Below are 72,089 nucleotides of genomic sequence, written 5' to 3'. Positions count from 1 at the left end.
GAGGAAACATACAAAAAGCTGCTCAGCAATTACAAGAAAAGTTTCAATACTGCAATACCAATAAGTATTTTTCCATGGATTATTGAGCAGGGCATACATTTCTGCCAATACATCAATCTAAATCTGCCAGGGGTGTGAATAATTTGTGATTTAACTGCATGTAATGATATGAAGTTAAGCATCTGAAACCTGAAAGATGAAGCCGATGTGATAATGCTGAAACAGCGGCGTAATTAAAAGCACACTCTGCGCTGCATGTCTAACTGTGAGTCCTGGCTTTAAGGATTTAAGCTACAGGCGGATAATCTCTTGCAGACACAAAAGAAATGACTGGGTCAGGCTGGGTGACAAGTGGGTCTAAGGTCGTCCTGCAAAAACCCCACTAAGGAGGACGTGGTCCCTCTGAAAGTCTGGCTTTGCTCCATTTCTATTCACAATGTCTCAAAAACTGTCATTAAAACCAGCCTCTATTCTCCTTTTCTAGGTCTAGCAGAATAAGGAGTGGGATAGGAATGTCACAGAGAAGATTTCAGTTTTCTCTCCTTTCGGATTTGTTACGGTAACAGAAATGGAGACACGTTCCAGCTTTGGCTGCGCTGCTCATGTTCCAGCTCTGGACTGCAGGTCAGGGGATTTTTATCCCTGTGGCACAATGGCACTCCTGTGAAGTACCTGCTCATGACCTGACCATCAGATCCAGTTCCTTATACACACACCCTGAACTTCCCATCAGAACTGCCACTCCCATAAAATAAATCCTGATTGATAACAGAAGCCAAAGTTTTATGATACGCAGAAAGAAAAGCCAGGAGACACCCTTTCTCGGTGCTGCCATCCAATATTTCCAGCACATTGTTCAGGAAGGAGGAAAAGTATGGTTCTGACACAGTTTGCCAGCTCATTCAGCTGCGCTGCATGAAGGAAGCAACAGATTAAACTCTGCACACTGAGCAGGAGATGAAATGACATGTTTGCAACTCAATAATCAGGGGAAATCTGAGCTCCAGAGGCAGGATTCCAATAAAGACTGTTTTGTTTAAGACCTAATTACTGCATATACATGTCGTCAATTCTTACAAACTGACTTATGATCTCCTGGTATTTAAAAGTGGAATCTGCCAAAGGGGTTTCCACATCAAAGAGACTCAGTGGATGTGGGTTCAGCAGGAGGACAGAAAGGGAGCTCTTCTTCCTCCCATCCTGCTGAGTGTCCTGATCAGAGGACAAACAGGATGCCTCCGACGGAGGAGCTGAAATATAGCCAACACGCTTTTCTGGGAGTTCAGGTGTAATGAACACATGATCACTGCTGGAAAGCGAAATCTCAAACACACAAACTCATTTTTCAACTGTCTTGAGGTTATTTAGCACTGAATTTAGAGCGATTTGAAATCAATCTAAGTCCACAGGAATTTAACCAGGAATTACACTCATTATACTTTGGCACAACATAAAATAATCAAATTGATAATCAGTTTTATGGGCAATTAAGTCATAACCTTTTTTATTTCACTGTGCTTAAAGATAAACAATATGGGAAATTAAGAAATCCTTTCTCCCTTGGCATGTACGAAGAAGACCAAAAAAAACCCTAATCTCATTCACAACTCCATTCGGATGCATATTTAAACATAAGACTATTATTCCAAAAATAAGATTATTAGAGAATCTGACAGCGTGGATTAAACCACTAATCTTCCAGTTAAGAAACAAGAGCTTAAGAAACTGAGCTAAAGAGTTTTAATTACGGTCATGTTGTCATTTTTCCTCTTTGCAAAGAAAAACAAAGTAGTTGGGAAGAAACTTCAAATTTCAAGATTGCATTTTCTGTGCCTGCAAAAGTGTTCAGTAGTTTATGTTGATCATTGTCTCTGTTTATAGTTTTCTCTTATGTCTTAAAGAGATATGAGACCAATAAACACAAGATGTCTGTCTCTTTAAATCTTAAGTATTATCTATTGGCTGATCACAACTTATAGTTTCTTGATAATCAAAAACAAATCTGATTGTTTAAAGTAATAAACCATGAAAGCTGCATTTGACCAGATAGATGAGCAACTCAGTGAAAACAAACAACTAATAATACTTCTCAGTGTCCAGGCTGTTAGTAGGGAGAAGATCAGACTTTAATTTTTTCAGTATGTCTGAAGGGTTTTAAAATTAAACTGGGAGAACAGAAGTGATGGTACTCAAAAGTAAACTTTAAAAAAAAGAGGCTTCAACATGTCTGCTGTCTATTCACGCTGCAAGAGAGAGCAAAACATTTACTGGAACAGGAAGGCTGAGCAGAAGACCGCGGTTCTATTTAATTCTTTTAAACTTCAATTTCACATAATTAATTTGAATATCTCTCAATAAAAGGAGGGAGTTGCAACCAATAGCCTCCTGACTACCAGGAAAAAAAATATTGTCCAATCACCATTTTTTTTAAATCCCACAGTCTTTGTAAGGTAATAAAAGGTTTTATGCACTTACTTTGTCTCTTCCCATAAAATGTGTTATTACAGATAAATGCCATTTCTATGAATTAGAAAAAGGAAGGTACAAAAGTCCCACCCCTTCACATGTGGTATCATTGAAAAGCCCTAAATGTCCTCTCCAGATACCAAAAGAAATTAATTCAGTAGAATGCAGGGAGTGGGAGATATTCAAGTTTAGAAATGTCCTCTACAGAGGACAAAAATGAACTACTGGCAGTCATAGAGCACTAGTTCTCAAATCGAGGCTTGATAAAAATATGAAGTGCAAAATAGGGGTGGGTGACATGGACTTACATTTTTCTCACAATGTTTTGCGGTACTAATGTGATAATGATAAAAGTGACCATAAGAACTATTATTACTGCTTGTATGGCTGTGACTGCATGACACAGAAATCGTAGCTATAGAAATGGAGACATTTCTTTAGGACACCAGTCACATGAAGGTGTGATTTGTCTCACCAAACTGCACACAGCATTTAATCATGTATTGATATGTATACTCTCAGTGAACAGACAGTGGAAAAAATATTAAAACTAACAACCCTGAAGCTTTGGGGTTTTATCATTAATTGTAATTATCATAAAAAATATATAAACAATACTTCATAATTTTTATTTTCCTCAACAACTCTTTCAGACGGGATGTGACATCACATCTGGGTAGACCATCAAAACTTTGCTTTGCTTTGCTACTATGAACAACAAGTACTAATGGTGGTTGAGATAAAATAAAGCAGCTCTTCACTGCTCATCTGGACTCTGTCATAAACTTCTTCCTGACTTGGACTGCTTCGTTTCCTGCTGCGTAAAAGTCGGCTTGATGTCTGACACACACATGAAGCTCGGTATGAAGTAGACAGATGTTTAGAGGAGAAGCAACAGATATAGTAGCTAAAGCTGATTGTATCATTTTTGTTTTTTTCTTTGCCAATTGGTCAGTCTTTGATTTAAGCAGCTTCCTGAGCTGGAGGTGCTGGAAAGCAATGACTTCTGTGCCTGTGGGCAAACAGAGCTCTTTTGCTGCAACTCAGAGGTAACAGATGGCTCCCTGGAGCAAGAGCTCGCCTACAGGGCCTCTGCACATATCATATCCAATTAAAGCTCCGCCAGCACATGCTTTCCAATTACAGGACAAGATTTACTGCCCCGAATCAGGCCTAATCCAACAGGATGCTGCAGACACGCAGCGACCGAGGGGAAGAAGCCAGAGCAGAGACGGCAACAAGTGTGTGTGAAAAGTGGGCCGCAAGGCAACACGAGCCAGCAGGTGGGGGTGAAATGAGGAAGATAAACAGATACAGGGAAGCTTAATAGGACAGTGGAATTAATATCGGAAGCACAGAAAAACAAAAAGAAGGAAGTATCTGACAATTTTCCCATAAATAACCAAATAAACAACCAAATGTGAGTAAACATGGCCTATTTTCACAATTAAATTAAGAGGATAAGCCGGACTTTTTGAAATCTTGCAGCTGCATTTTAGCTCCCAGTGCTCCACTTATGAGCTCATGATGAGTGATGGCCCAAACATGACACATGTGGAGTCATGATGCAGCGCATCACTTAAAGGTCTCTGCTCCTCTATACGTAATATTTATTGTCGGGGGGGGGGCTCCACAAAGTGTGGCGCCAGACTCAGAAGAGGAGGAGAACCCCCAGGAAGTGTCCTCATCTGGACCTCTTTACTGCTCCTTCTGCCCCCTGCCTCTGCTGTTTAACACTTTATTCACAAGCAACCAAAGGAGACAGAGCCTGACGACTGTCAGCATATGACCAGGTCTGTGAGGCACACAAACAAGCTTCAGAATAAAAGACTATATAACGTGAGCAAAACATTTGGTATCTTAGTCACAGGCTGCACAATGAAGAGGACTTGAAACCTCCCCAAGCAGCTCCGTCAGGCTGTCAAGAGGCCAGGGAGTGAACTCTGAGGGAAGCCGAGCTTCAGGAGAGCCGGCTGTTGTTTGACCGATGCCTCCTCTTTGGCATCTGTCCACCCTTGGAGAGCTTTGAGTCACGCTGGAGGAGCACTGAGTCAGGTCCGACACTATTTTTAGGAATTACTCCCTAGGAATGTGAAACTAGTACACCAAAAACACACAGAAAAATCTGACTTTTTTTTTGTTGTTGCTCAAATTAAAACGTACATATATTGTTCAGAAGAATAGAATTTCACATTCTCCTGAGTTTCATGTAACTTGTATTTCCTGATTTTAATGAAAATGTCATTATTTGAATTTAAACTAGTTACAAGACTGTTTGAAAGTTTGCAAATGTGAAATCTAAATAAAAATTGCTCAAATAGAAGGAAGCCTTTGCACACAACTACATTCTATACAAGAAAAATACGCATAAATGCCATTTTATTGTGACTTTCAATGTGTTAGTATTAAATGTTAGGCAATTTTAATCTAGATTTTATTTAAACTTCGTTTTAAATATATATTTTAAATATATATATTTATATTTATATATATATATATTTATATTTATATATATATAAATATATATATAATATATATATATATAATATATATATTTTAAATATATATTTTTAAATAATTATTAATCAGTCTGCAAGTTTACCTGACTGTAATAGATAACATATGCTAGTAGCTTATCAAATAGTGTCAATAAAAATTGCTTTATGACGGGAGGTAAAATGTTTTCTTCATTTCAAAATGGATTAAATTGAATCTATTAGTATTTTGTAGCCTACCTATACGAAAAGTAACGACTTATATAATATGTGTTCTAGATGTAGCTGGAAAAAAAAGGATAAAGATTCCAGTTTTTAAGAATAAATATAACATTTAAACTATTTCCAACAACTAAAAAGGTTCCAAAAATGTTAAAACTAATATCTAAAACAACTCTAACTTCATTTGAAACATTAGTCTGATCCTAACGCGTATTTTTTTTAAATTCCGTGTAAAAACTTTACTCACCTTTGGAGACAATCCCGAAGAGAAAAACGACGAGCAGGCAGCGTGGAGGCATGTTGCAGCTCTGTAGGGGATTTTTTTTTTGTTTGTTTGTTTGTTTGTTTGTTTGTTTGGAGCTGCTTAGTGAGAGGAAGCTGCGGCTTTGAGGCGCTCCGTGTGCCGGTGAGGGGAATATAACGGTGCGGCCCAGGCGGCGTCTCCTCCGGGCTGCTACAGGTGGCTCACCGGGGAGTTGTTAAAAGCTTCAGCGCGTCCTCTGATTGGCTGACTCTCCTGTCACTCCGTATTACTGCGCTGAAGCTGTGAGGCTCCGCCCATAGAAACGGGACAGACCTGACAACTCGACAAATGAAGACGCTTTAATAATAAACTCTATTTTTAGCTCGGTGTTTACATAGAAAGAAACGGGGTGATAACAGGGACTCAGCCCCAGAATGAATAGGCAGGGTTGTAAACCTGAAGCTTTTAATAGATTTTTTTTTTCTGTTCTCTTGTTTTTCCTGAAAAATAAGGTGGCAAGTTTGAAAAACTGCGCACTGTTTCACCATTTTATCCCAGACAGCGTACCTCAAATGTCTAAAAATGTCGCTGTTTGGATCACAAACAAAAATGCATCTTTCTTAAATCTCTTCATCTTTTCCTCGAGGTGAAGGATCAACCCGATTTTTCTGTTTTCATTGTTTTAGGTCTCTCTGCAGCTGGTTTCTATTAGTTGCCCCAGTACAGCTTCACTGGGAAGTGTAACTGAAGGACAACTAGGCTTTAAAATTAATTTGAGTTCTTGGAATTCAATCATTGAAGGGAATGCAATGTAAATATGTTGCTGTCTTTTTGGCCTTATTGTCTAAGAAAGCACAGACCCATTTAGATGTGAAACAAACGAAAACAAGCACGGTTACTGTGCACCATTAAATAGATTTAGCCATTCCCATAACTCAGTTCTGTCAGGATATTATAAGAAGAAACCTTACCCAGCTTTCTGTAATATATATGTTCCCATGTTATGTAACCACTAAGAGCAACTAATGAACAGCGTTTCATACTTGCCTGAAATATACTGAAGTTATTTAAAAGTTTCCTTCCAAACATCACAAACTTTTATTCCCACTTATCTTTTGAGGATTTTTGGGGGGATAATACGTAGCAGATATCTTATTTGTAAAGGAATCATTTTGGATTGGAGAGCTCAGTTAGAAATGTGCATCAGTATCTGAGCAATGAGGCAAACAGAAGCTTCTTAAACGACCACAACCCTGATTAAAACCAGGAAATGGAGTACAAAGGACTTTGATGGTAGAGAACTACTAACAAGTCAGGTCTAAAACTTTCAAAATGCTTACATGTGGTGATGGAAAGGTCCAAGATTCAGTGAAAAGGAATCTGAGGGGATCAGGCAGATAGGAGGAGCGTGGGAACCCATCACATGCAGTTTAACGCCACCGCTTCTGTGATAACTGGGCAGTTTGTATATGATTCAAAAGGAGGAAGTTAATGTTCGCACCAGGTTTTGCTTTTTGTGTGTCGATAAAAACAGAAAAGCAAATTATGTTCTGTCAGATGTGTGTCGTGTCATTCACTCGTACATTTTGTTTGCCATTTGCAAAACTAAACCCTGATACACAGAAACTTCTGGGATATCATGAGAAAACCTGTTGTTCGGTGTATAAGGAGCTCTAAAAGTCTGCTTTATCCAAAGATATGGAGGTGCCACCTTAACCTGTTAAACATTGAGACACCCAATGGGAATGTCTCAAGTTATTGTAACATTCAGGCAATAATGATTTTGTTGAAAAATATGAGAATATACCCCAGAATTACAGCAAGACGTGTTATAAAAACATAGACTGAAGATGTTAAAAGGGTGAAATTATCCACAGTGGAACAAATCTTTTACTGACACAGGCTGAAAGGCCTCTCAGCAAGGAAAAAGCCATTACTCCAAAGTCAATATGAAAACACAAATAACCCTAATTTTCATCTTCATGTTTATGGCCAGAAGAAAATGTTTGACTATAAAGACCACTGTTGCATTTGGGAGAAAAAAATGCAATATTTGTAAGCCGGAGAACAAGATTCTAACTATAAAGTACAAGTGACAGCATTATTTTGCTGTCACTTGGACTGCAGGAGGGTTTGCTTTTGCAAGAGGGATTGGTGCACTTAAGAAAATAGTTAGGACCAGGAGGAATGAATATTACTTGGAAATACGTAAGCAGAATCTCAGTATGTCTGTCAGGAAGTTAAATCTTGGCCAAATTTGGTCAAATCTTCCAAATGTACAATCCTCCCTAAGCATGATGACAAAAAAAAGTTGCAAAGTGGCATAAGGAAGACAAAGTATATTTTGCAGAGGCCATCACAATTCCATGAGAACTGAAAATATGTGAAGGAGCATGGCTTACCAACCTGCCTCAGTCACACCACTTCTGTCAGGAGGAATGGGCCAAAACTCCAGCAAAATACTGAGAAACTTATGGAAGAATATCCAAAATGTTTGACACAAGTTATACAGATTTAAAGGCACTTCCAGAAAATATTAATCAAATATATTTCATGTTTTCATACATTGCTGTGGCATTTAATACATTCAAATATGTTTTGTTACTATTAAACCATATAATACTGAGCGTAATCTCCGTCAGAAAAGGCAAATTATTTCTTAAAGATTTCTATTTAACACACAAGAAGCCACTTTTAAGTTTTGGATTTGTTTTGTCTGTAGAGGATAACTCTCAAAACCATAATGACTCACTTATAAAAACAGTAATTTTCTTTAAGTTAGCCTTGTTTTGATTAGCCTCACTCTGAAAGTTAATAATCACACACGTCCCTGCATCGGTCATTATCAGAGCCTTGTCACAAGCACTCAAAAAACTGTCAGCTCGGAAAAAAACAAAACAAAACAGTGCATGATTCAAATGGCCAACCGTTAAAAAGAGAAGTGTTCCAGTATTTAAAGGCTGGAAAATGTTGTTTGCTGACCAGGTTCATTGTTCTCTGCTCTTCATGTGTGAGTGAAACCAAGGAAGCGATTAGCCTCTGAGGTGTGGCGTTTCCTTGCAGTATCTCTGTTTCATGAAAACTGAGTCAGTTTTTTGGTATTCGTTTCATTGTGGATGACACACTGGCCTCAATCAGGTCATCTTGACCATTCAGAATTTATAAGCCACAATTTCCTAATCCATCTGGGTTCCCTTTTTTATTTTCTTTTTTAGCTGTGCAAGAATGTGTTACTCACTTTATTAGTTGGAATAAAACCAGATATTTACACACACTGAAAAAATGAGAATCTTTTATGGTTCCTCACTGCCTGACATTAAATTAGAATAGTTTATGTTTCAGGTCAGTGAGAATTACCCACTAAATGCCTGGATTTTACGTCAAATTCAAATGTTCACAGAATTTGATTTTAAACAATATGACACGTTTTGGTTCTTCTACAAACTTTGCATAAGATTTTCTGGGAATTTAGGCCCATTTTCACAGTTTTCAGTTCAAAATTTTTCCATGGACCTGAGGGAAGGTTTGTGTGTTTATGTTGGGGTTATTTTCCACTTGTACCAATATTTAATATCTAGCTTCCTAGCTGAAGGTTGGAAATGTTGCATCAATTTTTCCATGTTCATTCCTCGTGATGCCATTGTGAAGTGCAGCAAAACACCAACACTTAATGATGCTGCTACCTCAGTCCTCCACTGTTAGGGTAAAGATTATAAGTGGATCAACTTCATCAGATTACAGGAAATGTCTAAAGAAATGCCAGTCATTGCTTTGAAGGCTTTGGTAAACTGTAATCTGACTTTATGGCTGCTTCTGGAACAATGGCTTCTTCCTTGCCTCATGTTGGTACAGGACTTCTTCTGGCTTGAACCGACTGATTCATGATGTCACCCAATGAGGTTGCAGGTTCTAAGTGTGACCTTTGACCACACGCACAGGTGTGCCTCCATTTAACGGAAATATTGTAAATAAACCTATCATAAGCTTGCACTGCTATGACATCATCATCTGGGCTGAAAGGACAATCCTTTGTTTACTAATGACAGTGTAAATACCTGACTTTTGATTTTTTTTATTTTTGTTCCGGTAGATGAAAAAATGTAAATATTAACTAACCTGAAATCTTTATTCTGATTTAATATTTAATGGAGAAAAGACAGAAAGGTTTTTTATAGACTAAGCAAATATTTGATCTTTATAAGAGCCGTACTCTACTCACAACCAAGTATAACTTGGAATGTAACAATAACATTTCTATGAAAAATTACTGGGTGATGCATGAAATACTTTGTAATTGTTTAACCAAGTCCACGGGGCCGCGGCCTCAGACAGCCTTTCACGCTATTTCATTTATTCCTTTGATGCATTTTACAGGCAAATTTTCCACCCCACGTCTCTATCTTCAAAGACACAACAAATACCCAGCAGGACGCAAACACTTCGCTAACCTCACTCATATCTCATGCAAATAGTTGCACACATTGCAACATATTTCATTAACTTCTGCTGAGTCTTGTCCTGCCAAACACCAAGACTTTTCTCCACAGATACAATTGTGTTGCACTACATGCCAGGAATCTGGGACAGAGTTTGTCTTCCTTGGAAAAAAGTAAATAAAATAAAAGGTCCAAGGATGTCTCCCAATAAACTTTCGTTTTTCCATTGATGAAGGTTTTCCCAGCTCCTGAATCTAAAAAGAAAAAAAACAATAATATAATAGAAACATGAATCAAGATGGTCAATATTCAGTTTCTCTGCATGCATTCAGTTTTTTTTTTTTTTTTTGCTGATACTTTATGTCCAGTTGAAATAATTTATTGGATAATGTGTAGTTTATGCAGCTTAAAGCCTTTTGGAGCGTTGGGTAAGACATCATTTGAACCTGTCCTTTTGTATGTTGCAAATTGATGGGTTCTCTAATTATAAGTGTTTGTTTTTGTTAAAACTATCAACTTTAGAGGAAAATACGTCTTTAAGGACAAACCTTAGCGTCACAGGTACAGTTCTCTGTTTGGCACAATAGTAGGAACTTATTGTGATTCAAGCGGAAACATAAATGGTGGTTAGGATTAAAATAAAACTGTTGAAATGTGATTCCTCTAAAGTCAGAGGGAAGGTTGATCAGTGGAGGTATAAAGCAAACAGGGCATTGAAAATTATTTAATACCTCTGAAACTATCACTTTTTCCTGTTTTACAGCCACAACTTTAAAAAAATTTAATTGGGATTTTTAAATGATAAACCAACCCAAAATCTTGTGCCAAATTATTGGGAAGTGGAAAGAAATTGTTTATTTTACAAATAAAATTTTGAAAAGTCACCCTGACACAGTTTTGTAGAAAAACTGCTTATATATCAGCTCCTCTGTGATACCGCTTCACCCAATTTGTGCATCTAAAATATTGTTTGCCGATCCTCAGTCACATTAAACGGAGAGCTTCTCCTCAATTACGTTCTGGACTTTGACTAGGCCACTGTAATGCATGGATATACTTTGATTCCAAAATGTTGAGTTTTGATGTTATCTCACATGAACATCTTTCACATTTTTGTTTAAACAAGTTTATCTCCACTGACCTCCTGCATGTCAGTCTATCACATAAAATCTCTAAAGCAGAAGCATTAAAGTTTGCAGATGCAGCATTAAAAACTTCCTTTGCAAAGCCGGCGTAATGGAACAAAAAAAAAAAAAGAAATACAAGCTGCCACAGACACGGAGAAGAGGAAGAGGAACACAGATGGATGGAGAGTGAAACCAGTGAAACAATCTCCTGCTCAATTTAAATGTTCACATTCTCTAAAATTAAAAATGAAAGTAAAAAACAAAGATTGAATTTCTTGTAATTTCCCTTCGTTGCTTTTACAGATAGACGGCGTATTTTGTTTATTTATTGCAGTTAGTAATAGCAGTTCTGCATTTTCACATGTTTTAAGTGTGTTCCTATAAAAGCTCATGATTCAAATGAGAATGTCACCGCGTCATCATGCTGTCAACTTCTGCAGAAACGTTTTAATAACACATTTAATTAAATCAGGTGTGAAGCAAAAGGGAAATATCTAAAGGGAAATGCGTAGACATGTTTAAACACGACCATTTTGTTAAATGACCCGCACCGGCAGAGTGAGTTCAGCAAATGATTCTCCACGCATAGATGTTAAGGAACATGATTCAAATTCAGTAATAATTCAAATAATAAATGATGTGTCTGATAACACTATTGAATTCCAGTAATCTCTTCTCTTCTTGTAACAGTTTAACATTTTTTCTTTGATCTAAAATGTTAAATAAGATATAAAATTATGATCCATTGACCATAAAACAAATACATCTTCTACAGTTGATACATGTGCTCCTTATCAATTTAGGAAAGACAAAAATGCATTTCTTTCAAATAAAGAGGTGTCTTCATCTTCTGAAGTTAGGAAATGGATCCAGGAAAACAGCTACAAGTCTACAATCTATGCTTGAAAAAAACTCAAAATCAATAAATACTTTGAGGAGTATTACTCTGACATCAAAAGAAGGATGAGTAAAAAAGAGCCTCATACCTACTATGAAGTATGGTAAAGGACATGTGATGCTGTGGGCCTGTTTCCATTTCATAGACTTGTGGAACTGTGACAAACAGACCAGACAAGATGCATGTTTTCTTACAATTATGTGCCATGAAAAGGTAAATGGTCTGTGTATCACAGTTTATGACCTCCAAGTCTTTCTATCAGTCATCAGTGGTTAGCTACAAAGTAGCCACAGCTGCCCTGCCTTGACTGACAGAAAGGAGGTTTCCATTCAATTGGCGTCACGGGACCGTCTGACAGAATGGGGGATCAAACTGGCAACCCAATGGTTACGGGGTGAAGTCCGACCTGAGCCACAGCTGCAGAAACTCCAAAACTCATCACTGGGAAACGACAGCATTTCTTCACAACTGCAGTAAAGGATTACTTTATTGTTTTGCATTATGCACATATTAACTAATGGCGTCCATAAATTGGCAAGGTGTAACCTGACTCTTAAGGTGGCTGGAACATTTAAGGCGTTTAAAAGTTTAGTCAAAGTTACTTCAACGTGCCTGACTGCAGGACAAAAACACCAATTTGCATTCTTTATAGAATTATTCTTCAGCCACGACTCATTTCAGGATCATCAAAGCTCACTCCTTCCCTTTAGAGCTGTTTTTCCCTGTTCGCTATCTCTCTGTGCACACAGCCCAATATGTGGCCATTTACCAGCCCCGAAGATAAGAGCATCATTCACGTCACCCTGAGAGCGGCGAGAGCAAACAAAAGCGCAGACGCCGAGGACACAAAGCTCACACACTGGGTTAAACCGGGCATCCGCCGCGGTGGGCCGGAGCAGCTCTTTCACACCGCTTTAACTGCCTCGTCACCCAAATAAACCACGTCACATTCCTCAGGGTCGCACCTTTCAATTTTTTTTTTTTATGGCACATTTTTCCGTGAACGAAGAGAATTTCTCGCTCATCAACGCTGACGCATAACGATGCTCAGGAAGTTTCAATGAAATCAATTGAACACGACCGTTCGTTACGGCTTGCTCACATTTAAAATAGAGAATATGTGGTAATTTATTAACAGGATGGGGTTGGGCAGGCGTTAGGTGTGGAGGAAAGTACACAAAGAGCCCAAGACTCCCCGTTTTGACGCAACGCTCTTGTCAAACAGACACGAGTGTGAAGCAGCATACTTCTCTCTTTTTCTGACAAGGAAGTGGATTAATTCCTCAAAAAGAACATGGAAATACAAATTATACATCAAATCCCCGGTGTGAGACAGTTTATGGTTAAATAGGAAGTAAAGAAGCGAGGTAATATATAGTGATGACTACAAAAAGTATGCAACTTTAACAAAACGTCTCAAAGTCAGTTTTTGTTGCATTAAAGAGATGCTGGGTGAAAAATGGATACCAGTTCAGAAAACAGAAGCTCTATGTTGTATCTAAAGTTCAGGTAATATTAAAGAAAATGCATTTGCAACACAAATGAACCAGTCTGCTTGCAGGCAGGATGTCCTCACTGTTCAAACAACGTTGTCCACTGAAGTAAACTGGAGGAAAATTGGGTTTTTAAACTGTGGATTTTGAGAACTTGTGTTTGTTTTAGCTAACCTGCTGTTAAATAAATAACTCATTCAACGTTAAAGAGACGGGAAAAACCATTTGAAGATAAGCTTCTTGTCAGTGTTTGCACTACATCCTGAAACATCGGCTCTTGGGTCACTTTTATGGGAGGTGTGATGTGATTTTAAAGGACAGGCTGAACTCTGGAGTTTGTCAAGTCCCCCTTAAAAGAACATATAAACTTTGTATATAACCTCTCAAAGTCATGGTGCTGAAAAAAATAATATTGAATACAAGTAAAATATTGAAAGTTAATACTGTTTTAGACAATTTCATTGTCATTTATGGTTGTTCTCCAGACATTTGCTGCTTTCACTTAAGTTTTCAATGGATTTTTGCACTCAAACGATTACTTTAATATTGTGCCTGAAAATAAGACTTACTTAGTTAAAATAGTTTTTAACTTACTCTTTAAGAATGCTACAGCTGGCCACAGCTTTGGCCCAATTTCTTCTCTTATTTAGGCCACATAAAATGTTGATTTATCACCGGCAAAGTAAACAGAGAGCAAACAGATGAATGAAAACCAAGGAACACACGTCAGGAAAAGTTTTGAATATGTTTTTTTTTTCAATCCACCATCTGAAAGAATAAAAGTATGTCATAACTGCAAACTAAACAAATACTCAAAGACTGTATTTGTTTTTTTTTTATGACTGTTTGCTGGTATTGTCACACACAACTATAAGCACAGATAATATGTAATAAAATCAGGCAAAGTCCAAAATACAACTTGCAAAACCTATAGAGAACTAAATTAATTTGACAACTACTTGGAGAATTATCGCCATCTAGTGGCAGTTTCCACTTCTGTCACTGCCTCTTACACCTAATGCCAAGCAATAGAAAACCACGTCAGATAACAGAGAAACACCTTCATGGTAACAGCAGTTTTTATTGTTTTGTCCCCATTCAGTCACATTTTAGTTCAAACAGACCGTGAAATGTAAAATTCGTAGACGCCAGCTACAAAATTTGGCTTCGTAGGGATGAAACACTGTAAAAGAAAAATTGACATAATTGAGTTGGGTTTAGTGTTTTGTACATTGTCTGTAAACAATAAGAAACGACACACTGATTGAAAAATGAAGCTGAGAGACGCTTAAAGGATTTGAACACTGGCTGGTATCAGCTACACGTCATGGCGGTTCACACAAGAGTCGCATACAAAAAAAATCCCCCCCAAACACACCTGCTTAAATATAATCGTACAAAACGTGACATTTTAAACAGCATTTCTGCTACATACAAACCTCCACATCTCTGTCCCTGGTTTGCAGTGAAATGAGGAATATGTGAGGCTGATTATTGTTGTCTACCTCAACATGACGTTGCACTATTTTTGATACAACAGCTTTGCATTTTGACACTGCCACGTTTGACGATTGCTTGGAAAAAACACACAGTTCTGTCCACAAGTTTGACTGCACAAGTTTGAGGCTCATAATTTGAGACTTTTCTTCCTAAAAAAACATAAATATGCAAAGCTGTACTGTAGTTTTCTTCCTGAAACTGATTTAATTAAATTAAGAATTAGACTCCGCATTTCTGAATTTCTGAGTGCGTTGAGAAAACACAAAGGATGCAGTTTTTCTGTAACCAACATTCTTCTGAAATAATTCTGGCTGGATGTTTGACCACTAAATTGACATAATTGTTACCCATTTCCAGGCAGAAATTCCATATATTTTTGTGAGGGTTGATCTTGGGGCAGTTTGTTAAGGTTTAAAGTTTGCCTGTTTTATCCATTCTTACCCCAGTTTTAATGTACATTTAGGATGATTGGCTAAACAACCAAATGACTTGAAATACATTTTAAGTATTTCAGTTTTGTCCTTCCTTACCCATTTTGTGAAATTCACCAGTAAGACTGACAGTAAAAAACACTAACAGTTGGTAAAGAGTTCTTGAAAGCCTAATCTTGACTTCTAGTCAAGTTATCTGCATAGCTCAAGCCATTTCGAAGTGATCTACATGATAAAAAGATAATTACAAACAAAACAATAAATAAAGTGGCAGAAGTGATGAAAAGTTGAAATCCAGACCAGAATGAATCTATTTTCCAGTTATTATTAATCACTGACAACCCCAAACAGGTGTGTTTTCAGCCGTGATTTAAAGGAACTCAGTGTTTCAGCAGTTTTGCAGTTTTCTGGAAGTTTGTTCCAGATTGGCGGAGCATAAAAACTGAACGCTGTGTCTCCATGTTTGGTTCTGGGGATGCAGAGCTCAAAACTGATTGGAAAAGAATAAAACAAAGCAACATTAAGGTTTTGGAATGACTCCCAACCTTAACTCTACTTAAAATATTATGGACGACGGCTTAGAGCCAAGTCTGATAACCAATTAATCTACTACTGATAAGAATACTGGTCAAATATCCAGAATTATGTCAGAAGCTCGTTGACGACTTCAAACACCTCTCGGTTTCTCTGCATCTTTCCCTGGAAATGGAGTCCTAAATTATATCATAAATCGGACTTAAAATCGGAACGGTGAGAAAATTGATGGGACAATCCTGCCAAAAAAATAAATAAATAAATGGTGTATGTAAACCTCTGACCTGAACTGTATTATCGGGGCACAATTGGGCTCAAAAACTCATTCAGAGCAGCACAGAGATATCATTTCCAGCAGTCAAGGTCAGCTAGTCATATGGAAGTTTCCACAATTATTGTTGCCCTTACCAAAATGTTGGCAATTCAAAAATGTCAGCAAGAAACTACATCAGACATATTTCTTCCACCTGCTTTTTGGGAATAGGCACCCAGATACTAAAAGGGATGATAATGTTTGCACAAAGTATCTAAATTAAAAAAATTCAGCACATGGCTGCAGAAACAGTAGATCATAAACATTGTTTATCCTCAAAGTTAATAAAAATCTGCGAAAGCCGCTAAGGTTGGTATCAAGGCAACTAAAACTAGGGGTTGTAATTACGTTTACATTATCCCGATTAAATATTACGTTACTTTAAAAAGCCCACCCGCAAGCCTAAGCTAAACCCTCCCCAATAAGTAAGAGAAGACATTTCCAACCCATCGACTCTCACGTCCTTCATCGGAAACGAAAGGCCGCCCCACCCCGCAATCAGCCCGACCCCCTGCATGCGTACGCCCCAACAGCAACTGTCAAAGACTTGGGTAATTCCTCGTGTTAGCTCTTGATTCGATCAGGTACTTTAAAACAATGTGAGAAAGCAGCTCAAAGTGCTGATCGCACACTTTTAGATAAATAAGAGGAAGATGACAAGAACAGTAAAGGGGGGAAAAAAAGGCCATTCTACTGCTGTCCAACAGCGACACCTATTGGCTGAAGAAGACATCCCCAAAAATAGAACGAGGACTATTTAGTCCAGCACTTATTCTTCCCTCTACTTCCAATGGCAGAACCCTACAAGACTTATTTAACATATTATATATATATATATTCTTATAAATATATATAGATATCCATGTGTGTGGCCCTTGTTGAAGAAAACACTAGTTTCACATTGACATAAAAGTACCATAATCTCTATATAGCCAAGTAGAAAGTGTTTTCAGTGTTCAAGTGAGCTGGCAGCAGTCCATTTTAGGTCACACTCATTCAACATGTAAGACACAAAAAGTAAGAAACATCTTTTTTTTAAATCACAAACATGCACTTCTGAAAAGTGAGCTCCCTGTCCTCTGTGAGCTTCTAGTCTCCCACGTTTTCCTGAGTAACACCTTTGACAACTTGATTTATTATTATTAATATTTCCTTTTTTGCCGCTTCAGTTCTGGGCGTTTCCCTGCCATCATGTCTTATTTTAAAGTTGAATCACCTCGTTGGATGTGCGATCCACTGCTTCTGCTAAAAATGAAACGCTTGAAAGGTTCTGTGAATGTCATGAATAAAGAGCCGACCTACCGGCACCGCTATGACACCAAATCGACTGCATATCGCAAACTCGACATGTCGGATTCTTTCAAACAAATTGCATTTGCAGGATACCTTGCAGGCTTATTGCATGAAGAGGAGTAGGCATAACGACAGAGCGTCGGTGTAAATAAAATATACATGTCACAAAAAATAAGATTAATAAAATAGGAGCAGAAAAGATTAAAATAAGAACAACCATTGAAGAATGTTCTCCCAGGTTTCATCTGTAGCTTTGGCTTGTTGGTGTTTTGGAACCTGTACTTACTGGCTCATTGACATCAGATAACAAACTATACCCTGAGAAATCCGACACAGGCGTCCGTATCCTGTGATCCACCTCCCCACCAGACTCAGTGCTGTAAGACAAACCATGAACATCAGATTTAAACTGGGAGCCAAAGGCCTGGGCAAAGTTTTCTATCTGGTAGGAAGGCTTCGAGGAGTCCAGTGAGGCCAGATCCTGCGAGGGAACCAGAGGGTAGACGGCCGCCGAGTCGCTCTTGACCGCCGGATGCTCCTTCTGGTTACTCAGGTCGGATGGGCTGATCTGGTAGGTTGAGGGAGGGGTGGTGGAGTGCTGTTTCTCCATCTGTTCGGTGAGCTCCTGAGAAGGGGTGAGCTGCTGGTGTGAGGGGGCCTCCAGGCTGCTCAGGTTGAAGCTGTGCTGCGGGGACGAGCAGCTCAGCATCGCAAAGTGAGACTTTGGCACTGAGGAGGGCAGCGAAGGCGAAGCCACCGGCTGGACGAAGCCGCACTCCAGATGGGACGCGCTGTAGATGTTCTTGTCGGCGTAGAGGGGATTTCCTGCGTGGGAAGTGGTGAAGGGTCCTGAGGAAGGAAGAGGTCCGGGGCCCAGTGGGAAACCGGCACTGTGGCTGGTGCGCTCCAAAGCCTGCAGCAAGAAGCGGGAGTATTCATGCATCATTGAGCTTTTGTCTCCAGACGGGCTGGGGGCGTTGGCGTCGGATCCGTCCGCTGAGGCGGGGCTGAGCTGCACGTGTTGGTCACCGATGTCAAAATGAATGTCGGGTTTCTGGGTGTAGAGGTCCAGGAGGCTATGCAGCACCTCATCGGTGATCCCCGACTTCTCCAGATTCAGAGGACCGTCGCTGTCCATTACGCCTGGAATCCCGCCCTGAAGAGAGGACGGCTGGGAGGACAAATGAACGCTGACGTCGTAGTCGCTACCGCCTCCGCCTGCCACCGCGGCGCCGGAGGGCGTTGCATTGTTTGTTGCTTGAAGGTAGCGCCGTTTCTTAACGAACTGCATGGCGTCGTCGTAGTTGCTGCTGGTGGATTCTACCTTAGTCTCGTTGCTCTGCATCAAGCCAAGGTCGCCCTGCTCCAACATTTCAGCTTTAACTTGACCCAGACCTGCTTTAGTCAGGCTCTTCCGGTTAGCTTTCTTGAAGGCCATCTTGGGACCTTGACCCTGGTGACCCTGTTGCATGCTGGGTCCTGGCTCAGTGGAAGAAGACACAGTGGGACTCTCCACAGAGTATTCGTAGATGCTGTAACCTCCAGATACAACCCCGTGAACGTGCGATTCCTTCGGGTCTCCCTTCTTCTTCTTGCGCTCGCCTCCCACTGTGGAACTTTTTGACTTTCCCTTCTTCCTCCCAGTGCTCCCAACATTTCCCTGAGTAATTCCATAGCTGCCCTGACCCATGTCCACAAAACCCAGATCCATCATGCCAGGATCCAATCCCTTTTTAATGCCTTCTCCACAGGTTCTCTTGTGCTTAAGAAGTCGATCTGTTCTAGAAAAATACTGAAGAAGAAACACCCCATGTAGCCTTTATTAGCCGCAGTGATTCATGTTAAATACCCAGCAAAGACGAGGCTTTATTAGGGTCACCAACCTGCTGGCAGGTCTCACATCTGTATGGCTTTTCTCCGCTGTGCGTTCTCTTGTGTCTCTCCATGTGGTATTTCTGAATGAACCGCATGTTGCACTGGTCGCAGCCAAATGGCTTCTCTCCTGAAGGAGGAGGAAAGCGTGAGGGAAGGTTAATGGTCTTTGGCTGCTCTGAGCAACGCCAGAGCCCCGGGTGACCTAATAATCTCTGCTAATTACTCACCACTGTGGATTTTCTCGTGTCGCTGGAGAAGATACTTCTGGATGAAACTCATGTTGCACTGACTGCATCTGAAGGGTCTTTCACCTTGTGTAAAAATCACAGGAGAACAATAAGGTTATGACAATGATGTTTCCATCATATTCTCCATAGATATTGTGAATTAATATCTGTCGCATAATATGTTCTCCATAAACTCTTTGGGTTCATTTAATACCTGCATTTCCCACGTTGTTGATTATTTATGTTCAACTTTAACTGCAACTCAAATTTGCAAACTTTCCCCCAAAAACAGAAGCGCCTAAAGATGATTTATATCTTTAGCTACTCCTGAAGTTAAACTGAGTAAAAGAGGAGTACAAAACACCAACATCAGAGATATCTAATGTGACCAGCTGTGAATAACCTCTGAGTTTTCTTACTCTTGAAATCTATTTTCTAGCTCACTGAACTGGCAGCTTCCCGATGACACAAAGACAAGCTGAACACTCGCACACATGTGAAACATGAGATTAAATGACAAAAGTAAAAGGTTACAACTAAATAAGGGCTGAAAATGAATGATCTACATCCAGATCTTACAATCCTGAGCAACAACCTCAGGGTTGCCTGTCTTAGTGGTAAGACAGACAACCCGTCTAGCAAAATTCAAATTCCCAGTGAGTTTGATTTTTCTTTCAACACACAATATGCTATCCTGTCCATTTAAATAACTAATGCTAGCAGGTGGTTTGGAATCAGGACAAATATCAGATGGAGTCCAAACACCTGATTAATCTGATGAGATGGTAGCTTAGGAAGAGACTGCTTCAAAGCAGCAGTTGCATAAAGCAAAGATTTGGGATTTTGATTACGTTTTCACATTTTTATACATTTACTTTAGAATTGAAGCCATGAAAACAGCACAACATCTCGTTTTGATGGTTAATAATAACACAAAATGTAGCCGCATCCCAGTGATTTGAAAAGAGAAGAAAACAATTCATATAATTTTATGAAGGCAAATCTTGGAGGAAACATGAAGAAAGCTGAAAACACCAACCTGTATGGATGAGGACATGTCTGCGCAGGTGATAGGAGCTCCTGAAGGATGCACTGCAGTGTTCACAGATGTGAGGTTTCGTTCCTGGAGACAGACCGCCACCGTCTGCATCCGTCACTGCATGCTGCACGACAGACAGAGACGAACAAATTAGGTCAAATAGATGGTAAAATCCCAGGTTAATTAGTTGCAACTCATACTTACAGACTGATTTGTACGTTACAGAACAGGCCCCGCGTTTTTTACGCTTAGTTTATAAAGGCTTAAGCTGACAGAAAGCTACAGCGCAAAAACATTAAACAGGTGACAGGAAACACTAAAAATAAAAAAGAACAAAACAGGATCGACGACAAGTGAATAAATAGAAAGCAAACCTTTGCCTCACTTCTCTTCTTTCTAGGTTTACCCTCATGTCCATCAATGTTTGACCTCCGACCTTTCCTCCCGGTGGCCTCTTTTTCCAACTGATTTGACAGCTGCGAAGACGACAAAGGCAGAGGGAGAGGGCCGTGAGAGCAAGGAAATCACTTGAAAGAAGGTTGAGGCTCTTCAGTCTAAAGCTATTAAGGAAACAAGTCTATATTTGTAGTTCTGGCAAACAAACAAAACACTCTGACAAAAAATGTGAGACGCATTGTGGAAAATGTGAACTGAGTGGGCGGTGGAGTCATCTCGAACTGATTGAAGCATTTAAAACAATAACTAGTCGATTTATTTTCTGGCTATAACTTTCATCCAGAGGGGAGGAGAGCAGGTTTCCTCCAGATATTGCCCAGCTTGCACATTGCTCCTTGTCACCATATGGAGGCTGAAAGCACAAATGTTGCTGCACCTGCTCCTCTTAAAAATCAGTCAAATGTTTAGAGTGAATTCAAACACCGAGTTCAATGTCTGACTTAACCAAACTAAGATCATCTTGGAAAACATGGGAAACTAGAAATTTAATGTTTTTTTTCTGATTCTGATTACAACAGTAGCAGTTCTCCGAGATGCATTATTTGTTTGCAGCAGTGCTGAAGAACATCAGTCTGATAGATCAGATCTTTTGTGTTTGAACACATCAACATAATTCTTCTAAAAAATTTTAAAAAAAAGCCTAAATAAAGAGAATAATTGAACCTGTTGAATATTCAAGCCTCGTGACCTCTGATGGCTCACTATTGTCAGCAGAGTGTGGATGTGTATATTTCTGTTTGAATGAGCACAAAAGACGTCTGAAATGAAGTGCAAACTCAAACAAGACAGCTGCGTCCTCGCAAAGACGTTCTCATTCACGCTGCGGCCGGATGACATCACCCCTCTGCTCAGAGAGAAACTGCTTTGCATCTGAAGCCAGCGGGAGATTTATGTCTCCATAAGTTAGTTTCACACAAGCTCCTGAACTGCACCAAAGTCATGCATGACGTCATGAGACAAAGATGAGACTAAATGTAACCTTTTTCTAAAAAAATAAATAAAAATATGGAAGAGTGTGGCTGCTTCTAATAGAAAGATACGTCTCAGTTTAATATAAATATTTTGATTAAAAAAGGTGTTAAATTTTGTTTATTCAAAATTTCTGCAGAAAACTACGGTGCAGGACAAAATGCATCAGTGCATCTACCCTGGTATAGTATTAAAAGAAAAAGAAAAGCTTTTCAAAAATGCCGAAGATAGAACTGCCTTTCGGAAAACAGACACAAATTCTGATTTGAAGCAGCAGATTATACCAAAATATTGAATGCAAAATGAAAAGATGAGAATAATAATGAATAACAGAAGCTTGTAACTGCTGCAGTATCATGCTTTGTTAGTTTCCCTAAATTAAGCAACAGCTTCAAATGGAGCTTTTCCACCAACAACATTTCGGGTCTCACAAGAAGAACCAGTTTAGTCAGGGTCAGGATAAATTTTCTAATCTCTGTTGTGTTAAGAGTTTTTGTGAAGGACAGGTTCATTTCATGGTGAACACATTTTATATCATGCAGGGTTCAGGAACAACCAGAGAGCAGAGCGGCTTATGGATCAAACACACAAAGGATATTTTAGTTCACCAAATTAATTTGCTAAATTCAGGACTCTACCCTTAAAGTAGAAAATCCATACTTTTCCCTATTTTTACCATTTTACTTTAAAGTATAAAATTAAAATAATTATAGTACTTTATGGTAAGTGCCTGTACAGTGGGAAGGGCTTGAATATACTACCAACAAAAAACACTGAAAACTGGAAGGGAAGAACAAAGGAAATAAGGAAAGAGAAGGAAGGTCACAAAAAGGAGACATGTTAGGAAGAAAGAAAAGGAAATAATTATGGGAATAATGAGAAAAAGGAATGATAAAGAGGTGATGGAAGCAGAAATCCTGTAAGGAAACAACAAATGAATGAACAAAGAGATAGAAGCTCAGAAACGCTTAAGAGAAAAGAAAACAGGACAAAATGGAGGAGAGAGGGAGGAAGGACAGATGGACAGAAAGAAAAGAGAAAGAACAAACACAAGTCAGTAGGGGTGGGAGTCTTTAGGCATCTCATTATTAGATTAAAATTCAGGAAGTTACATTGCTATTATAAATTGATTATTGACCTAACAGAGCGCAGACGTTGCTGCGTCTGTGTTTGCATCTTGTCAAATCATGAAACAGATTTTACAGCTCAGTCCCAACAGGAAGGAGACAGAAAGGAAGGAAGGATACACCATCTAGACAATGGGATAGGAAACAAAGTCTGGAAATAATATTTTTTGCTTTCATTCTTATTCAGACCTGGAGAATACAAACAATGAATCCCAGGCTTTTCTCCTTGTGAAGGAACCTTGTGAATAATTCAGCTGAGCAGCACAGTTCTGCTAAAGCCACGACCTTTTAAGCCTTTCTAAGCAACTCCAACAATCGCCAGCTGCAGGGCTGATCAGCAGATTAAGAGTTTCAGAAAATATGTAAAAATATTAGAGTAATGCCTAATCTGACTAAAAATCAAACTGTGAAATAATTGCTACCACTTCCAGAGCAGAGCACTTTGTGTTCCTGAAACCATTTCGTTCTCCTGGCTGCACCTACGTTGCCAATGTTGAGGTCGCACACCAGCAGCTTCTGGTGGTTACCGACGGTCACCTCCAGCACCTCCCCGCTCCGCCCCAGACCTCCGGGGTAGAGCGGCAGGCGGTAATCGTGCTCCGACTGCTTCTCCTGCTTGATGCCCATGGAGTGAACGTAGTCTCCAACCGCAGCAGCGCCCCCCTGGTGGCCGCCCTGGGAGCCCACGCTGCAGTCAGGAGAGTCCCGCTCTTTCTTCAGGATCAGGTCCTGCGGCGGAAATTCCTGCATGACGGAGTGCGCCGACAGCCGGGTGAAGCTGGCCACCGGAGGGAGGTGGCTGAACATTATCATGCCGGCTCCAAAGTTGGAGTCCATGCTGCCGTTGGAGCGCAGGAATTCATTCCCTAGTTTATCTTGAATGATGTTCATGCTGAAGGTTGGTGGAGAGGAAGACTATGGGACAGAAATTCATCCTGTGAGGAAAAACGACAACAGCAGCTCATGTTTATGACAACAATAACACGTTTCAGACACATAATCTGTCAGCAAACAACCAGTTAAGCTTGATCTTCAGGAATCACAGCCACGGCCTCTGATCTAGCAACTAGGTGCTCAGTCGGATTAAATCGACGTTTTGTGGGTCAACAAAGAGCGGCCGTCTGGATCGTGTGAAAACAAGGTGAAGAAGAAGAGGAACTGAAATCTGTCTGCTTCAATAAAGTGTTTATGTCCGGCTTTAATGGCCAAACAAAAGTCAGTGCCGCTGCGTTCCACCGGCAACACGAGACCGCGAGGAGCAACAGGACCGCTGTGTGGTAATCTTTATGATAGGACCGACCGTCTGACCCAGTCATCCTATTTGTACCAGCTTATCTGTCAATGAGAGTGTACACACACACACACACACTGCACAGCAAGCAACAGCAAGACCCCTAATGGGTCTGAATGAGAATCGTAACATGTCTGTGGATGCAGGATTTGCATATATTTCAACTGAAATTAGCTACTTTTGATTTTTCAGAAGTCAATCTTATGCAGTAATAATAGTTTTTACAATGTTTCTGTGGCTGAACAAACAGTGAAAATGTTAATCGTGCAACACAGCAGCCTTTTAAAAACGTAAGTGACATTTAGCAAAATGTAATCTTTGAAAATTAGAACCGATACAATTACGTTTGATGCTTATTTTTTCTTTTTTTTTTTTTATGAACATACATTGCATTCAAGGTAACGTTATTGAAATTTTAGTTTATGCACATGAGTCTAGAAATTCAGGTTTTCATCTTTTAGAAACTGAACAGGAAAAATGTTTTTAAATTATTTTCATGGACGTGCAAGAAACCTAGCTATGGGTAACTACTGTATGTGTTTTTTTTCAACATTTAAGTATAAAGATACTTACTCTGCAAATAATTTGACAAGATTCTGAATTAAGGTAATAACAGATTGCAGAAGGTTAAACTCTTGTCCAAAGAAACACAAATAAATGAAAAATATGTATTGTCTGCTCTGATTTTGCCCTATGAAAGTATTTTTTTAACTAATCTCTTTGCAGTTTAACAGAAAGAACAGAGGAAATCTATTTAAACAAGTGATGGTAAATAATATAAACACTTTTATTCTAACAAATATGGTTATAAATTGAAGGTTTTAGACAAGCAGAGGTATAACTTTTATAAGAGTGATACAATAATATACAATCTGAAAGGGGTACAAATCTGATTTTTTTTTGCCCAACAAACTCACTAAGTATGAGTTGAAAATCTGAAATTAAAATGCTTAAAATAATTCAGTCGGACTGCCTCTCAAATGCCTTCATCTCTGCTGCAGCATTAGCAGCAACACCGCCTGCTCCAAACCAAGTTTGGAAGAAGGAAAAGCAAACGACACACTTTTTACTTAGATTAAACTGCTATTTTCTTTGGTGTATTTCAGTAGATCAGCCTAGAGTTGGCAACGCAGCAGAAAATAAACCAGCAGCCTTGCAGGATGTGAATTAGCTCCCTGCTAACCGTTTCGGCTCAGCAGTTCTGCGGGGCCCTGCTTCTTTGTGATGCCAATAATTAATATGGCCAGGCAATAAGAGCAGCTCATCTTCCTTAAAATACGGCAAGAAACGTATAAAACTACAATTAAAGCATCCTAATCAAATTAAGATATTAATCCGCGTTAAAGTTCGCAATTTTATTACTTTTATGTTAGATTTAGACATGTTTAATTAGAGCAAGATCTTAAAACCATTAAGAAAGCTGGAGAATGATGAAGGGTGAAAGCCGGCTTGTACTAAAAACCAACGGAATAGTGAATGTGTTTGTTCTCATGTGTGCTTTATTATGTAAACGGTTCCGTTTCCTGGACTGTAAGTGATGGAGAGACACAAGCAGGACTGACCCAAAACAAAACGGCCCAACTAAACTCGGCGAACAATGATGCTCGTCCCGACACACAGAGCGGCTAACTTAGCAGCAGCTAACCCCCCTCAGCGCTGCGCTCTGCCTCGTCCCGGTAATAATGGAGTTATAAACCGCAGCAACCCAAAACATTAACTGGTATACATTTATCTTACCGGTGCAGGACCATGACCCGCTGCTGTGGTCCGCTTAGTTCACCTTCAGCCGCTCCGTTTTAATATCTACAGCCCAAACATTGTTCTCCTGCTGCAGCTGGCTTCTTCCATCTTGGCCCGCGCAGAGCATTCTGGGTCCGGTAGGCAGGAGCGTCCTGAGCAAAACCCGAAAGTCACTGTCGTTTTTTGTACTCTGTTATTTTGCGGCGTTCCCCCTATTCTTCTTCTTTTTTTTTTGTTCCAATCACTTTGATATTTTAGCATTGACTATATATATAGTTTTATATTAATAATCCCTTTATAAAATTGCAAAGAGACAAAGAAATCTAAAAAATCAATCTGGAAAATCTTTTAACCTTGGCTTCTGAACACGAAGGTTTCACAATGATTTAAAAAGTAAGCTACATTACTATATGAAAGTCTTAAATCATAATCACTTCTTAACTTTTGGGCATTTTTCTTCAAAAGAGCTCGACTTTTGCGATATTTCAAATTGATCCTCCTTTATCAAAGTCTTTCAACGTTTTCTTCGGAATTTTGTGTCTTTTACAAACATCTACTAATTAGAATATCATCAAAAGTTAATTGATTTCTGTAAATAATAATAAAAAAGTTAAGTATAGACCATCATTTTGTTATAGGTAAAGATATGAAACATAATTTTACTTTGGAGCATTTAAAGCACAGACTCAGAGCCTTACATAGTCAGTACCGCAGCTGTACGAATATTGGTGTCTGCAGACTGCTGACTGCAAGTGCTTAATATAAATCTTCATTAGTCAAGCCTTTGCTGCTTTACAGTTATGTGTTTCAATCATTATTGTACTGAAAGACCAATCTAATATCCATCTTAAGTTTTCCAGGTGAAAGAAAAAGATTGTCATCCAGGATTTTACAGTGAATGGCTTCAACCTAACCAAACTCATCCTGCACAACCTCAAAACATAATTATTCCACATTTATGCTCTACTCCTGTAGACATAACACAGTCTACATGTGGAAGGGAGGACTCGCATCAGATCATTTTTGGAAGAAAACCAAAACTATGCATCACCATGAACACTGAAAAGTGTGACATAACTGTGGTTACGCTGCTCTGTTGACAACCCTTGGGTCTAACCCATGAAATGTAAGGAATTGATTTTGTTTTGCAAGTTGAGCTCCAGGCTATCTATAGTATCAACTGATATTGGTTTGTTTGCCATATGGGCACCTAGCTAATCTGTGGGAGTCAGAATCATGGCTTGTCCATAGGAGGGCAAACACTTATATCACTAAATGCTAAATACATTCTATCTTTCTGGATTTATCTCTGTATAAATATAGGAACATTGCTGATTTTCTGATATTTCCAGTTAGGAAGACGAGATAAGATCTTGTGATCTCCTGTGTTATGCTAATTTGGATTTCTCTGTGTGGGAAAGCCTGATGGCGTTTCCACATAACAGATGGCAGTCCTGGCTGCCCGCACTCTAATCCTCAAATCTCGGGGGGATCGTCGCTGTGCATGAGCTCCCTCTGCTGAGATAAAAGACCCTCAGCAGGTTGCACAGAAGTGAGCGCAAGACAAACATATTTACTTGCCAACTGATAGATTTTTTGTACAAAGTTTAGTGGCTAACCAAGTGTATTATCCATCGTAAACAAACAAAAGAAAGAAAGATTGATTTACAATGATCTATTTTTGATAACAAAGGTGGAGTAAATGGTAAATTTGGCTTTAAAAATGTTCAAGAGGCATTTGACTTCTTGTATATCAAGACTGACTTGACTGCAGTGCCTCAAAATCATATAAATCATCAGCAGAATCAGATTTAAACAGGGTTCTGATAAAAACAAATGCAGCTTGTGTGACACTTGAAAACATTTACTATCTGAAAATTAAATCATCAACAAGACAGATTCTTCATTTCGCCTTTAAAATCAAATCTTACATCAGATCACTCAGTTTTAAAGTGGATTTTGTCATCTGATGTAAGATTATCAGATCTAACATTTAGTACCGTAAAATCGGATCTTATGAAATAGTCGACATTCAGCTCCTTTGTATTCTGTGAAGCAGCCATTTTCCCATCCTGATCTTTTGTTAACGATAACAAAGGTGCATTTTTTTGGCAGATGTTCGCGAAATGACAAATGTACCTCTGATATGATCCAATACTTTTGTGGATAAAATCTTGTACAGTTTTGTATTTTAATTTTGAATGTGCACATAAGATAAAACGAATAGATGCTGAACTAAATTTTTGCCTGGTTTTAAATGAATAAGTGCAACTAAGTGTCTTGTATATGATGCTTTACACACATTTTTTTCTTTTTAGAAATAATTTGCAAAAAATATGCTTTTAGGTGGTGGAGATTACACACACACACATATATATATATTATATATATATATATATATATATCTCGTTCAGACCAGAGAATGTTCCTCTCAAACCACTAGTAAAAAAATAATAATAATAATAATAATGGGAGTAGGGAGATAATGATGTGATGTCACAGTGTGGTGCAATCTGTGACCTGAGTTTTAAACAGCAGCAGCAGAATCCATCTCTGAAAAACCTCCAACAGCCTATAGAAGCCATCCAACATGGTGTCACCTCTCTTCCTTTATCCTCATTTCTACATATATATAAAAAAAAATACTCCCTATATGATTCATTACATTCAGCGTCTTTTACTGCTTAAACTTTACACCTGGTTTCTTCCAGATCTATCTGTTGTGTTTCTTAGACTTTATGGCTAAGGAAGTCTGTATATTCTCTAACAAAACGCCAGAGGTTCTTAAAGAACAGCTGGATTCTTCTCAATAATTTGTAAACATCTGGACTCTACTAAATCATTATTAATAAAGTGATTCCTGAAGACAACTTGGATTTTTACTAAGCAGAACTAAAATAATGGAAGCTGAATATAAATGCACTACAAACTTTTTTTCTCCCCTCCAAGGGTGTGAATACTTTTCTGAACACTGTCATAGCTACTTGTAGCGCCAGATCACCTGCACCCCAGTTGGTCAGGTTTTAAATGCACATGGACGGCCCATCCAGCAGGTGGCACCGTTTGACTTAGTCCTATGATTCTCTAATATTATCAATTTAAATATTTGTTTTTATCTTCCATCAATGCTCCTTAATCACACAGGAGAATACAGCTTAATTAAAACTCTCATGAAAAAAGAAGAGGAATAAATTATCCATCTGGTTAATTTTTCAGAATGAACCTATGATCTATTAACTGACCAGCTGAACTGGAGTCAAGCTGCCCACCTCTCATATTGTGTAACTCTCTCCTCCTCTTTTCCTGCCCCTTTCCCTTCCTCTCTCTGCATCTCCAGTACTCCCTCTTCTCTCTTTAACCATAACGTCCCACCAGAAGCGGTGTGTGGTGGACGGCTCCTGCGCTACTGAGCGACGCGTCAGTCGGAACACACAGAGGCTGAGGAGAGCGCACGGAGAAGAGCAGAGACTCGTTGGTGTGATGTGAAATAACCAAGAGGACAGCGGAGCTTTTCAGCAAGCGAATACCTATTGTGTAATAAAAGCAAAGAGGCAGCAGGTATTTATTTATTTTTTTTGTTTGTTTGCTTTTGTTTTTCATAATTCCCAGGATCCGCTGTGCGCACTGAAGTGGCCATGGCGTATTTTACGCACTGCAGGTAACCAATCCGTTGGAGACTAAAACTCTAAACACATCATGGATTAAACTGCGACTGTTGCGCTAGTTAACACCAGACGGGCGGACATGGCAGCACTTCGGAGGAAATTTGGAGAAGACTACCAGGTGGTTAACACCAACCGGGCAACTACTTTCTCTGCCCCGGTGAAGAAGAAACGCCAACGCTTCGTGGAGAAGAACGGCCGCTGCAACGTGCAGCACGGAAACCTCGGCGGGGAGACCAGCAGGTACCTCTCCGACCTGTTCACCACCCTGGTGGACCTGAAGTGGCGCTGGAACCTGCTCATCTTCATCCTCACCTACACCATCGCTTGGCTCGTCATGGCATCGATGTGGTGGATCATTGCTTACATCAGGGGGGATCTAAATCACGGCCACGATCCGTCCTACACCCCCTGCGTGGCGAACGTTTACAACTTCCCTTCAGCGTTCCTCTTTTTCATCGAGACCGAGGCCACCATCGGCTACGGCTACCGGTACATCACCGAGAAGTGCCCGGAGGGGATCATCCTCTTCCTGTTCCAGTCGCTGCTGGGCTCCATCGTGGACGCCTTCCTCATCGGCTGCATGTTCATCAAAATGTCCCAGCCTAAGAAACGCGCGGAGACGCTCATGTTCAGCCAGGACGCAGTGATTTCCCAAAGAGACGGCAAACTCTGCCTCATGTTCCGAGTGGGCAACCTGCGCAACAGCCACATGGTGTCCGCGCAGATCAGGTGCAAACTCATAAAGGTAAGCAGAATGCGCAACTTAGCGCAACGCCAAGTGGAACAAGTCAAGTTTATTTGTGTAGCATAATTAAGCAACAAGAAAATTCAAAGTGCTTTACGTCATAAAAACATCAAACAGTCACCAATTATGAAACAAGCAAAAAACATATTTCCATAATCAAAATTATAAAATAAATACACATCAAATATGTCAATCTATGTTCCACTTATGCAAACCAAAGGCAGCTTAAAACAGCTGGGTTTTTAGACTAGATCTAGAGTACTCAGTGTTTCAGCTGTTTTGCAGTTTTCTGGAAGTTAGTTCCAGATTTGTGATGAATAGAAGCTGAATGCATCAGACATTCTGAGTTTTTTTTTTTTCACAAAGTAATGCAGATGAGAGGCTGGTTGTACTTTACTCTACCTGCTCTACTTTATGAATTAAACCTTTAAACTATTATTTTCCTCTCATGCATGACACAGTTCTTTCATTTGTATATTATATATATATATATATATATATATATATATATATATATATATATATATATATATATATATATATATATATACACGGCTGCACTCTTGACTGACAGCTTATATCTGAAGAGACCTTATTCACTTTGGCTTCTTTGGAATAAAAGTAGCAACTTCAAATAAAGCAAAAGGTTAAAATTAACATTTGATCCTCAGCTGCACGAAAATAGACCATTTTACACATGCACACCTTGTTTAACAAAGCAGATTTAAGGTAGAATTAGGATAATCCCCGTGCATGAGGTTGGTTGGCAGATCTATAGGCTGGTAAACCTCAAACCATCAGGATCTGTGTGAAAAGGCAGTGATGGATTATGACTGGAGAGCTGCAGAGTGGACGGTTACCTCAGTTTCTTCACAAAAACTGGAGATTCTGAGTTAATGTGACTGGAAGATGCAGAGAAAGTGAGGAGATCCCCAACGTTGGATGCAAACTTCAACTGCAATCTTCGAAAACCGTTAAAAGAAGTTAAAACAGAAGGAAATGAACAACTCTACTAATGAAGCACTCAGCAGGTTTTTTTTTTTATTTTGTAGTTAACACAGCTAATGAACCTCACACTCTGAAAATGAGCAGCAATGCAGAAAATTACAACACAAACAGCGGCGAGGTCCGCTGGCTCTTCTTTTAATTATCACCACGGAGCTCCTTTCAGCCACATCCATGTTCGGTGAGCAAAATGGGCCATAAAAGAAGACAAACTGCATTAGCGATGTGCTTGGAGCTTGTTTATGTCTGTGTTCTCTTCCACACACAGCGTTGGTCAGCTTAATGATGCATGTAGGCAGGCGGAGAGCAGGAGGCAGGGAGGATAGAGCTGCTCCACACTGAGGAGCACGAAGGAGGGTAACAGACCCACAAACGGGAAGTAGAGTCACAAAACTTTACCACAAATCTCCTGTGTAGCAAAGTCTACATACAACCTTTAATATGTGTGATATCATCTAAATAGTCTTGGGAAATGAAAAAAATTATAAAGCAAAAAATGGGAGCCGATGTTATAAACCTTTGAACCCAGCATAGTCTGAAACGTCTTTTTTATCTTTGGAAAACTAGACATGAGCTTCCAAATCTTGCTGCAAACTGTACAAAATTTGCACAGTTTCTCTTTCTGTGAAAAAAATAAATAAACATGGCAACCACCGTACACTTACATTTGCTCCAGGGCTTTGTGGTCTAACCTTGTTCTCTCGCTTCAAAAACTCTCTTACCCATACTGCAGCTCTGCCAGAGCGCAAATCACCAAAGAGACAAACGGATCAGGTGAGTCACTCCGGAAACAAATGCGTTGTTTGCTATGCAAATGCCTTTAAATATCACATGCCACATAAGTTTTTTGGATAAATGAAAAATTATTCAAGCTGAATGCTGGACATGCGCTTCCCTCTTGGAGATGTTGGTGGTGCTGTTGAGCTACAGCTCCGTCTCATTCAGGGCTCAAAGGAAAATACAAAGAAGAGAGAGGAGATATTTTAAAGCTGTTAGAGACGGGGGGGCAAACTTTGACTCCAGCCTGATCCTAAAGCTGTGAGTAAATGAACAGCTGATACAGTCCTGTAGTATTTCAAATAATTTCACATATGAACACATTTTAAAAGTGTTATTGGAGTGATTTTAACTCACTTTAAATTGTGTTAGAAGTTCAAACTAAACTGTACTTTGCCTCCAAGGAGGAACACTTATTTGATGTACTTTAAAGTGACCTTAAGCTACAGTTCTCCTGGCTTTATATACATTTTTCAGTTTTTATTTTGACATTTTCTCAGTAACAGCATGTATTAAAGATTAGGATATCTGGAAAATATGTAATTCTGATACCACTGCTGAAAAGTGCAATGACGACTTTTATTGTGATTAACCCACGTTTTTTTTATGACTTTAATCTTTCCGTGCCATTACACAATGTAATTGTTTGCAGAAAGTGCACTTAAAACTCATGCCATTGACCGAATACGTCACTGATATCCAGAGCATGAATCCCTGAGGTTTAAATTTAATAATCTACCAAATACTGCATCCAAACAGTCCTTTGCAACGGCGATACTGCACACACTGGTACTGTGATTATGTCTGTGAGTCAATATATTGTGCAGCCTTATGAAAATTTATGAAAGCAAACATGAGTGCAATAGAAGACATGCCAGTTTTACTGTAGAGCAGATGGGCGTCTGTCATGTCTGAGAAATGAAGTTGAACCTGGCACAACCTGACTGACAACCTGGCAGATGGATCATAAAAAATGACTTTTCAACTATTATCAACCTCTGCATGATTTTTCTGTGGAACATAACTACAAAATGTGCATATTTGTGGGTTATTTTCTCAAATATTCAAAAGAAAAGGCAGCTTTGGGAGTAGAAATACCCATCTGCAATGCTACTTGACATGCTATTAGCTATCGGTAGCAAAGCAGCCAATCCAGAAGCACCTTTCATCGATTGGCTATAGTTTCCAGGAGTGGAGTTAAGGAAGAACAGATATTAGCATCTGCACCACAGTGGTTTCTGTTGTACGTATCAAAGAATATTAAAGGTATGTTTAAAATAGGCAGTTTTTATAGGGGGTCCCTAGTCTTTGGAGATTTCAGTTTAACTTAGTGACTATGTCAATGTGTTTGTGAAAAAAAAAACTTGCACCCTGCACTGTGAGGATATTTTTCACAGATTCATATTATAGAAATGTGAAGAAATGCCACTTCATTGAGATAAGACAAGCAGTTCCTCATGTTTCCCTTACATCTGACACAGACATGCAGAACCAAATAATTGGTTTTCTTCTCTTTTAGTGCAGACATGATCAACACTGCCCTGTTTAACTGAAGCAAACGGAAAACCTGGGTGGGTTTTTTCTGGTTTTCAGCTTTCCGTTTCTCACAGTTACATGATGAATTGCTCTGCAGATTTTGGCAGACATTAATAAGGGTGCCTCCCTTATTAATCTGGCTCTTTGGTTGTCGATTGGCTCAAAATTAATTCTGGTTATCCAACCGAAAATACAATCCAAGTATCCACATCAGTGTTGATATCTATTAAAAATAAAGCTGTTGAGTCAAGAAAATTGATGGAAGATGGTTTATGTTCATAATTGAGTAAAACATAATAATTTCCTCCCTTTTATTATTTTCCCCCTTTTGATTATGTGTTAATTCTTTAATTTTAACACATCTAATCTAAAACTTTGATTAATTAGAAGTTGAGCAGGCCAGGAAATATTGCCAGAGGTTATTAAACATTTTACATGACACTTATATTAAAAGAAACATTCTTGGAATAAGCAGAACTGTGGCAAGATGCAACTTTTTCTTTTAGAAAATGATCAAAACAATGCAGCCACTTTTACTTAATGACGGCAAATATGACCTTTACTAAGTATATCACTACTCTACATGTCATATTCAGCGGTGATATGTGGATAGAGCTGACAAAAGTGCTACTGTGTAGGATAAAAGCTGCAGTCTTTCATCACTCTGAGTGCAATCCATAGACCCACTGACCCTTTTTGGTTTGAAATGGGTCTGTGGCCATCTGCCTACGCCTTCATGCTGCATGTTGGTTCTCCTTTTGGCCTTTGGTGATGCCCAGGACGCCAGAGTAAGACGTTTTGGCTCACATGTTTGGAGAGTCTGGCAGCAATCTGCCTCTCCGCTGGTCTGCAGGAGAGACCTGGTGGTGGAGACATTTTGCCAAAGTGTCGGCTTTACTAAAAAAAACATGAATAATATTTCCTGCACAGTGCAAAAAAGTTTATTTTATCAGTGTGATTTTGATTGCTGGATATGGTTAATTATTATATTATTCATGATTATCACAAACAATTGTGACTACAATAAACTAATCATAGTTTGCCAAACACAATAACTGTTTTTCCACTGATGTTTCTATACGAACATTGAGTAAATATGAAAATACGATGGGCTTACCATTACTAAACTACTGCCAAAAACAGAAAATCATTGCAGGGATATATTTAATTATCTCTTATAGCTCTTACAATAATTTCTGCAAATTATTGTGATAAAATTTGAAGTCCGTGTTGCCCATCCCTAAATGCTACCTGGATTCAAACAAAAACCAAGTTCTAGATCCAGTTCAAGAGATGCATTTCCAGTTTGACCCAAATTTACATCACTTTTCAGTTCATAAAAGTCTTAAGTACCTCTTTCTTGATTTATGCAGTGTGCATTGAGTCTACACTGACAAGGAAAATGTTTGTATTGTAATGTGGGAAATTAAAAGATTGCATTTTTATAGAAATCCGTGTAAAATGAAGAAAATGAAATTTTCCACTGAATTAAATGATTTTTTTTTTACTTGTTCAGATCTAGAGAGTGAAAATTCCACTTCAGTCAAAGCTACGATGGAACAGATCATATGATTTGGCCAAATTTACACACAAATTCAAATGAGAATGGCAACACTTTGAAGTTGCCATCTGCAGACACTTTGAACTATGAACAAAGTTTGCAGCCGATTCCACAAAAAGATGGTTTGGAAAAGAAATTAGAAGGAAACATTCACAAGAATGCATGTTCCAGTTTGCACGGCTCTGGGCATCATGTCGGTAGCCTGCAGACCTGCTGGGATGTAGTGGAGGATTGCTTGACGACAGGAGGCAGAAAATGGGGTGAAACAGACCAGTGAGAGCCGTCACCCACAGAGTGGCAGCTCTGTTGGGTGTCTGACAGCTTCGAAGGGCGTGCTGGTAAATAATCCTCCCCGAAATGTTAACTGGTTTTACTGGGAGGATGGAGGGAGGGTGGGCATGTAAAGGACTAAGTGGGGAAAAAAATGGCATAAAAACCCCCAGCTCAAATAAAAATGAGTAACATGTTTTTTATGTATTTTCAGTACTTGAGAGGTGCCATCTATTTCAGGCATAAGTGAAATATTCTCAGTATTGCTTTCCCAATACGAACCAGTTCCAACTGCATGATTGAGCGGAGGATTGCTGGAGGGAGCTCTGCAGGCATTGATTAGTCAGCCTCAAACCCAAAAATCTTTTCAAATCTCTGCAGCTCAAGGCCCTACTATTTAAACTTTTTTTTTTTTTACACAAGTTCTTACAACTTGCGCACAGCGAAGGTTTTCTGCTCACATCTGTCCAAGACATCTAAACTCTGTTTAGCTATCTGCATCAAACTGTTTCCAAACTGCAGGTTTTGCTTTGGAAAAAGGTGTGACGTCTTTTCCCCCCGGTGAAGTATTTTACAAGCAATACATTTGCAGAAGTTCAATTCTCTCTAGTCTGTGGATGTTTTCCTCCTACGCACCCGTTCACAAACACCGACGGTGTGCATGAACCTTCAGAACTTGAAAAGACTAAAATGCCATTTTGTTTCTGATTTAGGAGCCTGTACAGTATAATTTCGAATGACATTTTGACACACCTCTCTGCTGCTAAGTGCCATACAAAGAACTAAAACATACTTAAACAGGGAAAGGGGAACAAAAAAAAGAGCGCAAAGCCTAAAAAGAAAATGATTAGACTTCATATTTCAAGCACCATCCATTAGTGTCTAATTTTTAATATTGAAAGAACACAAGCCTCCACAGTAATCTTATTTTAGACACACTTACATAAAGTCTAGCCAATAAATAATGAGACACAGTGGCCAGGATTTCTTATCATCATTGCAGGATTTAATTTAAAGTTATTCAAGTGTTCGTGTGCAGCAGTTGTCTAATTATTACTGCATGTTTCACCAATATATCCTTTTCAGTGTACTAAGATACTTGCACTAGAAACTAAACCAGAATACCTAGTAAGATTCTGTGTTTTATGCAGTGCGCTGTAACTTAAAATTTTACAGGAAAAATCTCAGAATAGATCAGGATCCTTTGACGAGCAAGACTGGGAAAGGATCTGAGTTTTTCTTGACATCGCATACAGTGAGGAAGACGGTATGAGAGGCACAAAGATCTCCAAAGTTCACTGTTGGAGTTTGCTTAATGCTACTAGGCGTTCAACTGGAATGGCGAGCTTTGGTCAGACTTGACAATGACTAAGCTATTCGCCAACTAACACACAATAAAACATGGGCTGAATATTTGAGAAAAGATCCTCATACCTATTGCTGTGACCTTGTTACTCATCTGAAAATAAACCATCTATGGGTATTTTATCAAGATAACAAAAGGTATGGATACACCACCACCCGACATAAAATCACCATTTGTCTGTGGTAGAGCCACTATCGAGACTGGAACCCTATTGAAAATCTATGGATAGAACAGAATAGAAGAGCATACAAGAGACTGAGAGATCCAGAGAAATTGTTCAAGAGGGAATGGTGAATCTTTAACCTGTTGTTCACAGGTTGTCATTCACAATGACAGGGGTGTCAAACTCCAGTCCTCAAGGGCCGCTGTCCTGCAGTGTTTAGATGTGCCACAGGTAAAAAACAGTGGAATGAAATGGCTTAATTACCTCCTCCCTGTGTAGATCGGTTCTCCAGAGCCTTGCTAATGACCTAATTATTCTTTTCAGGTGTGGTGCAGCAGAGGCACATCTAAAAGTTGCAGGACAGAGGCCCTTGAGGACTGGAGTTTGACACCCCTGTCACGAGAGGACCCAAATTTGGGTCCTTTCGTGAATGACAGGTTAAACTCATCATCTTTCGATTCTGTGGATACTGAGTAATCCTGTTCTAGCAGAACGTATGGGCACTTTATTCTGGTTGTAAAGATCAATGAAATCTTCATGTCTTATGAGAATAAAAAAAACAGCTACACTTCTACTGACATGCAAATGTAACCATTTCTCTCCAACACAAATGTCTAGTTCTTTTTCTGCACCATTTCCCTAAAAGCATTGAATAAAATGAATACAATGAGTTTGTTGTCCCATCCTCTGAGGTTCAGGATGGAAATCTGCTCTTTTGTTAGAATAGCATGTCAGATTCAAAGAAGAAAAAAAACAAACAGACAGTCGACAAGCTCGTCTATCTCTGAATCTCTGTGCAGGGGGGAGCGCAGCACTTTGCCATGGGCCCTATGTGAGGAGCTTCAACAGTCAGTATTTGCATACAGTCATCCATCTTCTAAATCTTAAGTGACAAAGACAGAAAATGAAATGCAGAACTTCCCAAAGCTATCCCGAGCTCACCCTCATGGAGGGAATGACACCAAACAGGATTCAGCAGCCTGGAAGGGCCAAACATTCGAACACTCTCCGAACCAGCATCAAAGGCCTTCTCCTACTAAAATGGGGGCATTTCACTGACATGCACAGGAGAAGGAAAAAAGCTGGTGTTTTCTGGCAATCCAAAGCCTGTTTACTCACCCCTCTTCCACAGTTTGTGTCTCAGACGGACGCAGTGCAGAGTGAAATTCCCGGGAGGTCAGAATGATACTCGACTCTGAGTAATATGTCTGCAGGATGCATAAAGCTTGGATAAAAAAAATAAGACCTGCACTAACACCAGCTATATAAGTGCATTGCTGCCACTCTTTTCACCTGGTGTGTGTGAGAGAGAAATACCAGCAATACCTGGATAAGGCAAACTGACATGAGCCTGAAACACTCATTTTGTTTGCTCATATAGTCTCAAACTGGTTCCTGGAACATAAGTTCACTTTGGTCCAGTGACCTTCATGGTTACCCGATCTCAATGCAACAGACTTCTTCCAAGATGTGGTGAAACAGGAGGTTCAACATACTGCAACCAAAAAATAAAATCCTGCTGCAAATGTGTGATACGGTCGTCTCAATATGGGCAAAAATCAGAGGAATAACACCTTATTGTGTCGACAGTACAAACAAACAATGTAGAGGATCATTTCGGGTACTAGCAATAGTAACCCAATAAAGATTAAATGTAAATAACTATTAAAAATAAAATGTTTACAAAAAAAATAGTCATTTGGAGCAAGCACTACTGAATGACCTTTAGCAACCAATAGCTGATGTGAAATTAAAATTCTTTGCGACCAACACACACACACACACACACACACACACACACACACACACACACACACACACACATAAATTAAATAAAAGGAGAACAATGCACTATTCTACATAAATATCCACTGAAGAATGCTTTTGCTATATCAGCAATGCAGCACCATCTCTGATGAAATTATAAGTGTCACAATTACAATAGGGAGAGAAATCAAGGTACTATATTAACTAGTATCTAATTAAAATGAGAAAAAAAATGCAGCAATGTTTTTAAGTTATTTTATTGTGGAACAAAAAACAGTAGAACCACCAGACATTTTAATCATATGCAATAAGAGTCTAAGTGCTTTTTCTTTATGTTGAAGCTTCAAACTTGTTTCACCGCAACATTATGAACCAATACTGGGATAAAATAAATATTTCAAACAGCAAGCAATAATCACAGCACTGGCAGTTTTCTGGGTTTGCAAACCTTAATGAAAATGTCTTTGTTATTATAAAGCAAAATTCTTATCATGCAAACATGCTTTTGAACACTATGCTTACATCTCCCAGCCCTAATGTTGATGTTTTAAACCAGAACAAAGACAAAAAGTTGACCTCTAGATGTGTATTTGCTCAAGCTGTTAGCATGTGTAACTGGTTTATTTCTAACTGCCACTCAAATCCTTTAAATATTAAGAAATATCCTTAAGGTTTCTATATGCCACTACTGTATGGGTGAAGTAGATTTCCACTGTGAAAAAGCTTATTGTGGAGGATGACAGGATTTGGCACAGAGATGACGAAGCCGAAATACTATCGCTAATGTAGCCTAAATAATGAAGCAGTAACATATCCTCAAGGCTGGACTAAATGGTTTAAGGTAACACTATGGCACAAATCAGCCTCCTTACATATTTTTTTAACTTTATTTAAAAATATTAAGTACTTCATCACTACTATTTGACCTTTTTGTAAATACTTACTTTAACTTTTTATGCCATAGCTACATAAATGCTAAAATGCTAAAAACTACATAGTTTGTGAGAAGTGATTCTTGTAAAACTTCATGAATATTTTCTTGTTTGTTTGGAAGGGAGCAGAGATGGGATGCATGTATTTGTGTGGGAGATGATAAAGAAGCTGTGAGCGGTGCAGAGGTGGAGATTTTTGTGTAGGAGGATTGCTCGTGCATGTATTCAGAAACACTTTCTGGCAAAAAAGAAAAAACAAAAAAGGTAAGAACCACGTTGTTGGGCATCCAGAAAGAATGATTGGTTTTGGAGCAAACCTGCAGATCTGGTGTATAGAAATTATTTAAATTACAAGGAGCTGAAATATTCAGGACTTCATCATGAGGGAAGCAAACATTTTATTAGGTGTTCATTCTTCTGAGACTAATGCAACTGTCTGAAAATCCTGAATGTTTGGCATCTAAGTCCCTGTTATGTGATGCTTCTTACTTAATGCCTCTTCCTTCTTTTGCTCCCATTCTATCCTCCAGTCTCGTCAGACGCCTGAAGGAGAGTTCCTGCCACTGGACCAGTGTGAGCTGGACGTCGGCTTCGGGACGGGAGCAGACCAGCTCTTCCTGGTGTCTCCTCTCACAATCTGCCATGAAATAAATCCCAAAAGTCCGTTTTTCGACTTATCGCAGCGCTCCCTCATGAACGAACAATTTGAGATCGTCGTTATCCTCGAGGGCATCGTGGAGACCACGGGTGAGAAAGCCGTTCCTGTTACCACTTTTCTGCTGCCACCGATTCCTATCTTCAGTATTCACACAGCGTTAAAATGTAAATATTAACTTATTTTTCTATTTTTCATGTTAAAAAAAAGAGAGAAGAGAAAGAATGACATATGAATGAGCGCCTGATTGAATTATGAGGAATATTTTATTACTCCATAATCAGTTTAAGCCCACTGTATGCATAATAAATGCCTGTGGTCACAGGAGTGTGCATCACTGTGATGAATGTGCCGAGTTTCCATGCAGCATTTCTCTGATGACGGTTAGAAGCAGGAGTTGGTGAACAGCCTGCTTACTGCAGAGAAAATCCTCAGCAGCAACACTGATCCCCCTGTTGCATATTTAACAGAACGATTCCTCCCTACAGTCCAATGCAAATAAATTCATCTTCCCTCTTCTGCGCTGACTCCATCCGTCCTGCTGCACTCTGCCACTTTTGTAGTGGAGACAACAGAGCTCAGAGGGAGGCAGGAGGGAAGGATCAGCGTGAGAGCAACAGCTCATCTTATTAACATCGCAGCGCCGCTGAGAAGGAAATATGTTAAAATACTCAAACTGCAACACCTACACAAGGTCTCATGTACATCTTGCAGGTCCTGACATTTCATTTTCTTCTTGACCCAGACAGCTTAGTGGGCAGATCATTTATAATTGTTAGCAAAAAGTACAAACATTAAAGGCTTTCGACTTCATTTCAAACGAATAAAATCTGAATTTGACTTTTAAACTCAACAAAATAGTTTGGATTCCACTTATGCATTAAAGGCACAAATAAATAACAGCCAGGGTAAAGGTTTATCCTCCTAAAATACACAGAAATAGAAAAACGTCACCACTAACCATAAAGACACACACATAAGCCCAATGCACTGAAATTTTTACCAATACGTTTCCATTTAAATCTGGACAAAGCTAAAGATTAGGCTCTTCAAATTTTAAGCACTTGGATGTCATCATCAAAAATAAATGGTAAAAAATAGCACTAGAAACGTAAAAATGCTAGTCAGAAATTGCCGTATTTTTCGGACTATAAGCCGCTACTTTTCCCCCACGCTTTGAGCCATGCGGCTTAAAGCCCGGTGCAGCTTTTCTGTGGATTTTTCTTCAACCACCAGGGGGCAACTGATGACTCACTTAAGGAAGCGAGTCATTGGAAGTCAAAATTGGAAATCGAAGAAGAAAGTGCTAATTTTTGTTTAGAACAAGCGAGCAGCAGGCGCAACGGACAAATGTTTTCAAACTCATACCCCCTCATCAAGGAAACAACATGAAGAAGTTCATATGATGCAGCTTTAAGTCGAAGGCTATCAATCTGGCAGTATGGATTAATAGCCGCTGCATGTAAGGTCGGCGTGAACGAATCTGTGGTTCCGCATCGGCAGATTTATTCAGGAGATTTATTTTCCTTGTGGATAACCGAGCGGCGGAGAAACCAGCGGCTTATAGCCAGGTGCGGTTTATATATGTATGTTTCCAGTTTTTTTTTTTTTTTTAACTTTATGGGTGCGGCTTATAGTGAGGTGCGCTCTACAGTCCGGAAAATACACACAGGGTCTGACTGCTGTAATGCTAATAAAGAGTGGGTGTAAGAAGGGTGTAAATAATCTTAAACACGCATTTTTATGAAATCCCTGTGTCATTTCTAACCAGAAGAATGGCCATGTCTAAATCTGAATAACTTTGCTCTCAACTGCACCATATAGTTGGACTGAGTGGTTTTCGCCTCAATTCTAACGTCATATAAAAGGTTTGTTTAATTTTGCTGTGATGAAATCTTCTGAAGACTTGCAGAATCTGCAAGTGCAAACATCAAAGTAGAATGAATGAAAAACATTTTAAATGACAAAAAAAAAAAATCACCTGTTATGAGGTGAAACATTTCATTAAGTAAATGTCACACAAACAGCAGGATGAATTATGCTTCAAAATTGGCAACAAAAGTCTATGAAGGAATTGCCAAATAAACCAGTTAAATATCTGTTCCTGACAGAACAATACAACCCAGAAATTTCCACTTCGCCTGAAACTCAACACAAGCCTCAGAACCTCGGTTCATGCATCCCAAAGCTAAGATTCAGTGAAAGCTGCTGCCAGAAATGTTCACAAGAACCTTCTTCTGGGATGTCCGGCTTGCTGTCTGCCAAGTATTTGTGTTGCTGGGGGGCTTTTATTTTTATGCAAGATGCAGTGAACATTATCCAGGTGGGTGGATACCCATATGATGCCTGAGATATGAAGCTAAAATGGCATGCCTGTCAGGCACAAAACCCACAAGCCTCCAATGCTCCTGTATTGCTGTTGTCATGTGTGTTGACCAAAATGAGGGGGGAAATAGACAAAAACAGCCCTCTTCAAATAACAAAAGTGCTTGAAAATTAACACAGCGCTCGTCGTTGTAATCAGAGCCAAGACTTTAGGCTAAAGTACTTTAAAAAAGGTGACCTTTGAGGTAATGTAGGGCTGTTAAATGGTTTTGTTAGATGAAGTGTGGTGAGCCGGGAATAGAATCAGGCTATGACATAACACTGCACCCGTCGTCGCTCAGAGGTACGTGATAATACTCCTACTCTTCAGCTAACCGCAGAGCTCCACAGAAACTCAGACTGCAACACACAAATTACAGCTGTGCACTTATTGATCATCATAAACCTCCAAAAACAATTATTCTTCTAAATGAAATAAATATGAGAGTTTTTACAGCACATTGCAAAAATTATCTCCACTGGGACAATTGGTGTACAGCTTTTCTCTACAATGCAGCAAAAGCACAAAGTGAGTAGAATTGAGACTTAAAATGCCAGTCAGTCCATTGCAAATTTAATATTAATATTTAGAAATGACTATTTTTTCTTTGGACATTGGCTCCATTTCAGTTTGGTGCATGAAAGGAATTCATTTTTTTAAGCCACTTATACCAATAAAACTAACAAAGACAGGACAGAAAATGAGCAGACGGGGAAAGATTTAGTGAAAGCCTTCCAAAGAACAGTATTGATGAAGATCACAAGGAAGCTTGGCTTATTCACAAACCAGTCTAAGTTGACTAAGACGGGTTTAAACCTTCTGCAGGTCATTATATCTTATTCTGTGCTTCTTGCTGCTCCAATAAAGAATGCCAGCTGGCAGATGAAGAGTTACTTGCAAACATATTCTTGCCACTTGAAGTTTTTTCAGATTTTGTCACATTAAAACATCAAACTACAATGTCTTTCATCTCTTAGGGACTCAATGCTACAGAGCAGCAAAAAGTAGGGCAAACATGTGAAGTGGAAGAAAGTAAAAATCTTATAACACTATCTGCTGCAATTAAGGCTGCAAGCGGTAATTACTATTTCTATAATAGCTTTGCGGATGTACAGACTGAAATTATTATTTTTTTAGATCCGGACTTTGACTGGGCCAGTTAAACACATCAATGTGTTTTGATCTAAACTAGTCCACTGTAGTTCTGGCTGAATGTTGACGGTCTCTGTCCTGCTGGAAGTCGAGACTCCGCCTCAGTTTCAAGTCCTTCTCAGCCTCAAGCAGGTGGTTGTAGACTTGACTTACATCTGACCTTCCCATCAATTGATCAGCTGCTGCTTCAGGGAGCATTTTTATGGTAGGTTCAGAGCGATAAACTGTTTTAGTTTCCACCCTAAAAAGTTATTTGAATGTCTGCCAGGAAGCTCTGTTTCAGTCTCCTCTGTCCAGGCTATCAACAATGACGTTTTGTTTTTCAAACTCTTCCATGTAGGTCAGATTTCTTCTTCTATTTCTTAGATTAAACCAGAATTTATTTATTTATTTTATCGGAAGCTCATTTCACTTTTGTATTTGTGGAGTCAAATACAACCATCTCCGTTTAGCTCTGCTCTTTTTATCCACGAAACAACACAGCAACCTCAGTGTGGTTACTGTAAATCTTCTGCTGTACCCTTACCGTAAAAAAAAATACAGAGTTTAAGTCCACATGAAGGAGCAGTGCACATCTAAAAACTCTGATGTGTGTATGTGAGTGGCTGCTGACTGAAGTTATTCAACTTCATCTCAAATACACAAAATCTTACCAAGTATATATTTATTTTTTCCAGTTTCTAGTGCAAATATCTGCATATCCTTGATATACAAGACAAAACTAACTTACAAGTAACTTTTCAGCAGGATATAAGTGCTTGTTTCAAGTGAAGGATTTCTTAATATTGATGAATAAGTTCCACGTTCCTCTGAAAGATTATTTCACTTTTAACAAGACATTTTTCCCATAAGTGAAATAATCTGACAGAGGAACTAGTAATTTTCCATCAATATCATGGAATTATTGACTTAAAACAAGCACTTATATGTTGCTGAAAAGTTATTTGTTAGCTAGTTTAGTCCTATTTCAAGTGTACCCATTCATTTGCACTAGAAACTAGACAAAAATACTTAGTAAGATTTTGTGTTTTTGCTGTGTTTTTACTGGTTGTCATCACATCTAACAATGCACACTAATCACAATCCTAATTTACACCCGCAGCGGAAAATTACATAAACTCACAACACGGTTCTACAAACTGCAGCCCGGAAAGATTTCACTTATTCCAACCGTATATAAAGACGCTTTGCTTCTTGCAATGTCATCCTTGTTATTTCACTACAGTACATTAGGCATGCTTTGTGACTAGAAAAGACATGAATATATTAGGTTTTAAGAGCTTGTATTTGCTTTCCTGAACTGAGACATCCATTAAATGTAGTTTAGTATTGCTTTTCATGTGATTAATTTGTTTTTCAGTAATACAGGCATGCTTAATTTGGACCTCACTAATTGAAAGTCACTGAGATAATTACTCATCCGTCACTGTTTTGCAGGAATGACATGCCAAGCGCGGACGTCATACACTGAAGACGAGGTTTTATGGGGCCACCGCTTCCTGCCCGTCATGTCTCTGGAGGAAGGCTTCTTCAGAGTGGACTACTCTCAGTTCCACAGCACGTTTGAGGTGCCGACACCGCCATACAGCGTCAAAGAGCAGGAGGAGAAAAACTCATTGCCTTCACCTCTGTCCACTCCCACCCCCGCACTGACTGAGAGCCACGGCGCCCGGCGAAACCGGGTGTTTTCCGTGGATTGCATCAACACTTCAGAGGAGAGGGGCCGTCAGGGAGGAGCGGGCGGCCGGCTGCCGAGCAAGCTGCAGAGGATGAGCTCGTCGGGGAAGGAGGACCTGCAGAGGAAGGTGCTTTTGCTCAGCTCCCAGCATGCGGAGAAGGCGTGCAGCACAGGGGACCTTCCCATGAAGCTGCAGAGGCTCAGCTCCTCCCCCAGCCCCGGAGCACAAAATCGGCTGCAACTCAAGTCACTCAAGGTGGGCTTTGAGCCCATGACACAGTCGACAGGAGACCTGTACCAGCGCAGCCCACCCACCACGCTGTCACCCACTCCAATGCCCATGCACAGCCCACTTCTGTCAGCCGGAGGGAGGCTGGAGGACAACCTGCCACCAAAGCTACGAAAAATGAATGCTGACCGCTGAAACCTGGACAAGAACAACCAAACATGAGGTGCTGCATACAGGAGACAATGAAAACAATTATAATGGGGCAAGAAGGATTATAGGCAACTTGTTGGTTTTTGTTGCTTTGAGAACAAACCACTACTGGAAATACTGTGATTTCTGTGGGAATAGACTAAAGACGCGTATTTACTGGATCATTCTGAGAAGAGTTGTGCATGTCTACAATAAGTCTATTGTTTTATTTATGCACCACTATACTCAATAGTCAATCTTAGTTTTAATTAAGTATAAATTATATTAAAATGAAAATAAATACAGTTTGATATTCTCTGCCTTGTTCGATTCCTGATGTTTTAGCTGAAACCAAAGTGTCGTTACAAGACCTTATTTAACACGACATTAAGTATATATGATGAGCTGAAACAGACAAAAAAAATGATTTTTTTTGTGCATAAATAATTACAAAACTGCAACTCTGTCAGAAAGATCCAAGAGGGAAATAATGAAATAGATTATCTTAAAAGTTGTTACAAATTTATTGACATATTCAAAACTTTCAAAAACATTTTCCTCTTGTTGGGATCAGAATCAGATTTATTGGCACAAACAAATCACACAACCTTAGTTTCACATGCTAAAGGGCTACATAAATTACACATAAATACTAAACTTTAGAGGAAGTAAAATAAAAGTCAAAGAAAAAAAAATATGTAAAACCTTTATGTATAGCCATATTTTTTTTCAGATTTGAAGAAAGTCAGGTTGAAAAGTGAAATTAAGCTTTCAGAGGTCACCTACCTCATGCACAATTCAAGAGGAAAAAAAATCTTTTTGATGTAAAAATGGAAAGAATAATGAAATAACCTGGTTCCATAAGTGCACACCATCTTGAACTGTGTGCACCTTTTGATCTAATTTCAGTATTTAGCTTTGTGAAAACTTTGAAGCGCTACCGTTTGCTTGGTCACTGAGGCATTCAATTAACAAACTATCCAAACAACTGGGCACAAAGTCCTAGCTTCCAACAAAAACCTTTGTTTCTCTGAGTCTTTCAGCTTATTGTGGCTACAACAGTTAGAAACAGAGACAGGGACCATAATAAAGCAACACTGCAGAACCCCCCCAGCTGCACATCTGGGGTTAGCCTCTCTCAAGTATCATCAGGGCCTCGGCTTTCATGTTACTACAGCACAAAAAACAAAAAGAAAAATCAATGATAGAGAGAGTTTCCTCTGCCATGCCAGTCCTGACAAACAGAGCAACCCAGAACCCCCACTACCATTATCAATCCACAGCTTCAAGCACCCACTCACTTTACACCGAGCCTAAACTGCTTCCTACAGTCATCCTGTGATCTGGCTGCAAACAGAGGCGAGTGTGTTTGGTTGCTCATCCAGTTCTCATGCTGTGTTTTTGATTTTTACCAAATAACACCAATGAAACAGCTTCATTATGAGGAAGAACACACCGAAGCATAACGGCAGAAGGAAAACAAGAATTATGTGCAAGTAGGAAGGTGACGTACTGTTTTCTTCTACACTTCCAAATTAACAAAGATGCTCAGTGTCGGCTTTAATGCACGAAACTGGCATGTGAACAGCCTTAATCTAGTTTTATATATATATATATATTTTAATTACATTTTTATAACTCAACTGACTACTGAGCATGTTTGTGTACAGAAACAAAGGAAGGAATGCCTCTAACTGGAATTTTATTAACATTGCAAAGGGATTTTCAAACTTTCCAAAACTAGCAATCAAATTCAAAGCAACACTATCAAATATGGATTCCATGCTTATTATATTAACTTTTATTGGGTACCGCAGCTTATAGCAGTAACATAATCTCACACTAAAGAAAAGGGAACAATCTAAATATGTGCCCTGTTTTCAGCCTTCTGATTAAACTCTTACGCTCAGACAAAAGGAAGGAGTTATCCCGAAAGATGGCGTGAAGCAAGCAGATACACACAGGTTTCAGGTTTCAAATTGCCATAGATCCATTTGAAAGAAGTTGTAATCAAGACGACAAATACTTTTTTGTTTCTAAGGTGAGATGAGACCAAGAAAGAGCTACCTGGCCACAGTTCAGTGAAGCACTAAGTCAACTATCAAGCATGGTGGTGGCAGAATCATGCTGCCAGGATGTTTTCCTCCCAGCTTTAGTGATGCACTAAAACAGATTAAATAATAAAGGAGGACTACCTTGAAATTCTTCAATCTCACCAATAAATTTAAAACAAAAAAATCCCACGTTGAACAATATGTTTAACAGAATTACAAAACAACTTTTCATTTATGTGAACATGGTGTGGAATAAACTAAAAAAAGACAAAATACTATTGTCTCTCATTGTGATGCAAGGAGCTCACATAAGCCACTGTTTGAGTCCTGAGCTGTGAATCTTCTCGAAATGGCGCCTTCGCCCCCTCAGCCAGTTTAAACCAACAGCAGGGCCGACTTTAGGTGGCACAGTTTTTACCATTTTTTGGAAATCCAGCCGCAGTGTGACATGTTTTTTGGAGCCTCGCTATAACGACCCCGACACTGATGTCTGTGGTTAAAAATATCAGCATCATGAATACTTAATAACAAGACAGGGAGGGTTTGAAGAGGCTCATTAGGGGCCAGGCCTGCTGACTTCTTCACACTGTCCAAGCACTCAAATTCGCCTCAAAACCCCTCAAATAAAAGTTTTGAATAGGCTCTAAATGACAAAGAAAAATCCCCCAGTCACATCGTTGTAAAATAAAAACAAGCGTAAATTAATTTCTCATTATTTGCCAGTTGTGTTTTGTTGTAAAGCTGACTCATTTTTAATCTACAGTTCATTCTGCCGGGACGCACCGCTTATGAATGTATGCTAATTAGGACACTTGTGGGTTCTAAAGAGGGCCACTGAGTTACAATACTGAAACACACACACACACACACACACACACACACACACGGGGACGAATAAACACGGAAGCCGTCAATCAAAACAACAAGCTCTCCATCACAATCACCACAGCAACATAACCTCCTCTTCCCCCTGAAGCATTCAGAGCTAAACCCTACAGCCAGAATGTGTGTGATTGTGTCAGGAGATCATTGTCTTCATCATTGCCCTCCACTGCTCTCCATCACTGAGCACATTTAAATACAGAATTTTAATTGTAAACACTTATTTGTGTCTGAGGATTTCTGTATGCAGATGAGCTCCTGATCTGATCTCCAGATATTTAGCATTTTCTTCTGCAGTGTAAATTTATTTGGCCTATAAGAGAGCTGTGTGGCCATCAGAAAAAACACAGAAAGCACCAATTCTCAGGAGAAGCAGGTAGTGTATATATATATATTTTACATTATTTATTACTACAATATTTGACAGAATAATATGAGGTGAAGTGTAAATATTTGATTTTAAAAACTCTAATAGGCGAGTCCTGGAGAAGTATAAGCCTTGTAGAGAACAGCCAGTTACTGCGCTCCTCAATCAGCCCGAGTATCCCAGGACTAATCAATACCCGTCTCACTGTTGCAACCCGACCCATGACCTTCAGCAGCAGTTCTCACAGGCTTGGATAATCACTTGACCCTGCTGGTGTCAGGAGATACTGAAAGATTGGAGGTCTATCCAAAGTTCAGAGAGTGCTTTAGTGCAAACTTAGTCCTCCTGCACCTGCAGAAAAAAAATCAATCCCTTTGAACACTATTAACTGCAGCAGCACACAAAAGACATAAAAACTATGTGAAAGGCATTTAAGACTTCCACACATGATGCATGTCTCATTCAGCACCATCCTGAGCATTTATCTGGTCTCTGATAGGACGACAACAGCTATGCAGGACTTTTGAAGCTGTTGGTTCTCCAGTGTTTGGTGATCATCATATTCTCTCTAGCTTTTTTACAATAGGACAAACTTAGGAGATATGGTACAGGTAAGATCAATAACTTGCAATCAATACAGTTTTTCAACACCTCTGAGTCACAAACTTTACCAACTATATATCTTTGTTTATTAATTTCAACAGTTAAAATTTAATTACTAATATTACATATCCTGCTGCCTTGTTTTATGTTTTCATCTACATTAAAAAAAACAACTGACTATCTAAAATTTGATTATTAACTTCTCGAAAATCTTGACTTTTTTACTGTGTGGTTTGGCTGTGCTGGTTGCTGAGAGACTGCAGGAGGCTGAATGTTTTTCAGGCTGCAGTTTAAATCAAACCTGAAGAAAGTTTGGCACAGCTGCGGCTCATCTCCAAAAACAACTTCAGGTGTTAGAGCTTTGGTATTATTAGTTGACACCAAACAGAGACAAAAAACCCTAATATTTATGATTTTGGGTGCAGAAAACGCATTTAATCGTCTCCACAGCTGCTAAAAAACCTGCTCTAATCTAAAATGAAAAAAAAGAAATGCTTAATTTGTGCTTTAATGGATGAGAAGAAAACAAGATTATCAAAAACATTTCAATGTCATTTGCATTTATAATCAAAAACATCATCAACATATTTAGAAGATGAAAACAAAGTTGATGTTTTGCAGATCGACCCTGCTGCATTTCTTTCTCATAATATCTGTGACAGTTTGTGTGTGTGTGGGACTTGGAGTGTAATACAAACATTGGAGGAGAGGTGATTAATTAAGGCTCAAGCCTCCAGCATCACGAAGCCATTAAAGAAGCACAATTAGGCAGCACACAATGAACAAAACCACTGACACGTTAACGTCTCGAGGACAGACTCATGGGGGAAACGCTTGGCAACAAACTGCATGTATGGCTCTACTCTGCGTTTCAATTCTGGCCATTTCGTAAAGAATTAAAACAGCACGTGTTTTGTGTCAGGAGTGATTTTATGCGCTGCTACACCAACGTTACATGACTGCAAACCCATGAGTGAATACTGAAGTATGAAACCTGTGAACAAGAATAATGAGTTTCTTCCAGGCTTGCTTCGTCTATTTACTCATCTCCCCTCCTTCCTTGTCTTTTCATTTCTTGCTGTTGTCATCGAGCAGGTTGCTGTTTTACTGCTGAACACTCCTGGCTACATTGTGCCTGTTAAGCAGTTCTTCTGCGAGGACCAATCGCTTGTCTGACGCTTACATCTTCTGTGAAATTGTACTTGTGCAGGTTATGATAGCTGAAAATCAAACACACACACACACATCTCTTGGTCAGAGGTTCGGCCACCCCTCCCTCACTTGTTTTCCCACTTTTCAATTCCTCACTGCTGGGTTTTCAGGATAAGGAGAACTTTATACTCGAAATCAATCTGCAGGCACTGACTTTTTAATCATGTTCTTCTTTTTGGGGGGCTCTCAATCATCCTTTTCCTGCAGTGGGTGTGGAGCATGGGAGGGGAGGGGAGCGTTAGAAGTGTGACAGTGATGTGGGCAGTGAATGAAAGCTAAGAGAATGAAAAGAGACCCCATTATCACACGCTGCCGATCTTCAGCTCCATTAGGAAGAACAAAATGACCCTCATCACCCCGTCCTCCCAGCAGACGTAATTGGGCTTTTCAGGGGGGGGGGCTTCTTCAGACTTAAATTGCATTTGTTCTGTCTTCTCCCGCCGCTGCCCCCCCATCAGCCCACCCTGGCAGCCTGTAACCCTCCAGGGCATGATGGGAAATAATCCATGTTGTCACACTCTAATGGTCATGCTGCATAGCTCCACGGCCGGATGGAGAGTAAGGACATTAATTCTGAGGCAAAGGGTGTCGCTAAGTTACAGATGAAGCTAATTTTTTGGGATATGCATGTAGGATGAGGTTGTAAAATTATAAAGGAAGTAGTAAATGACCCATTGGTCATTTGGTTTGTTGGATTGCTTTTGTCCTCTGGTAATACCTGGAATGGAGGTTTTATTAATAACACAAAATGCTGTTATAGAAGGATTTAATCACGCGGGGTAATTGCAAACAAGACCAACAAAAGGTGCTTTCAGCCTTGGATAAAAGAACCCAATTAATGAGGGAGAGATGCTGTTTTTAGATGTGGTTTTTATTATGCTTCAGGGTGTTCCAGAACTAGCTGGCATCATCTTTTGGCCGGAATAATCAGATGTTTGCATGAGGTTTCAATTAGACATTTGTATTCTGGATAGAATATCAGTTTCTTTTATTTAACAATGAGCTTCAAGGCAAAACTCATCAAAAGCTGTGGAAGTTAATCGACCATTAAGGTGTAGAACTCATATATTAAAGTATCTGCAAATATATTAAAGAAAATATTCTATTATGCAATAAAGCTTGAGATATTAAAACCAGAGTGTGATATGAAAAGCAGATCCACTTAAAATAATAATATTGATCAGTATCAGGTACTAGTGATACTTTACTTATTATAGTTTCTTAATTCTACTATAAAAGATTTACTCAGAAACGAATAACTTTTTGCACTTTATTTTCTAAATAAAGTGGTTATCTTGTAAATATGTTGAAGTATTTTGTAGGCATGTATAAACTTCAGTTTTAAAAAACAAAACATAAAAAAATCTAATTCAATGGAAAAAACACAAAAATGCCTAAAGGTAGGAAGTTTGATGATGTATCAAACATAAAATAATAAATATCTGTATCAGCAATACTGGCCCTGTTTTAACTTGGTATTGGATCGATCCAGAATCAGTGTACGGTCTCATACCTCCGGCTCGTAACGGGTCTGACTTTGTAGGAAAGAGTTTTTTCCTCCTTGCGGTTGCTGGATGTTTGCTCAGGATGAGGAATTGCTCGGTCTGAGTGAATGTTATTGAATCCATCTGTATGAATCAGATGATATTAGATTTATTTTGATCATATATTTCTGGTTATGAACTGGATCTGTTCGTCTTGTAAAATGCCTGAAGATGACGGTTGTTGTGGACTGGAGCAATATGAATGGACTGAACTGAATAAACCAAACTGAATTTTTAATCATCTCCCAGAAAAAACCCCTTGAAGGAGCTACTAAGCTCCTCAGACCATTTCAAAAACTTTTACACAGAGGCCAGTTTCTGAAACGCTTCAGCTGGCGGTAATCGATGGCCTGGAAATGAGAACATGTTGACTTACATCACTGCAGCAGAGAGTGTAAAACTCAAACTAATCTTTTCATTCATATGAAGGACTGCTATATTCATTTTAGACAAAATCTCCCCTCTTTGGATTAGATTGCAATCTTAGAAGCAGTTTTCTTCTTTCAAACTCAACCGTTCAGTTGCGTTTCTGCAATCGCCGCTGAGCACACACACTTCACCACCCTGCGTGGTCGGATGTATTGACAAGGTGTTAAAGCGAGATAAAGACAAACCCTTAATTTGCCGATAAATCAGTCGCGCTCAGTGAATCTGTCTCACTTGCATTCTCTTATCTTCAGAGTGTTTCTCCTCTGCCTCCTATCATGACGTTTCGAACGGAGTGGAGATCGCCGTGCCTGATGTTCGCTCTTCTCTCTGTTAGCTTGCCTTTGATATGCAAAATTTGCCCCCTGCCTGCCCGCCGTCCCACTCGACCCACTAAACACCGGTTGCACAGCTTGCTCCTAATCTCCATCACACTGTGTGTCTTTTAAAAGCGGCCAAACGCGGCAGAGCCTTCCACACAAAGGAAGAAGGCAAGCTCGGCTTCAACATCTGCTTGTCTGTCAGCCTGCCAGTTCGCATGTCAAAGGAGCCCCGGACATTTACAGCCGTTTCCCTCCGCGGCCTAATTAAAGCACATCGGCACCTTCAAAGTGGAGTCAACAGGATGCCGACCTAAACAACAACACTGCAGCTTCACATTCACGATGCAATGCTTGGAGTGAACTAGTTCTACCGCAAGCAACACAACTGCCTCAGCATGACTCATTAAATAACCAACAGATGTGGATTAATTAAATTTCCATTTTAGGAGAAAAAAAATGATTAATTAGACTCAAAAATGCCACGTGACACATCGTCACAAAGTGAATGGCTCTCAAAAGTCAGAGCAAGATGAAGGATAGAAGGAATGACTGATCTTATCCACCAGGAGCATAAAGTCCAATAAAAATATCCATCAGCATGTGGTAAATCAGATTCTGTATGATCTGTGACCTGCAACAACTGTTTGGCATTTAGCCAGCAGGTTGTTCTTGGTAAATATTTTATGCTTAATAACTGATAATTGTTGATTAAATGAGTGATGCTATTAAAAATTCTTGCTTCGAAAGGAAAAAGTTGGACAAACAGTGAATGTCACTAAAATATAGTTAATCTATAGTTTGTGCTTCACATGTTCAAGCATTTTGGATCTAGTTTCTAATGCAAATAAGTGAGCACACTTGTAATTCGACAAAACCTACAGGTAACCTTTCAGCAAAATATAGATTACTGCTTTTCACTGATAAAAAATGGAGCAGTTCCACTGGCAGATTACTTCACTTATAACATTTTCCCCGTGTTATAAGTGAAAGTCTCATGCCAATTCTTAAAGAATTATCAACCATTTCTTGATGGGACATAAACAGGATCCCTTAAACCTGTTCATGAGTTTTACTCGCGGTGGAATAATAGACAGACAATCGTTGGGAAATAGTTTTATAAACTCTTCAAATTGGTGTATAGGAACAAGTGCAGCTGTAAAATCCACCTTTACAAGTCTGACAGGCTGGCAGCACCTGGTTGCTACTTTCCTCCTCATCCTACAGAAGCAACATTTGCAGACTTTCCTTTTTGCACAGACCTCCTCCATTTTAACTTCATCCTTCTATATTATATAATGACAGAGCGGAGTGTGTTTATTTCTGCGCACTTCAGGTTAAATTTTAAATTTCAAGCACTGGTAAAGACCAAATTCTCTTTTCTTTACATTTTAATTTAGCTGAATTTACAACAGGTCTGTGCAGTGTTGGGAATAAAATCGTTAGAAGTAGGTCTGAAGCTTTTCAGGACCTAAGTCCTGGTGTGAAATCAAACATGAAGGCTTCAGAGTCGTGCTTCTGTGATTCATACACATCCACTTTTCTGCTCTGCCTTGTCGTGACTCAGCCTTTAGTCCAGTGATGTGAGACAGAAACCTGCCAACCGTTTAGATCCAAGCCACAAAGCTTTAGTTAAATCCCAGACTTGACAGACAGGAAAGACGGGGGACATCCAGGAGAAAAGCACAACCCATTTTTTTCTCACCCTTTCATGTCATTTTTTTTGCTCTAGATTGTCACCTGTGACAAAAAATGTCAACATGCCAGTAAAATATTTTGTATGAGTTGTGACAGTTCAAACTTTGATACTGTAATTAGCTTTTCCCATCGGGCCACATCCTGTCACCACCTTTGCAGAAAATTAGATCCATCATTGTTCTCCCTACAGGTGCATTTATTCCTCTTCCCCCCTCCACCCCCCAACTTTGCTTCATCGCAGCAGCAAGTTTGACAGTTTGTTAGGGGGGATAATATTCTCTGTAAGCATAGAAAATCCCTGCAGGGAGGTTTCCTCTCTCCTTAATACCAGCAAATACTGTAAGACCGACTATTATGTGAAACGTACCAAAAAAAGGGCTGGCAATCCTTTTTCTCTGGATAACATTGTTTTATTTCATACTAATGTCATGGGATCCACACAGACAATAAGGTACAGCTAATAATTTTCAGAACTGAATGTCAAACGGTAACCATTAAAAATAGCAAATTTAGCAAGTTTGGTTTTGGGATTTGTCATTTATATAAAGACAGATATAATGTGAAATATTTGATCAGAAAGAGGTAAATCCTCCATAAAGGTAATAAACTATACAATTACTGTGGCAATACCTTATTAATAGAAGCAAAACAAATAAAATACTACTCACATACTCTTCTGTACAACCTTTACTACCCAATTGACTTAAATTAATTAGTGTGGCGTTGTTACCAAGCTGGAGCTCTGGCTCCAAACGGCAAAAACACAACACACACTTACTTAAGTTGGTCTCATTTAACAAGGCAATCCCTGTCATTGGATTTCGAATGTCACATTGATTGCATTCCAAACGGTGCATTCATTAACTCCTATTCGCACCTTTAAACCAACAAAATGTCCCTCGGCTGAGCGAGGGGGAAAATCCGAGAAAAGAAAAGATTTGGTAGGAGATTCTGATTTTCTGAATCAGGATATATTGTTGTCATCCTGAAAGTCCTGATTGTGATTAGAGGGACGAAGCGCTTAGGATTTCATTTCTCATGCAGACCTGAAAGAGTTCTTTTGACTACAACGTGACTGGATGTTTGGTGTACGTTTCATCAGTATTTGGTCCATTTTGGTCACCAAAGCAAGGTAACAATTTTTAAATAAAACAGCTGCTAAACTCAACAGATCAGCCGGTGTGTTCACTCAGGACTAATAGTCCTAAACCAAGGAAATCTTGGCAATTATTTTTGAGCAAAAAGCAAAAATAAAATCTGATAGACAGGGCATTCACCTCCAACAGCCAAAAGGATGAGGTGTTAAAAATCATTGATCTTTTCTTTCATATTATTTTCCAAATGTGACATGGAGAAGAAAAAACTGAGAACTGTGAGGATAAGCTGAGCTAAAACAAGAAGTGAACGCAGATTAATAAGATACCACTGCTCTGCTCTTTACTTCTGGGGTCAAAACTTTGATTTGGACACGACATCACATCCAACTTAATGTTTCAACTTCAAGTTTGAAACTTCCAACTTTCCCCAACTTGGATCTCGACTTCATAAAACCTGCTAATGGAAACGTGGAAATCTTGACTTCTGTGTACAAATGGAGAATGGAGAAAGAAAGCAGAACTAAAAGACAGAGAGCAGAAAAGCAGAAATGAGGAAAAATATGACAACAAACTCATCCAACTGACTTCTTCAGCCTAATTCATGCGATTAGAAATGTATACAATTCAACCAGAACAAAGTGTGGAAAAATGTGCTTGAGTACAAAGAGGGTCTCACATCAAAGATACAAAGGTTGCCTTTGATATTCATGTTTTGATGTCTCTCAGATGAATGAGAAAACATTGTTAATGCACAACACAATTGATTAAATCCTCCAGCTGCCCAAAGCAAACAAAGAGTGGAAAAAAACTGATTGAAGTCACTTTAATTTTCCTACCAATTTCTTCCTTTTCCAAATCTCTTTCTGTGTTCGGTCCAACCACTCTGGACATTTTGGGTGTTTGTCTCAAGCAAGAAAGCATTTGCTGACTGACAGACGAGCAGATGGTTCTCCAGATGATACTTTTTGTTTCCTGCCAGCCATGACCGACAAATACACATTTACTACATTTAATACACATAATGGCTGCTGGGCGAAAAAACAGGGCTGTTTAAGCTGGAAACGGAGGGAAAAAAGTTTAGATTAATCATTGTAAATATGTTAATTAATATGTATTCTCGTAATTAGACGCTTGCTACAGTATGGTCAGACAGAAGCAGAACAAATGTGGAGCTCGGAGCGGCATTGTGTGCCGAGAAAGCAGATTTTCTCACACCCAATGAAAACTGAGTGTTCCTGTCAAGATACAGAGTCTGGTGGAAGTGTGATTAGGCTCTTCAAGCTTTTTTTAAAGGTCTGTCTGAGGACATCATCACATCACCGGACTCATCAAGAAATTATAAAAGGTGCCTTTATGCATTCTGAAGACACAATAAAAAAAAGATAAAGTTTAACATGCCTCCTAGTTGTTGCCGTTGTTGGAAAGTGGGTTTTATTTCCATTCATTTAGCAACAGATTGTTTTGACATGACTTCCAGTGTTGTGCAGACATTATGTGATAAATCCGTCATGAAACATCTCGGAGACGAAGCCAGATCGGGGTTAATAAGTGCCGCTGTGGGAAGCTTGGGAGCCGTTTGAGCAGATTTATGTATATTAGCGTTAATCTTTGGTTGCGATGCCTCGACAGACACCAGTAATTAATGCCGCATTAGTTAGACTGCTGTCAGCTCGCATGTGACGCAGTTCTTGACAACTTCAAAGATAAATAGATATAGAAAAACATATTTAATTTTAAAATCTTGGCTGTTGAACTTTGTAAAAACTGTCAGGCGTTATGAATTAATGCCAGTTTCCGTTATCAAAAATTACTTGTATGGTAGCAAATAATTCATATAGACAAAATATTAATGCCATCATCATTATGTATTAAAAAAAAAAACTTTGTTCTCAACTTCTGAGTCTTTCTGCTCGCCTTGCTGAGATTTTGAATCTTCCAGATGTTTTCAGCTCGAAGCTGAATGTGTTCATCTTTTTCAGCAGTCAGTCCCCGCTAAGTTTAACAATAATGTCTCAGAAATGTTTGGAAAAAGAACAGCGTGAATGCATTCGATCTGCGGCAGAAATCAAGGATCCATTTCTTCAGATATGAAGCCACGACAACAGCGTGGAAGTGTGACAGAAATGTTTGAGCTGATATGATTTTTCAGGTGTAAGGATGTCAAGAACAGTCTGAAGTCGAGTCACGGTGATCTTTCTTGTTTTTGATTTTCTATGCCACAGCTTCTGTCAGACTGTCACATTACACAACCATAAAATGCGTTTCCTCTCCCTCTCTCTGTGTGACATTATTCTTTGCTGCCTACATGTGCGCCTGACAAAAGACTGACGTTCCCCTTATATGACTTTCTCTAGTAAACATGAGGTTTTGGTTCCAGGGCTTTCGTTTCTTTTGCTGACAGGTTTGTTAAAATCTGGAACTGCATGAGGGGGAACAGGTCATTTTATCCGAGAAACCTTAATGTCAATGTGACATTTTAAAAACGGACTTATTTTGCTTACTTTTAATTGTTTGGTAAATTATAAGCAGAACAAGCCTCAATTCTTACAGAACAAATATCTGTAAGAATATTTGTTCTGCACAATGTATTTTACAAGTGTATTTTTGCTTATTCTGTGTTTCACTTTCAATCAGAAACAAACTTTTTGGTTGAATGAAAACAATTTCAATATATATATCAAATTATATATAAACTACATACATTTTGAAGTAGATATGAAAATAAACAGCTCGTTGGCATCCATCACCCTCATTTCCCAATGTTCACAACAGATATTATTAAAGTTGAATTTCTAATCTGGAGAAATCATTTTCTTAGAATACTGACAGCCCAGAGGAACCTTCAGGAGGATGCTTCACGAGTCCAGGGGTCTAAAACTTTATGGTGTTTGCTTTTCCATCTGTAGAGAGCTCATTGTGAATATCTGAGTCTCATTACTGCATGGAGTGCCTCTTTGCATTTCCTGCACACTGATTGGATGTAAAGGGAAGAAATCACACGCTACTGCCGTTTTTATTCCATCTGCTGAGTTTTGAAAAAAAAAAAGTAGTTTTGATCAGAAAAAAAAACTTAACATTTAGAAACCTCCTAAACACCAGAGCCTAGTTAGAGTAAATAAACTATTAATATTTCTTCTTCTCAGAAATTTAATTAAGCAAAATCCTTCCTGTGGGAGCAGAAGTCAAATGAAGCATTTCAGTCCATCATAAAGCTCCTCCCTTGCAACCAAAGATGGCTTCCAAACTATTCTGGGGAGGAGCAGAACCGCAGGTCTCCTGCTTTAACCCCGTCAAATACAGAATACGTTGTACCGACACTTTCCCCCGGTGCCAACTGCTGCAGCCTGAGAAGTGAAGGCAGGCTGGAGACTAATTAGGGTGTTCTGCTTTTTCTTTTAGGGAACAAACTAATAAACTTAACAGCCTGGTGTGGTTTTACTTATCAAAGTATTCTGCAACTCTTCAAACAAAAAAGAAAAAAAAAGAATTGTGTTTCATGCCAGCACATACAAAATAAGCATTCATTATTTTCTTAGTTAAAAAAATAATAATGATAAATTAAAAAAAAGCAGAGGGTGATGTTTTGTCGTCAAGCTTAATTACCACTCCTCAATTTCCTTCATTTATATAACAATAAGTCATCTATAAAAACTGAGCAGGTAGGAGCCTTGCAAATCACACTGAAGTTTTATTTGTATAAATAAAACTAATTAAGAAATTCATGCTTTACATGAATTAAAGAAAAACAAACAACGCAAGCGCAGCCCTTCGTCTCCAAACCCGAACCATGGTTTCATTCACGCCAAGTTTATGTACATCAGCTCCATTTCCCTCCTGTTCTGCCAGATCGACAGCCCTCAACTTAACAGCTGCATCATATGAATTTGAAAACATTTCTCCCTCTGCTAGCTGCTAGCATGTTCTTGTTCTAAATGAAAATCAGCACTTTCTTCTTTGATTTCCAATTTTGACTTCCAATGATTCACTTCCTGCTAAAGCGCCCCCTGGTGGTTGAAGAAAAATACACAGAAAAGCCGCACCGGGCCGCATGGTTCAAAGCGTGGGGGAAAAGTAGCGGCTCATAGTCCGGAAAATAAACTGAGCTTTCCCTTCATAGTTGGTGAAAAAGTTTGTGACATGTCCAGATTGTCCGGCAGACCTTCACTCCATAGAAAACTCTGCCTTTAGAGCGTTTTCTTTTGAATCCTCTGGATTCAAAAGGAAACTTTAGAGCTTCTTTCTTTGTGGAAAGCTTTGATCATGTCCAACAGTTATTGTTGGTCACGACATCCTTTCACAAGAAACTGGATTTATGCTTCTTTATGAAAAACAATGCATGATAAAATAAAGTGAATGATCCGTTTTTCTTCTAAGCTTTTGGAGTAACGTCGTAGCAAAACGTGTTCAAAAAAAGTGTTTACCACTGTTCATGTTAAATGCATTGTGGCCTAAATGTCTCACTCTGTATTTTCTTAGTTGTGGAGAAACCACAGACATGTAGCTGCGAGCAGTGGTAGATCTGTAGCTTTTAGAAGATCAAAGGCTTTGCCCCAAAAGTCTGCAATCAAAGTTTATTAAATGTTATTTTCACACAGCTCAAAGTGCACCATAATAGTTCTGGACATCAAAGAAAAGAAAAGTAAAACAGCTATACGTCCATATTTCTTTTTATTTTTAAAAATAAGACTAGATCTGCTTTCTAAACTGCAGTATGTAAATGAGCAATTAAAGGTAATTTAAGGGACTTCGGGTGAAGTTAAGACTGTTAATTTGCAGTTGCGGTTTTTGTAAAATGTCTCAGTGAGAACTTAAAAAGGAAAAGAGTGAGGCTGCAAGTGACTTTGAAGCAATGACTGGAGGTTTAAAAGCTGCACTTTAGGAACACCATGATTTTTGAATAATTTCAGAAAAGATTTCATTTTTCATTAAGCTACAATTTGTGTAGTAAGCATTCAGGGATTGAGTACTTGTTGTCTGTCGTCCGATTGAAAAACTAAGATAAACAACTTACATTGTCGGAAACGTCTCCATCATGGTTACTATGAAACTAATAACATAACATTGTCAGAACTGATTGGTAAATGGACTGAATTTATATAGCAATATTTTTAATAAAATGACACATATACAGCTCTGGAAAAAAATTAAGAGCTGCCCATTAAAACCCATTAAAATCCTGATCCACCAAATATTAGTTTCTGAACTCTTTCTGAATTAAAACATTAGTATTGTTGTTTCTAAATTAAATTAACTTGTTTTCTTTGCATTATTTGACGTCTGAAAGCACTGCAACTATTTTGTGATTTTGACCATTTCTCATTTTCTGCACATAAATACAACATTTTTGCTTGAAATTTCAGACATGCTGTCAGAGTTTATAGAATAAAACAATTTTCTTTTTACTCCAACATACGCTTATAAAAAGTAAAATCAGAGAAACTGATCATTTTCAGTGGTTTCTTAATTTTTCCCAGAGCTGTATGCACATTCAAAGTGAAATACCAGATAAAGAGATTGTGCATGCAAAAAGGAAATATTTTGTAAAATATTTGAAATTATAATGTGGCTAGAGCCACTGAACGTATGCAACGTGACTGTATATCAATCAAGCAAATTTTATTTGTATTGCACATTTCAACAGGCATTTCAAGGTGCTTTACATAATTAAAGTAGAAATAAAAACAGTATGTGACAAAAGTAAAGATAAAAATACTAAAAGCAAAAGTTAAGCATTTTCTTCTGGCACTGCAGAAATGAACAAACATATGAAAATGATGCTTTCTACAGTTAAAGGAAAAAAAGAGGCGGAAAATCGGATAAATACAGAAAGACTGTTCTGCACCAAAATGTTGGCTTATTGTTTCTGAACCGAATCCTCGGCTGAAAAGATTGAAATATAAATTAAGGGTCAGTTTAGAAAGAACAAACTCTTCAGTGGCCGCACATTTTTCACATTTTTATCCAGTTAAAGATAAAAACAAACTCGGAGTGAAACTGGATGTCAGAATGTGAATCCATACCCATCCATCATTCTTTTCTGGCGGCTTGATACTCGACTTGTCTCTTCACATCTTTTTTTAAATCCTGTACTCATTTCACATAGCATCAGTTAAAACAGAACCGAGTCACTCTGATGTGTATTTGGGTCAAGAGGAGGCGCTGATGGGTGTGATGTGATCAGCCAAAGCCCAAAGGAGAAACGCTCATCAGATGCTCAACTGGAGCAAAGCAAGTATGGTGTGCAACTAAAGTTAGTCACTTTTTTCCTGTCCAGCTTACAGGAAAAATCCCAGGACTTTGTCCCAAATATCGGCAGGAGATTTAGCTTCGTAAACCAAACTGAAGCTATATTAACAAAGTTAATATGTCAGTTGTAAAATGAGATTCCAGTCTGGATGACAAAACATTTCTCAATTTATTCAAGCAAATATATGTTTTTGGATAATATTGCTACTAATATCTCTAAACAGAAAAGTATTCTCATGAAAATACTTACTTGGAAGTAGTCTGCTTGTAGTTAAGTCAGAAAAAAAGCTTCAGACTCAATGCTGGGAATTTAGTTTAAACATATATAATATTGCACAGAGGAAAACCTGCCTAAACTAATTCAGCTGGGAAATATTTTCAGAAAAAATATTGCCCAGAATGCAATCCTTCTTTTCAGAAATAAGCAGAAGTGGAGCTACTTTTAGGTGTCCGTACAGCAAACCTTGAATCATGAGATTATTCGGTAACACTTTCTTTGAAGGGGTGTGCATAAAACTGACATGACACTGTCATAAACATGATATAACACCTGTCATGAACATGAAGAAGTCTTTATGAATGTTTATGACAGTTGTCATGAAGTGTCAATCGGTAAATAATGACACTTTTCATGCAAAGTTGCTCTAAAAGTTGCATTAAAAGTCCATTAAAAATGCCAACTTTGCATTATTTTGTAAATTATAATTTAATGTAAAGTTGGCATTTTTAATGGACTTTCAATGCAACTTTTAGAGCAACTTTGCATTAAAAGCGTCTTTATTTACCAAATGGCACTTCATGACAACTGTCATGAACATTCATAAAGACTTCTTCATGTTCATGACAGTGTTATGTCAGTCTTATGCACACCCCTTCAAACAAAGTGTTACCGATTATTTACATTCATTATTTACCTCTATGAAACTAACCTATCCCATGTTTTCCAACATGTTAAACACAGATCAGTTGGAGAAAGTTGTCCTGTTATCTTTTTTGTCTTTCACTAATAGATTTGCAGGAAAACAGCGAGCAGAGCTTCTTAAACCGAACCGTCCTTGGTATTGTTGGAGATTTTCATATCTCCAGTTAAGGTTCGCTGATGCAGGAGATTCCAGAAGAGTCAGTGAGTTAAAACCAACCAAAGTTTATTAAAAACTACAAGATATGTCTTGGAGATCCACTTGCAACATGCATATAGAGTTACCCAAAGGCAAACCCTAGTGAGATCTAAAGTCTCTGTTTGTGTCTCCTACTATCTAGGCCCCCCAATGCGGTCTGACCCCCACAGGGTCAGCCTTTTGTTTTAAGGCTGGTAGTCATAAAATGTTTTATTGAAGTTAGAGGAAAGATGACCGCTTTGGAGCAAACAGCTTTGATCTGTAACTTCAGTTCCTGTCCCGGGACAAAGTTATAAAATTAACAACCTCATCTCCTCTTTACCCCACATTTTGGTTCCCGTCTTCCAGCGTGGTTAGGGCTTGCAGGATGTCGTCATCACTTCCCTATGCAAATCCGCCTTACAAAGCTACCAAAGGCCAGACTCGCACCGAGGGAGGGAACGCAGAACAAAGCAAGGCTGCACTTGTCGATTCCTTGTAACATTCAACAAAAATCACTTTACAATATTTCCACAGCATACACACTCATGAAACTCAGAATGTTAATCCCATGCATTCAGCACAAACACACACTTCGCCTGCTGAAGATGACTATCGGTCATTTGCCGTCTCTGAGAGACACACACTAATGGACAAGGTTAATGCAGCCAGTTATCCTTGATGTGTTTGTGTAGGAGTCATTGATGCTTCATCCTCCTCTTACTTTCTGCTTGGCTCATGCTTTCAGACTCTCAGGCTGCTGGATAACCTGAAACAAACCATCTGAGACCGCCACGGTTTGACCTTAGAGCTAAGAATACCAGAAAAGTCCTCACCAACTCGTCTGCTAGCGAAGGAGAATCGACCGAGAGACCAACACTTGTGCAAAATGATGATTTATACAAATGTTTCTTATCAAAGCCAGGACCATGACAGTAAAAGGAGGGAAGTTTGACAAAAAGTGCAAAGCTAAAAAAATACTTTTTTGTCCTTTTCTGTGACAAAGGGCCTGGAATGTACTATATCCCATTTTAAACCTTGCAAATGAATTCCTAATATTTATTTTAAAAAATTAAAATATTGGGTGAAACTTGCATTCACATTAAAGGATGTACTTCCTGTTCAAATGTTACAGCAGGATTTTCTTTACAGCAAAACCTGAGGTTAGAAATGAGAACTTCAGGAAGTGTAAATGCATCAGAAACAATTATCTACATTTAAATGTCCCTTAAGTTTGTTTTACTCTGGCCTCATAATTGGCGACTTTACTGTAATTTCCTCATGCAGGTAAATGCAGAACATTATTTTCAAAAGCTTTAAATCACTGTTGCATTGCACTCATATTACAGGGTTTGTTTCACACTTAACATCACTGGTGATGGACTGAAATGTGACAGTATAAACAACTACACACTTCAACGTCAGTAGCTCCGCACTGAAAATGTGAGACAGCAATTTAAAGGTCAAATGACGTGACCTTGAGCTGGGAAGGTTTTTATTTTTTGTTTTTAGTTTGACATATTTGGATTTTGTCTCATCTTTGAGAAGAAAACCATCGCCTACTGAACTTAACATATCGATTAGATATGACCTTTTAATTTAAGTCAAAGTTTTGCACATGCTGGTTAATTTTAAAAAATAGACGAATAAACCTGCAGTGCTGTAAAACCAATGTCTCAAAAATATTATTTTATTGAGATTATACCTATATATTTTTAGGTTTGCAGATCTTGGCCAAGACACTTCCCAATATATAATGTTTTACTTTTCCAATCTTCTGGCTCTAACTTTATTTTTTGCTTCAAACAGAATCAAGACAAAACTTTCAGTGACAAATTTTTGTTTTGTCATTTTGCATTTTAATTTGACAGAGTTAGATATAAACATTATTTAGATTGTACACTAATTAGGCATCCTGCAAGCCTCTGCCCACCCAACTCCACTCTCTGCAAGCTGAGTCCAACTTAATAAATATCAAGTCTGAATTTGATGCTGTCTGTTTTGTACCCTTTGCTGCTGCAGAAGTCCCAGAATAAACCCATCGGAGCCAAGATTTGGAAAATATTCAGTCATCTAGGATGGATATCCATCTGGAGAAGCGGTTGAGGTTCGACAAAAAGGGATCAACGCAATCAGACGGCGGGCACGTCTGTCCGTCGTTCACTCCTCTGACAAACTGGTATCTGAGCTCCCTGCAGCATCTCACCCCCACAGAGGAATCAGCTGTCAACACTCCCACCGGTGACAGCTTTGTAATACGTGTGAACGCTCTTAAAGGCAATCTCTCTCCGTCTCCTGACGCCGTCAAGAGTCAACAAATAACACGACCGACGTCAAAGGCAGGAGATGGTTTCGATTTATCCGACGCGGCTAACCACGGCTCTTCTGATCCGCCCTGCAGCTGCCCTGATAAGGTTTCAGAGGGTCATAATTTCACCACGTGTTATTTTAACGCCGAGGGGATTTTCTTTTTCAAACACGGTCCCGCTTGCTTGGACTGCAACTTTTTTTAAATGAAAAACTATTAAAGTTTAAAATATTTATTCAGCTCATGTAACTTTGCCCTAAACAGCAGCAGACTTGGCGGATAATTTCTATTTCTTTTTGATACGAGATGAGATGTGCGGAAGATCCTTATTATTCAGAAGGACCTTTCACGCTCTGATGGAGGGGCAAAGCTGCAAATAAATTCAGTTTAAATGGGATCACTCAAAAGCTTCTTCTGTGCTGTAACTCCATTAACAAGACTTCACTCAGTCAGGAGATTCCACAGGAAATTCATCTACACATTAACATTAATGGACTTTTCATTATGAGGAAAAAATACTGAGGCAAACTGAAACATGCATTAGCTTTAATCAAAAATATTACTCAATATTTTGACATAATCCTAATGATGAATGTAAAATGAAAATCGAAGCACGTTAAATGTCCTCCAAAGTGAATATTTGTCCATAAAACTCATGGGGATATTTTCCCACCCATGGCAAAGTGTAAGGGTGTGTGTACACTTAAAGTTCCTCCCTGAGAGCAGATCACGCTGCACTCGGTGGAGTGCGAGGACTTCACACGTTTATGAAGAGGCAAACGAGATGTGAGCGGGGTGAAAAGTGAGAAGGATGAGCTGCTGCGATGGGCTGTCACAGAAAGGGTCGCTCTGGGACATCAGCAGCTCTCTGTGGACGCAGCAAAAGCCGTTTCACCCCATCTGGACGCATGAAACGGTTTATTCAGAAGCAAAAGGTCAGCTTCGCGCGCTGTAGCCCGTCAGCGCTGCCCCTGCAGATCGTGATATTATAACCATGCCAACTCGCCCAGAGGCGCGAGCGCTGACCGACGTCCTCGCAGGCTCGGAGTGCGTAGAAAGGTTTCGTTAGAGGGCTGGAATATTAAAAATTCAAGCTTGCTCTCCTCAGCATCTAAGCGGGAAGTGGAGCAGCCAATTTGAGGTTTAATTATGAAAACGCAGCTCTTTAGTTTGCTGGTGCAAAAATGTACGAGTGCTATAAAAATTAAAGGGAATCCATTAATTGAGGACTTGTCTTCTGGTTTATTCTTCTAGTTTAAACCAGAAGTTTATATATGATTTTGAACTGTAATAAATGCAACATATTTGATGAGTATTGATGGCAATTGACAAAATGCAAACCCTTACTGGTTTTCACAGTTGATTATATGATGTGTTTATAATGTTTCCATTATGCAAAGCACTTTGAACTACCTTAGCTGATGTGTACAATGCAAATAAATGTGACTTTATTAAAAAAACAACAAAACATTTTTTTTTGTTTATTTTAAAAGGTTGACAGTTTTCTTGTTTTGGGTCAACAAGTACAAAATCTTTTTATATTTCCTAATAAAATAGATTTTTTTAGAGCATCTTTTTATATTTTCTCTAAAGTTTACATTAATATTTGGAAAACGTGACTTAGCACATCATCACCATTTTCTATTCTGTATATAATTCACATTTTCCCCTATTTTGGGGGAAGGTCCTCACCCCTCTGGTAGCTTTATGTTTCCACATACAAATTCTATATTTATATTTTATTTGTTTACAGCCTCCTGTGACCTGCCCTCCATCCAGCATACAAACCAACTGCTACAGAAACTCCATTATAAAACAAGATGTGTTGATATTCCCACCGCTCTCACTTTGTCTGCATATATAAATATATAAACGTCTCCAAACATCACGACAGCAAAGTCGCAAACAGAAACGGGGAGGCAGGGGAGCTATATTGCATTCTGGCTCGCTCCGACACGGCGCTGTGGCGTGCCGTCCTCATGCAAGCCAGGAGCTGCAGGAGAGGATGTGGGGCACAAAATCAATTTCCTTTGTTGCCTCATCCGCACCGGCTGCTCCTCTCAACCCAGTGAAAATTTAATTCACCCGAGCCACGACTCTTCAATTAAATAAAACTCCACAAAAAGTGTTTTACTATACATGACCTCGCTCGATCATTTCCAAAAGGAGATTAGCTACAGAAGAGACTTCTTGACAATAATGAAAAAAAAAACAAAAAAAACTGAAAGGGGTTTTATCCTCCTTTCGTCTGTTCACAGGAGATGAAGACATTTCTCATAAATGTGGACGGGATTTTTAGAAGTCTGCAAAAGGGCTGAAAATATTGTGAAAAGTCACAAGAAACTCCTCTGAAATAAAAAAAAGAAACTGTAAAACCATAATACAGTGTAAAATATTTCCCCCTTACACTTATCTTTATGTGCGAGCATGCTGTGATATCTGCAGGAATGACAGCGGAGATGAAAATGAAACTGAGTGAGTGGCGGCAAAGGTGCAAATGGAAACTTGACAACTACATTGTAAGAGCCCCGTCTGAATTGTGCTGCAGCTGCGGATGTCTTTGTTCCACCTCTGACCCTCTGCAGGGACTCCAACGTGCCGCTGAGCTCCACAGGACGATGAGGAGGAGGAAGAAGATGACAGCACTCAAATGTGCTTGCCGTCACAGAAACCACTCGACTTTCTGACAGACAGGAAAAGTGGACAGAAATGAGAACGGACAGGGGAGATTGACGGCTAAGGATGCAGGGAAAGAAAATTGCAGGCTAACAGCAGAAAGTTTCAATTCAAGGAAAAAGACATTTTGTTATGAGAATGCTGTTCTTTCTTTCTTATAGGTTTTCAGTACAGATTTACATTTCTTTGAGTTAAATCATGGTCATGCCAGTCTAGCAGACCTGTAGATGTAGACGCCACTCGGGTATTAAAAATGTATTTTTTTACATTTTAATCCCATCTTATTTGGCATATTATTAAATTTGTTATTAACCAGACGGTAACTTCTGATGTAAAAATTTTACTTTTTCAAATGGAGTTCTGTGGAGCATTGTAAAGTAGTCAGTATCTGCAGCAGACAGTGGAAAGATCACCTGTCTTTCCTCCTTATTTATAAAAAATTATTAAACTTCCCCTGCATTAGAGATAGTCAAGTTAGATCTATAAAATCAGATTGTGTTTAATTTCATTGTAGCCACAAAATTCTTCTAGATTAAGATCTTTTTAACTAGTCCTACTATTTGTTAAATTAAATTTTCTCCTAATATTGTTCCCAACAAACATTTTCATAAAAGTAGCACATTTTAAGACAAGTGAAAGTGTGCTCTTTCCTTTTCCTATCCATAGTTTTATCATTTTACTTAAGTATTAGACAAATCAACCAACTTATAGCGGAAGACAGATTAAATATGCTGTGACTTTCCTTATCTTTTTTCACTTCCCTTCTTGAGTCAAAATCACCGTCAGGTTCCAGAGCATGGTTAATATTTTGTCTATTGCAAACAGTGGCAGTCTGACTAAATCTCACAAATTTAGTTTCTGGCTACAATTTACATGTTTACAAAGGAACAGGCATGAATTTCACATAAATTTCTTTTTAATATAAGCAGAGAACTGGCAACAAGTCCTGGAGCAGATTTTATCGTCGAGGTTTAGAAATAAACAGATGCAAAACATTTTGTAAATATATTTGATAACATGTGAACAATACTTAAAGAATGGGAAAACATAAGCTGAGCTATTTTAGCAACTGATAATTAACGCTCATGGTGACTGATACGTTACAAAGTGGCGTAACCAAGCTAATAATCTGAAGCCGTCTGTGCTGCTGTCAGGATCACTGTGTTCACAGGTCCACATAGACGTGTGGACCTCTGAGGCGCAGTGTGAATCAGTAATCCTCTTCTTGACCTTACACACCTCCTGCTGTTTGAACAGCCCCACCTCAGAGTCACTGGTAAATGTTAGCATTAGCATTTTGGCATTTCCACTGTTTGAGCATTTTGCATGATGTGATCTGTGTTGTGCAGCAGCTCAATTCGGATATTCTGAATCCCCCAAAATAAGAGGGGAAAAAAGTAGGAGAAAGTGGAAAACGCTGGAGGAAGAGCATAGGAGTAGAAATCTGAGATGTCAAGAGCATCAATGCTTAGTGGATATTCTGAACATGCCGCCTGCCCTTTACAGGGGGTCAAAAGCTCACTTTTCACTGATCTCATTACAGTCAGTGGCATTTCATTAGCAGGGATCTATCATAAAGCACCATTATCTCTCCATCAGATTGTCTGTTCTTTATAGCCTCCCAGGCCTGCTATGAATGATGGCTAATAAAATCCTGAAGCTCTCGCCGTCAAACGTGAGGAAGGTGCAGGGAAGAACAAGATGTGATGACGGAAGAAGGAGATGAAGAAGAGAATTTTAAAGTTTAAAGAAAGAAATGAGAACCAGAAAAAAAGTGTATAACTGACATTTCTGCCATTTCTGGTCCAAATCTTCCCTCCATTTTCAATGGAGTCGGCAGGAATCTAACTTCAAATAAAGCTGCATGCTTTAACTTTCTGTTCTGCACAATAATAATGAAACTTACTGGTTCATTCCCACCCACTTCCACTCATTTCGAGCTAAAAGGTGTTTATGATTGAGCTAAATTAGCATCTTCTGCAACCTGAGCAGCACTTGGACTGCTGCGTGACCCATGTAGGCGTGGTAGGACTTCACCATCCTCCACGCCCGAGGAGCTCATGAATAGTCAAAGCAACAGCAGTAATTAGCTCAAATTACAACAAACTGTTTCACAGCTTTAAATGATGGGCTCTCCTGCTGTGACTTATTGGACTTGAAGCAGACGCTTGATGTTTAAATGGGCTGCAAGCCGTCTGCCTGATGAAGTCTGAACAATTCCAGCTTGTAATTTGCAGATGAAGATTTGTGAATCTAGAAAAGAGAAGATTTCATCGGAATTTGAGATGTACTTTTGCAAGATTTGTGTGAAGAGTTGCCGGGTTGCTAAGTGTGCCGTCACAGACGGGCTGAAGAGGCTCTCTGCTGCCGGCTGTCAGATGAGTGACAGCTAATCTATGAAGGCTTTTGAAGTGTAAAGCACCAGAGCTTTGTTACTCTGTAATATCTGCCTAGACGTTTCAAATGATGTTTGAGAGATTATCAGATTTTGAGAACATGAAACTCTGCTGTCAATATTTATTCAATAATCTAAAGTAAAACAATCAGAGGTAGAATCATTAGCAATGATCAGAAAAGTTAAATCTGATTTGTTTATGTGGATATTTTTGGATGGATCTCTTGAAACTTAAGGTTTTCAATATCTGAATGTTTGTATTTTTATTATTTCACTTTATCTTACATTATGTATTTTAACTAACTTGGTATAGTTTGTTTCCTGTGGCAATTCTGATGTTTTAATTTCTTTTTTTATGTAGCATTTGTTTTAAAATAAAGTGTTGTTATTAGTGACTCATTAAAAGGCTCATTAAAAGATCGAGACCAAATGTCAAATGAAATGGGAGAGGAATCTGTACAAAGTTAGAACTGGAGAAACAAATTAAAAACGGCTTCATTATTTTGATTTCTAGAACAGAAAGCAGCAGTGGCAATCCATCAAGTAGACTGCTACACTACAGTTTTTAAAATGCTTTGTTACATCAAATGAAAGCGTTTTAAAAATAAATCCCCTCGGAAAGGGCTTTAGATTTAAAAAATGAATAATAAAGTATTCACAGGTTGCAGGAAACGAAGCTTGAAGGTGCGTCTAAAGAAACTTCACTAGATTAACTGATGATTTAATAAATAGATTTTTCCACAAAGGATCAGGTTGGTTAGGATAACCTGTTTCACTTGAATTATCCTTTACTGATCAAAATCACAAGTCATGTTTTCAGCTCATTCTTGAAGCTTTCTTTTCAAATCGTTGAAATTTCTGCTCCTGTTTTCCAGCAATGGTAAAAGCGTGGCACAATCATGTCACTCATTTCCTGGAAATTGACAAATAATC

The 72,089-nt window shown here is 39.0% G+C and overlaps 3 protein-coding genes across 6 annotated transcripts in view; 1 reads left to right on the top strand and 2 right to left on the bottom strand.

Moving 5' to 3' along the window:
* LOC106953303 (location of vulva defective 1) overlaps nucleotides 1-5,633 on the bottom strand; it is a 17,939-nt gene extending 12,306 nt beyond the window's left edge. For all 4 annotated transcript variants that reach the window (XM_015041946.1, XM_015041947.1, XM_015041949.1 and 1 more), the window contains exon 1: nucleotides 5,431-5,633. In XM_015041946.1, the coding sequence (XP_014897432.1) occupies nucleotides 5,431-5,482 (52 nt within the window). In that variant the 5' untranslated portion in view covers nucleotides 5,483-5,633. The remainder of the gene's footprint in view (nucleotides 1-5,430) is intronic.
* An 11,555-nt stretch (nucleotides 5,634-17,188) lies between these two features.
* znf281a (zinc finger protein 281a) lies at nucleotides 17,189-26,344 on the bottom strand. The gene is made up of 7 exons (XM_015041945.1): nucleotides 26,174-26,344; nucleotides 23,629-24,080; nucleotides 20,968-21,069; nucleotides 20,594-20,717; nucleotides 19,555-19,638; nucleotides 19,336-19,454; nucleotides 17,189-19,244 (listed from the first exon to the last, which is right to left on the bottom strand). Exons 2-7 carry the CDS (start codon nucleotides 24,034-24,036, stop codon nucleotides 17,694-17,696), a joined length of 2,388 nt encoding a protein of 795 aa, XP_014897431.1. The 5' UTR covers nucleotides 24,037-24,080; nucleotides 26,174-26,344; the 3' UTR covers nucleotides 17,189-17,693.
* Nucleotides 26,345-29,367: 3,023 nt separating this feature from the next.
* On the top strand, nucleotides 29,368-46,547 carry kcnj19a (potassium inwardly rectifying channel subfamily J member 19a). Its single transcript, XM_015041944.1, has 3 exons — nucleotides 29,368-30,586; nucleotides 40,494-40,710; nucleotides 45,573-46,547. Exons 1-3 carry the CDS (start codon nucleotides 29,921-29,923, stop codon nucleotides 46,235-46,237), a joined length of 1,548 nt encoding a protein of 515 aa, XP_014897430.1. The 5' UTR covers nucleotides 29,368-29,920; the 3' UTR covers nucleotides 46,238-46,547.
* Nucleotides 46,548-72,089: the final 25,542 nt, after the last annotated feature.

This window comes from Poecilia latipinna, unplaced genomic scaffold (assembly GCF_001443285.1).
Source record: "Poecilia latipinna isolate Pla-1442-1.1 unplaced genomic scaffold, P_latipinna-1.0 Scaffold573, whole genome shotgun sequence".
Classification (NCBI taxonomy): domain Eukaryota; kingdom Metazoa; phylum Chordata; class Actinopteri; order Cyprinodontiformes; family Poeciliidae; genus Poecilia; species Poecilia latipinna.
This window is presented reverse-complemented; position numbering and strand designations above follow the sequence as displayed.

Coding starts and splice junctions, on each gene's coding strand:
- znf281a (XM_015041945.1), bottom strand. CDS start 24,036: ATGAACATCATTCAAGATAAACTAGGGAATGAATTCCTGCGCTCCAAC. Junction 19,639..20,593: donor ACATGTCCTCATCCATACAG/GTTGGTGTTTTC, acceptor TTTTTACACAAG/GTGAAAGACCCTTCAGATGC. Junction 19,455..19,554: donor ACACGAGAAAATCCACAGTG/GTGAGTAATTAG, acceptor CTCCTCCTTCAG/GAGAGAAGCCATTTGGCTGC.
- kcnj19a (XM_015041944.1), top strand. CDS start 29,921: ATGGCAGCACTTCGGAGGAAATTTGGAGAAGACTACCAGGTGGTTAAC. Junction 30,587..40,493: donor TCAGGTGCAAACTCATAAAG/GTAAGCAGAATG, acceptor TCTATCCTCCAG/TCTCGTCAGACGCCTGAAGG. Junction 40,711..45,572: donor GGGCATCGTGGAGACCACGG/GTGAGAAAGCCG, acceptor ACTGTTTTGCAG/GAATGACATGCCAAGCGCGG.